Raw genomic sequence first — 72,089 nt, forward strand, 5'->3', positions numbered from 1 at the left:
CATGCACATGATGCTTCATTATGCTTAGATGATGCTTATGACGATTTTGTTTAATTTTTTAATCATGTTTAGTGTCTTTGGGTCGTGACAAAATTTACCTTTAAGGATTAAAATCTTTATGTGGTACTTGAATAGGGTAGAGCTTACAAAGGATAATTTAGCTAGAAAAAATTGGAACGGTAGCAAAACTTGTAGCTTTTGTCACTCTGTAGAGACTATCCAACATCTTTTTTTTTAATGTGCTTATGCTAGATTCATGTGGCGAGCATTACATATCATTTTTGGAATTGCACCACCTCTGAACTTTGAGAATTTGTTTCATCAATGGCTATAGGGTAAAATCCAAACCTATATTTATTAACAGGGGCATCGGTTTTTTGTGGCTCACAAGGAATGAAGTTGTTTCTGAAAAATGCCAACCAAAAAATTTTATTCAGGTTCTGATAGGATGATGCGTCCCGATCTTCCGAGAGATACGGTAAACTTGATTGGTGGAGAACTCAACGTTGATGAACCAAGGCTCCGAACGAATAGAACCTCGCAATCACTACTACACCACTGCTCTGTTGGTTATCACCCGTATCACACAGATGACCTCACCATGAAGGTTTATCCCTACAAGCGCAATCAAGAACACAAACAAGAACAGGAGATGCAATCAAACAAATTTGATTACGAGATGAGGTTTCACAAACCGATGAACGGTGACACTGTTCGATGACAGATTGAACCTAAGCAAAATCCAAACCTTAATATGGCAACGGCTACTGAATAAAAAGGAGCTAGGGGCGTGCAAGTCCCCTGGACGCAACCCTAATAGGTTCCAACACAGTACACGGGCCAACGGCCCAACAGACGGTGACACAAAACCCCAGATTCTGGACGCCTATCTGTTTCGACGATTCCCGTCGACTCAGAAGAAATTTTGAGGTGGAACCGGTGCCATTGAAAACTCTATGAAATTCTGGTTCCAACCATATACCATATATAGAACGTCAAATTCCGACTTTGTACGTGGCCAGTGCGTCAATTTTGGTGAAGTCAGGTTCTGGAATCCGAGGTGGAGTCGAAGTCGAGTTGGACCTAGACTCCTCCTTGGTGTGGACGTCCTAGCTCCTCCTCGTTAACTCCTTAGCCTACTCCAAGTTCTTGCTGGTCCTCTCCATTGTTCCTAATCAATAAAATATAAATAATTGACAAGATTAGAATGTACTTGGAGATCCAACTGTCGCACACGTACTTCAGTGATCGGTCCTTGCATTGTATGCAAAGCTCGTCATGTTCTTTTCTGGGAACGCATTGACTTCGACAATGGGTGCAATTACACCATAATGACGATATAAAGAAGATGATTACCCAGGCGTGTCAGTCACTGGATATCGGCTCTTCATTTTTTTTTTCTCTTATGGTTGACCGTTTAGTTTACGGATTGGCCTATGATACTTTACTTACTTTTTTGAATGCTTGTAAGGATGTGTGGACTGATTTCCTCTTAGCAAGGTGATGAAGCTGGAACTCTTTCCATTATTAAAAAACAAAGTATCACAAATTTGATAATAGTACAATATAGAGTTTGAAGCCATGGGTCTAACACGCTGCAACATCCATCTATGGGAGGAAAAAGGCCGGGAGTCCCGCCGAGACAATTAGCCCAAGAAGAGGAATGAGAGGATAACAAAGCCCACGGGAGTATCTGCAAAGTGCAAAGAAAAAAAAGCTTTCACCCAGGCTTTCGGCTTTCCAGCACGGCCGGACCCACCGGGCCAACGTGGCAGCCGCAACTCGGAGACCGAGCGGAGAAAAGCGAAGCGGTGCGCTGCCCGCCGCCGAGAGAGAAAAGGCCCTTCCTCTTGTTGGTCGCTTGCGCCGTGACGCGGCTAGCCGAGCGGAGAGCAGAATTCCTTGCTTCCTCGGCGGGTGCTGGAATACGAATACGGCGCTTGCCCTGCCGCCCCGGCAACCGCACCGCACCGCGCGTCCATCCCCTCAGCGAGCCTCCCCACCTTTCCCGGATGGCGTATAAATCGCCGCCCGCCTCGCCCATTGGTCGAGCAAGCATTGGGCGATGGCGGCAATGGCGGCGGAGGCGTCGACGTCGGCGGGAGCGCTGCCGAGGCGGAGGCGGGACGCGCTGGCCCTGACGCTGGCGTCGCGGAGGCTGCCGGGGGGAGAGGCGGACGCCGGGGAACGGGTGCCCGGCGCCGTCGCGCCCGAGGTCATGCCCTTCGTGCGCGCCGCGGACGAGGTCGAGCCGCTCAACCCGCGCGTTGCGTTCCTCTGTGAGTAGCCTTGCCTGCCTCCCTTCCCTTGGATTATTCTCTTCCCCGGGTGCAATGCGGTAGCTAGTGGAGTTGGTGGTTCTACACATTTGCCTCACGAAACTAGGATACTGCTTGCTTCAGAAAGCACGGGCGCTCTTGGTTGCTGTCGTCACCTGAATGCTCCCATTAGTTACGGCAAAAATGTTGCTCCTGCCTTTTATATTATGGAGTTGATATTTTGGGATATTAGCTTGCATGCATTTAATGCCGTTGGAAACAGGTGATGTACAAAATGGCACTGGGACGGTTCAAAATTAAATCGAGCTGGGTGTGCACTTTGTTATGTACTAACTCTATGATCGTTGCCAGCAAAGTATATTTGCATTTTATATTCTATATAACATAGAAACGGTTTACGTGCATAGCAATATTTTCTCACATCGATCTTGAAGTGTGGACTCCGGATGTTCACCTGTGGCACGAATTTCCTCATGTTTTGACCACAACAGTCTTAGAACTTCGATACAAAGGTTCCTCATTGTTCTGTTTTGCTGATAAGGATGATGGGTTGATGTAAGATCCATTTTCATTTGAAAGCGCCACGGATCTATGCTTGACAGAGAACAGGAGGCATTCATGTAGATGCATACTAGTGTATTGGTAAACAATTCAAATGGCTAGTAGTTCAGACTTTTCAGGCAATAGGAATGCACGAATACATTCATGCTAGTATTTGAATTTGCTTTGTGGAGTGTCTCAATGCATTTCAAAGCCTGCCAAAAGTGTTTTGATAGATGGTTACTTGGCAAAACTAGTGTACTGTACAGCACCTACGAGAGCTTTCTAAAATAACTCTTAATCTATTCATTCACATAAGTCCCACTATGTTATTGTTTTATTGCATATCTAGTTGTATCATGGACCAGTTTGATTTTTGTTCAATTTTCTTCTACCTTCGTACCATCTCAGTTCCTTTTTTTAAGAACACGTGTCATTTATGTTCTCATTATTGATATGTCAAGTAGTAAAGTTTATTCTGATATGATGTTGGATCTACCATTCATGTTGTACCAAGGTCGCAGATATGCCTTCAAGAAAGTCCAAAGAATGGATCCTTCATCAACCCAACGCGGTGTTCGTCAGTTCAAAACATACATGTCAATTAAGCTGGACCAAGTAAGCTTCCTCCTGGAATTATTCATGATGCTATTTCCCCTCCCCTTCACTGTACCTAAAATACTAATATGCTATTTTAGAAAGAAATCTTAGCGCATATCTTGTACTACCAAGCCTACTCTTATTCTGGTTATGATTTAAACCACTGCTTGTTATCTGTTCTTTTGATATCTTCCTATGCTCATATTAACTAAGTTTCCTTCACCTATGCGAAATGGAGGGGAAAATTAAGATTCATATTTCTCGATACTTCAGTAGTATCTCAACCTCGTAAATGGTGCGGTTTATCCCTGGGGGCATACATCGTTCAATTGGCTGCTCAGAGCAGCAGTGATTATCAGTAATTACTCGGTTTTAGTGATTCGTACAGCCTAGTCATGACTTATAAGTGCCTTGCATTGTTGACTTAGTTTCATAACAGATAAAGTAGATTATTCTTTAGTTTTATAAAAGATAAAGCAGATTGTTCCATGCAGTGGTGCTAGCATTCAAACCAGGCATGATCATGTTGTGACCTTGCTGGTTGAACTAACTAAAAAAAAAACGGGGGGGGGGGGGGGGGGGCGCTTTTTTCTAAGATGATGCTGTGTTTCAAACCTGGGTCGGGACAGGAATTTCATCGACTCCCGGAGTTCAATGGCCTAACCTGTCCACCGTGAGAGAAGCTTGGCATTTACAACTTATCTTGATCCAGTTTAATCCTTTCAAACTGTTATTTACTCGTCACCTATCTTCAGTAGTGAATACTTGAGGTTAATCTCTGTCTGACAGGATGATATACAAGTTCTGGGCAATGATGCAAATGAGATCCAACAGTTTTATAAGAAGTACTGTGCTAGTATGAGTCAAATTTCAGAAAAGAGAAACTTGTAAGAAATCTATACAATTTTTTTATGAGTGGAGGAATATATACACTTCTGAGCTATTTCGTCTCTGTTGTATTGTTAATCAACATTATCTAATATTGAACCAGCGAGGAGATGGCTAGATATTACCAAGTGGCCTCTGCTCTTTATGAAGTGTTAATGGATGTAACGAATAACAAAGTTGATCCCCAGGTGATGCATTGTAATTGCTTGTTTCTTATATGTTATTTCCTATTTTCTTGGTAAACTTCTTAAACGCAATTTTCCACTTTAGGTGACAAGGTGGGCGGAAATGATCGAGGAAAAGGGTCGTCATTTCAAGAACTACAAGTACAACATTATTCCCCTCAATTTTCCTGGTTCTTCTGAGGCTATTGTTGAACTTCCGGAGGTCTTACACATATCTTTGTTAACTTAACACTACTTCTACTTGTTTATGAAAATCTGCAGTAAGTTTTGATTTTTGTTACCCTGATGATGTAGATAAGAGGTGCTATTGATGCCATAAATGTCATAGATGGCCTTCCAATGCCACACATGTCTTCTGTGCATAGGCAGGGGGATAAATCTATCCGAGACTTACTTGACTGGCTTTCACTAGCATTTGGATTTCAGGTGATGTCACTGTTTATTCATTTGTTTTCTGACATGTTCAAAGAGGGTGGCACAGTGTCACTGCTTCAGTCATACTGGTTCCCATGTATTATCTTTGGCAAACATCGTTCTATGAGAACTGAATGGTGTGCATTTTGTGTGCAGAAATCAAATGTAGAAAATCAAAGAGAAAACATGGTTTTGCTTCTTGCAAATATTAGTACAAGAACTGCTGCACAGGAAAGGCATCCTTTGGTAAGATATATGCCATTTTGAAGATTCTATTTAAGGCAGTTTATTTTATATTTCAACTTCTTATATGCACTGCTGAGTGCTGAACTAGCCCTTTTGAAGAAATCTGATACTGAGCTGGCATGTTATTTTTCAGGTTGACTCTGTGAATGAATTGTGGAAAAAGATATTTGAGAATTATAAATCATGGTGTCGCTATTTGCATATTAGTTACAATATCATGTACGTGGTGTAGTTATTTGACTAATTATCCTACAGTTTGCGAGTTTCTTCTGATAGCTATCCTCATTATGTCAATTAGCGCTTCATACATCCACTTTGTTTTTCGAACATGTAAAGCTTCCATGTCTTATTAACTTCTACATTTCCATTTTTGTCTTGTAGGATCAGTCATGATGTTACAGAACATAAGAAGCAACAACTGAAGCTTCTTCACATTGGATTGTATCTTCTTATCTGGGGTGAGGCTTCAAATGCTCGGTTTATGCCTGAGTGCCTGTGCTACATATTTCACCATGTAAGTGTCTCTCATAACAGCCTTTTGGTTTCCTCCAGAAGGTCATTCTAACTTTAGTAGCTGTGTTCTCTTTCCTAAACAAAGATCATGGCTGATCTGTTCAATTTACATATTTGTTCCGATGATAGTTTTGAAGCCATGGTTTCATATGCTGTAGGTGATCTTGGCACCGTTATATTGGAAATTTCTGATGTTTAAATAATAAATAATGTGTGATTGAGGCTTCACCAAAATTGATCTTTTTATAAAGCATTGACATGCGATTTGATCATCGAGGCAACATAGCCCACTGAAGAGGAACTCATGTTCAGTGATAGGCTGAAATTTTTATACTTCTTTCTCTACTCTTCGGGACCTAATATCTCAACAACAATCACATTGGTCCTTATGTTAGATATGAATTAAAGTTCAGAGCAATGGAGATATGGACCTCAGTTGAAATACACCCAATTGCTACTGAACATGAGTTATTTTTTCACCAAACCACAATTTCCTAACATCATGGTTGTCAAAAAAGTGGTTTAAAACCCAGAAAGCTTGTTATGAGAAACATGATATTCGTTTCAAGGTCCAGTTTTAAGCATGGCCCACTTAATACTTTCACTTTATGAGGCAATATACCAATTCCATCATAAATTAATTAATGTATTTATAGCCAATCATGAACTCTACAACACATTCAACCAACCTGTCATCATGCACCTTATAGCTGAATCATAATATATGTGTAATCGCAATTTTCTCAGGTCTCATGTATACTAACATAAAACTTTGACAACTGTGTAATTTTAATTTATGTGACAGATGGCAAAACAGTTGCATGACATGGTTGATGGAAATTATTTTCAACCACCACCCGGGTTTGAGGAAGAGGGATCATTTCTGAAAAATGTAATTGAACCTATATTTAAGGTCCTGCAGAAAGTGAGTACATAAAGTTCAATCAGTAAGCTACATTATGCTTATGGAAAGTGTTTACAAAGTTGTTATTCTTCTTTCATCACAAAGGAAGCACAAAAAAGTAGAGGAGGCACAGCGGGCCACTCAGCTTGGAGAAATTATGACGACCTGAATGAACTGTTTTGGTAATCTCATTTTGTTAATCTGAGTAAATTTCTCGAATCTACACTTCTTTGGTAACTGATAACAAGAAGATGCTATTAAGCTTTTTTTTTTTCACAATGACATTTTCATTGACCTTTTGCTTCGTGGAACTACATTTCCGTCATTCAAAACAGACCTAACAGCCTGGGCCTAGTGGCCACGTTCCATACTCACATGTGTTTAACTGCTTCATTTGCTGGTGTCTAAACACTTGCCACATGGGTAGTTTAATGGCAATATTCTTGGTAAATATTGAACCTGTTATACGGCGTTGGATGAAGATGAGTGTTGAACTGCTTATGTATACAAGAGAATTCCACATGACACTACCTTCTATGTGGGCTGGGCTGTGAGGCCAACTTCAAGGGATGAAAGTGTGGTTTGTTCAATGAGAGTTCAAACAAAATGTGTGCTGCGAAATTAGAAGCTAAAAACTGTAGTTTTGTGACAAGTTATGCATCATTAGACTAGCTGTCATGGATATACTTTAGATGGCCCGGAACCCAAGCAGCTTGACCATGCCAATGCCCAATGGCCGCATCGCAAGGGCAGGGATAAAGGGGCTAACCCTAATAGATTGATATTCTTCTTGCTTAATCAAAACGGATATAAACCCATCTATATATAGATGGACGACTTGACCTCTAAGGAACCTATCTCTAGAATTAAGGAAACAGAACGGACCCACCTGGGCCTGGCATGAGCAGTACCGCGCTGTACTATTTGTGTGAACAGTACCGCGCTGTACACGCCGGCCCTAGGGACCCTGGTTAGGCGCTGCTCCTTCGCATGGGCCCTAATGGGCTGAATATGGCAGTGGTTTTGCAAAATTACCTTATTGTTTTTTTCCGTCTGTGAGAAATTGTTTTCCTCATAGGTCAGAGAAATGTTTTGCTAAGCTGAAGTGGCCATGGGATCTCACATCTGACTTCTTTAATCAACAAGGGGTATGTACAGGTTGTTATTAATTTCATTACCTTCAGTATATTTTAACTCCCTTTTAAAAATTGCTGGAGTTATTTGGGAGCTCATTGTCAATAATCTCATAAACAATTTCATGACTTCAGTATAGTGCTGAGCATTATTTTTGGAGGTGCTCAATATGATCTGGAACAATTATGCTTGTTACTAGGACTGCTTGCATATATTAATTTGAAAAATTGTGTGCTTGTTACAAGGATTGCAACGCCTAACATGGTAATCAATCCTATGTTTTACTTGTAACTTATGGACAAAAAATGTCAGGAACACAAAGGAGAAACATATATTTGCCCAAGACACCATATTTTACGCAGCTAGACTCATCTTCATGTGCAAGCTACTATCAGAATGTACTCTTTATGAAATACTTCATTACAGCTATTTTGAGCAATAGGTGCATATGTATTATTATGTTCAACTGTTTCTTTGTAAATGCCAAATTGGATAGATTATACTACAGGACATGTCAAAATGTTTCCTGGAAAGATATTGAATCATAGACTGTAATTGCATGAAAACATTAAAGTTGTGTGCTCCCCAGATATAGTGTTGTCTGCAACAGAAGAGCATTTAAACATGGTTAACAATATTTTGAAATTAGAAGGTGAATAACCAAATGTTTACATCATTTTGCTCTTTTCAAACTATTTTTCTTTTTCTACAGCGGGGTGCAGCAAGAAAGCCTAAAACAAATTTTGTTGAAGTACGCACATTTCTGCACATATTTAGAAGTTTTGACCGAATGTGGATATTTTTCATACTTGCTTTCCAGGTATTTCCTATTCTGAAGTACATGAAAATTAATTTTTAAGTTTTACCTGTGAATATTCAAAACATACATGTCGGCTTTCCAGGCAATGCTCATAGTTTCATGGAGCTCTTCAGGATCTCTTTCTGGAATTACTGATGGAACTGTTTTCAGAAATGTCTTAAGTATCTTCATCACAGCAGCTTTCCTCAACTTCATAAAAGGTGTGTTACTTTTTCAGTGCATTCATCATGGTACACATGTGATATGTTATATTTAAACTTATTTGACATTGCATCTCTTAAGTTCCTGGTTTCGATTTGTGCAGTAACTCTGGATATACTGTTTACTGTACAAGCATGGGGAAGTATGGAGTGGACAAATATACTCAGATATCTGCTAAAGTTCGTTGTGGCTATTGCTTGGATGATTATTCTTCCAGTGACCTATACTAGTTCAATCAAATACCCCTCCGGTGCTGGCAAAATCATAAATAGTTGGATTGGGAATTGGTATAACCAGTCAGTTTACAACGTTGCGATCGTCATATATATGATCCCGAATATTCTTTCTGCCCTGTTTTTCTTGTTGCCACCACTTCAGAATTTCATGGAGCGCTCAAATTCGCGAGTATTTGTTCTTCTGATGTGGTGGATTCAGGTCAGTCTTTCATATTCCATCATTAGAAAATTAATTGGAGCATTGAGCATCATTAGTGCTTACATAATGTTTTGCCATGTTTTAGCCAAGATTGTATGTTGGACGTGCAATGCATGAAGATATATTGTCAATACTTAAGTAAGTGCTTCATATATTTCTCAAGCTATTGCTTTTCTTTCAATTGAAAATGATATGCAACTGAAATCAACAGGTATGTTTTCTTTTGGGCTGTGCTGCTCATCTCCAAGCTTGCATTCAGTTTCTATGTTGAGGTATGTTAATTAACACTTAACGCAGCTTACTTGCAAGAAGAATTGAGTATTCTGTTGCACTTCGGACAAGAAAAAAGAATTATATTGCACCATATTTGATAATATGAAGATTTGTCCCCCTAAAACTTAATTGGCCAGTTTTCTAACATTTTTATTTCATTAATTGGAACTCATGGTGATAACTGATGACTTGTCATATTTAAATAGTATGGATATCTGTTTATCTAATTATGTCCCAGGCTATTTCTGGAGTTTAAAAAAAAAACTTCGAGTCTAAGCAGTCACTTGAATTCAGTAATACGAAGGCTAAATGAGTTTTAATAGGAAAAACTTATTCTCCATGGTATTTTCCACCTCCACATTTAGTGGTATTATCCATTGTTATTGAGTTCCTTTGGCTCAGCAACAACAAACGGAGCCATCATCTTGACACGTTCAGCAACTTGCTACTCTAGTCAATTATTAAGGTCAACTCTTTTTGTTGAGGCAATGAAGCTTTCCTGGGTGCTTCTTCAGCCTTTAGGCTTGGCTTAGAGTGAGGAAAAAGGGAGACATGATTTACCATCCTTTGTATCATGTTGCTCGCTGATTTAGGATCCATAGGGGCTAAATGCGACCTCACTTAATGGCACCAACAAAAGTGGGCCAACAACAACTGTATCTGCTGCAGTCCATTACTCCATTTTCGTCAGGTGATTGCTAGCCCTAGAGGATGAGATGACACAGAGTGGTACAGAAAAAAAATTGTGAGAGTGGAGGCTTTTGGGGTAAATCTTATTTCAAACTTTCACTGCGTAGGATATGAGAGGGAGCTGCAGGCCAGACTTCATTAAGGCTTAATGATGGCAAACATGGCAGTGAACCAAGTGTCATTGTGAATATTTGTATAGTATCTGGACAATATAGCATGTATTTTTTGTGGGAGCATCTAGCTTTACATTGATAATATGCTTAAATACTTTTGTTTGCTAATTCTTACATTTAAAAGAAGAACTGAAGAAACAACATTAGGCCGCACTATTTTTATAGCTTATTTACTCTATTCACATTGTTCAATTTTGTACAGATATCCCCGTTGATTGATCCAACAAAGTTCATTCTTGACCAACGAGTTGGGAACTATGAATGGCATCAAATCTTCCCTTTTTGTAAGTATATTGTATATATATTATAGGACGAGTTTTATCTACACTCGTGTGTAGCTACTCTCATCATTAGTATACCACCGTGTGTATGTCTACATACTCATTTATCACTTTGAGTATGTTCATATACTAATTCTAAGATATTTGAAAGGGATATATACAAAAAATTTCAAAAGCATCCCTATTTTTTAAATATATTATGAGTATACCTTAGTAGGAGTATATAAAAATAAGGATGCCCACGTACTCTATGCATGGTCACATATCCAACGTATATACCATCATATATGGTCTAGTATGATCACATACTCCACGTACATGCTCTTTGTTGGGTTAGATATGTCCTACATCATGAGATATACACGCGTGTACAATGGATTTTCCCATATAGGACTATATTATATTATATTACATTACATTATATTAGACCAATGCAGTTATGATAATTTTGAATTAGGTCATGCAAATATACCATAATAGAGTAATATGAAATAGTTATAATGTTTCTTTTGAAGGATTACTAGTTATAAGTTTAGTGTACGGAAATACTTATTAGGAAAATTTATTAATCCTATACCTAAATACCAAATGTAAGTAATAATGATAGCCAAGATATAGAATAAGTAGATAACCTTAAATTTAGACATTGTGGATTCGATATGTTTTGCAATTCTAGACTGAGTAAACTAACTTATTAGTTTTGTTGTTTAAAATATTACTGATTTTAAAGTTCTGAATATATTTTTTGTTAAACTTGTATGGTTCTTTCTTTCTTTTTCCCTCAATTTTGTTAACCCCAGTACTATTTTCCTTATCTTAAAATTTTTCCTTGTTATTAGTAGGAGTATTAAAATTGTTCTAATGATACAAATATGTAGTTGTGCAGTTAAATGGAACATAGAGGGTTCTACACATTAAATTTTGCTTGATTCCTTAAGACGAAAACTATAGTAACATAAAATATTTTTTCTTGCAGTGCCTCGCAACCTGGGTGTTGTCATTACCATATGGGCACCAATTATCTTGGTATGTAAATAGATTACAGGAATTCTGATGGTTTTCTGTTAACCATTTCACCTACCCCTGTACTTGTAGGTGTACTTTATGGACGTACAAATTTGGTATGCCATTTTTTCCACTGCCTTTGGAGGTGTTTCAGGTGCCCTCAGTCATGTGGGGGAGGTCAGTAGTCTTATTTGTGATATGTTGTTTACAGTATGTAAGAATTTTCAGTTACCAGATCTTACATTTGCTTTTAATGTAGATACGGACCCTTGGCATGTTCAGGGCCAGATTCAAATCAATGCCAGAAGCTTTCAGTAAATGCATTGCTGCAAAACAGAGAGAGGTTCCATATGGACAAATGCTTTTTTTTGTTTGTCAATGCCTTAAATTGCTGCACATGCAGATGCCTTATTCCCCTTAAAGATCACAAAGTTTGCTACCAGTTTATTTATATTTGACTAATTTTTCGTTCGGAACTTCCAGCACGCAATTAAGCAGAATAGCTTCTTTTATGTTTGGAATTCATTCATCAATTCCTTACGAGAGGAAGACTTCATCAGTGATAGGTTGGAACACTAAACAGTATGTTAGGCTAGTATGTCATTCACCTTAAACCTGATTGCTTCTATGTTATCAGAGAGAAGGACATATTGATGGCTCCATCATTTTCAAGTAACTTATCTGTCATTCAGTGGCCACCATTCCTCCTTGCTAGCAAGGTGAGTAATTGCCATATCAGATGTAAATGATAAAATAGTTTGAAACAAGGAATATTCATGGAATTTTAAATGTACCAGATACCTGCAGCTCTTCATATGGCCTTGAATTCGAAAGAAGGCGACGAGCATGAGCTAATTGAAAAACTCAAACTAGATCGAGACCGATATAATGCAGTTATAGAATGCTACGAATCCTTGATGATTATCCTTAATAGTCTTCTATTAGACTCTAATGATCGGAGGTAAAGAACCATCCTGGTCGTTTTGATTTGAAATTTACTTAGTTTTTGTATTGAGTCACCCAGAAAGTGTTGATGTGGGCATTTTGACATATAATTGCAGTGTTGTCAATGAAATTGATAGAAAAGTGACTTATAGCATGACAAATAAAACATTCCTTGAAGACTTTGAAATGATGGAAATCGGGAAAGTAAGTGCTACATTGGCAAACTTATTACAGCTTCTGGTAAGTACTAGAATTCTTACTATGGTTTTTGTCCCATTAATCTCTGTGCTTGCTTATGTGAGAAAACTTTGTACTTGCTTCTTTGCATGTCCTTTATATTTATGGTTTTGTTTTTGCTCACTATCTAACATTCACAGAAGACTGAGCCTATTAATGGTGGTGAAGAGAGGAAGATTGTTAATGCGTTGCAAGATTTTATGGAAATTACAACACGCGACTTCATGAAAGATGGACAGAGGTAAGAACTATGATGATCATATATGGTTCTAACAGTGGAGTAAGAAAATTCCTTATGAAATATGATGTTTACTTGTATGGGAAATTATGGCAGCATTTTGAAAGATGAGAATGAGAGAAAGCAAAGTTTTACGAATCTGAATATGAACATGATAAAGGATGACTTTTGGAGGGAGAAGGTCTGCAATTGCCACAATGATTTATTTAAAATTTGATGATTATGTTTTCATTGTACTGAATAAAGTATTATGGTTTCAGTTTGTCAGGCTACATTTATTGTTGACTATGAAGGATTCTGCAATGGATGTACCAACAAACTTGGATGCTCGACGGAGGATCACCTTCTTCACAAACTCACTTTTTATGAAAATGCCGAGAGCACCTCATGTGCATGATATGATTTCCTTTAGGTGTGTATATATCATCCACGGGCATTTATTTCAGTAGTATAGTAGGTATGCACAACTTTTCAAGCTTTTACACAAAAGCATGTTTTTTTAGAAATGAACATATTGGAATCTCTGTATTTCATAAAGAAACCAAAATCACAAATTTATAGTGCAGTGCAGAAATGTTTTGGGTTTCTGTTATGTTTTTTTCTAATACATTTATTTGAGGCGTTTTACATTCTAACAAGCTTCAATATCCAGTGTTCTGACTCCATACTACAACGAAGAAGTACTCTATTCGTCTTATGAATTAAATAGAAAGAACGAAGATGGTATCTCAATTTTGTTCTATCTACAAAAGATCTATCCAGGTGAACTGCAGACACCTTGTACTTTGTTTCTCAAACAAATTTCATCAGATTGTTGCAGACATAGGTAAAAATATTAATGGTGACTCATAGGCTAAATTCTAATACTAGTCTTGCCACTTGTCCACTTCATTAGATGAATGGAACAACTTTCTAGAACGTATTGGAGTTGACCCAGATGATGAAGCAGCAGTAAAAGGCCGCATGGATGATATTCGTTTATGGGCATCTTACCGTGGTCAAACACTTGCCAGAACTGGTATTATGATTTTCCTATCCTTTATTGAGCTATCGAAAATATGTCTTCTCTGCTTATCTTGTTTTTTCTATCTTGTTATGTATAGTGAGGGGAATGATGTACTATAGACGAGCTCTTGAACTGCAATGCTACGAGGATATGATAAATGACGAAGGTTAGCCACTGAGTCCTCTCAACTTGGGTCCTCCATTTTTATTTTATGTGGATGCGATTGAAAATCGTATCCCTTAGTTGTGCTGTGATATATTGAATTATCTTGTTATGGCAAAGCTGATTTGGGTGGAGAGGAAGCTGCAAGGTCCAAGGCTATTGCTGATATCAAGTTCACTTATGTTGTCTCCTGTCAACTCTATGGTGTGCATAAGGCATCCAAGGATTCCCGAGAAAAAGGTCTCTATGAGAATATCTTAAACCTCATGCTGACGTAAGTTCCTGACCCTTTTCTCTTTTTTTTGAATTATTTTTCCGTGTTTTCCATCAGTTTCATGTGCACAACATGCAGGTATCCAGCCTTGCGCATTGCTTACATTGATGAGAAGGAAGTACAATTACCAAATGGTAAATTTGAGAAACAGTATTACTCTGTTCTTGTGAAAGGCGATGATGAGGTACTGAATTTACATTATATGTTATGTTATCAGCAACTTTAATTTTCTCTAGATTACAATTTTAAGATAGAAAGCAGTGTTACCACGACATTGGTGCAGGTGTCCAATTTGGCAAACTTCAAAAAACTAGGATCCTGGGATTTTTCTAATACACATTTATATTTATATTTTGTAATTATATTTGCTTATTCAGATCACTAAATGGCTTGAAAAACTAGTGGCACAGAAGATCTCAAGCAATAGTCCTAAGTCTCAGAGCAGTGCCACACAGCTGCCCCCCCCCCCCCCCCCCCCCCCAACACCCACACACACCCACCCGAGGTCTTTTTCCTTTTGCGCCAATAGGCAATGAAATAATCCGATATTTGAATCTGAATGTCAATATTACGGGAAAATAACAACTGATTTAACATCCAACCATTGCTCACTATACTAAGTGTGCTTTCAACTTTAAATGCAACAGAATGTAGACCATGAATAACTATAGCTTGATCTTGCTATTATTGTATCCAATTAACATGTGGAAATGTTGAGATACATGATCATGTTAAACATTCTAGGGTGCTGGTGCATTACCATTTTTTTTCAGGAAATTTACCGGATAAGGCTTCCTGGTAAACCAACAGATGTTGGAGAGGGCAAGCCTAATAATCAAAATCATGCCATAGTCTTCACAAGAGGAGAAGCACTTCAAGCAATTGACATGAACCAGGTACACTAATATATGTAATGAGTTTCCAGTTAGCAGACATCTTACATTTTTCTACTCATATAGGATAACTATCTTGAGGAAGCATTTAAAATGAGAAATCTCTTGGAAGAGTTCCTTATTACACATGGAAAGTCAAAGCCCACCATATTGGGTGTTCGGGAGCATATATTTACAGGAAGGTTGATTTTTCTGTTTGCTACCAATATATTTAAAAGTCTTCAGTTTTTCTTACTCTATTTTATTAACTTCCTTTGTGGTCTTATGCTAATGTTTATCACTTAACATGTAGTGTTTCATCCCTCGCCTGGTTTATGTCCAACCAAGAGACCAGCTTTGTCACTATTGGACAACGTGTTCTTGCCAACCCGCTTAAGTATGCCTTGTCTCTCTTTCAACATTTAACAAACTCTGATCCTGTCTAACTCCAATATAATGTAATGGTGGATTGTGACTTTTTTGCTTGACACGGAACTTGTTACTAGTAAAAATCCCCATGCTGCTCATAAAGGTTTAAGATTTGTTGACATTTACAAGTTAAGGCTTAACGAAACTCTGTTATTAAAAAGAATATGGCTGGTCTATTATTTCACATGTAATACTTCTGTGGAAAGCAAATTGAATGATCCATGTCAGGCGTACACAGCTCCTCCATTTCAGAAAATTTATTTGAAAGTTGGAAAATATAGATTAAGTCATATGTTATAGTTTCTAAGCCATGCTTACTTTCTAGTAACATATTTTTAGAAGTATGTATGGTATCGTAGCACTTCCTATGCATGTATTATATGAAAACCAAAAGGAATAACTTATTTTTTGTGTTATTCAGCATAGTTAAAATTGTTAATGTATGTTTTGTGTAACTTTGATGATTATATGAACAGTATTTGATATGGATTAGCTTAGATTTGTAATTTTCTGATTGCATCAATAGATATAGTCTTGCCAGGTTCCTCTCATTAAATTTGATATTTGTATTAAGCATTGTTTTAAATAGAGCCTGCTGTGCCTCTATAGTGACCACCTCACCTTCTGCCTGCTACAGTGTTACAGCTTATATCATGTACCGCATTGTTTGTAGAAAACCGTCAATACAATTTAGGCTTCCACATGATCCATCTGTTGTATTTCTAGCTATCTTTCGTTTGGGTATTGTTCAAGATTTGTAGCATGTGCACTAATACATAATAATAATCCTAATTGAGAAAGTGATGTTATTGTTGGAGAAAACATATAGAAGTGGAAGCTTGGGTGTGAAAATTATGTTTGGTTCCTGTCTTCATTTGAAAATGTTTTCATATTGGCTTTATGCCTGGATGTTTTATTTTGGGAATTGATTGATTTATGTTTGCAAATATAGCTGCGCATGTCACTCCTACTGAATCTATCTAGTACCATATATAAAAGTACTTTGTCACCGTAAGATTTGTAAAATATTTTTTTTCTTGAATATGCAGGAGAGCTGCATATCATTGCATTAAGATAAGAAGAGTTAGGCCAAAATAGCCATACAATGCAGACACACGCTACCTGCCCCATCCACTGGGGTTATATAGGATGACATTTGCGCCAAATAACAGCTAACGTCACGACCAACTGGGCTGTCACTCCACCTCCTAATCAACGAAATATCACAAGGAAGAGGCAATTTTTTTATTCTAACCAAAAGGAACCACTTAATAAATGTCTGTTACATTGCCCGCACCCTTAGTCTGATAAGTTGTCACATGTGATATGCCTAGTCTTCTGATTATTGGTTTCTTCTCCTATAAATTTTAGAGTGGATGTTGGGGCTACACAGATTTTGTAGTTGTCACAGGTTGCGACTTGTTGAACTGATAATTTACCACATGGTGTTGAAGTGATAAATGTTAGAGGAATGGGCACGGGCTACACAGATTTTGTAAATTTCACGGATTGTAGGTAGAATTTACACATGAAACAGAGTGTAGAATTTCCATATGAAATAGATGGATAAGTTTAGGTGTTAATTTAATTAATTTGTGGGAGTGGTAGAATTCAAATGTTATAGGATGGAAATGCTCTTGCTGGAACTTGTTTGGAGATCTTTATGAATATTTGGGGTGTTAGTTCTAAGAAATTTCCAATGCAGGGTACGATTCCATTATGGCCACCCTGATGTTTTTGATAGACTCTTTCACCTCACAAGGGGTGGCATAAGCAAAGCATCAAAGGTTATCAACCTTAGTGAGGATATCTTTGCAGGTATGTTTTCCTTAGACTATGCAGTGAGAATAGTTGCTTAATTCTGCCCACTATGCTCACAATAGTCTTGTTGACATCAAAGGGTTCAATTCAACTTTGCGTCGAGGAAATGTCACGCATCATGAATACATACAGTTGGGCAAAGGACGTGATGTTGGAATGAACCAAATATCCAATTTTGAGGCCAAGGTGGCAAATGGAAATGGTGAACAGACACTGTGTCGGGATATATATCGACTAGGACACAGATTTGACTTCTATAGGATGCTATCTCTGTACTTCACCACAGTTGGCTTCTACTTCAATAGCATGGTATGGGTCTTATACTTTGACATATGAAACTTAGTAACTTATAAATATGACTTCCAGGAAGTAGGAAAGCAGATTGATTGATTCCATAACTGGGGTGGAGGGTTATTCGTGGGAGGGAATTTGAGGGAATAGTAGTGACAGGTAGCTGGATGCAGCCCTGGACCTTGTTGGTGCGACACCGGAGCCGTCACGGCTTAGCCGCGCCTACGAGGCTGGACAACTGAAATTGATCTATTGATTAAGCTGATGAGTATACCGTCCCCTGGTTTATTCACCGGTTACGTCTCCCAATCCCTGCTAAACAACTCAATCTCTCCTAACAAACCCAGCCTAAGCCAAACCAATCCTAACAAACTAAAACAATTGTATCTGGGATCGGGAGTTTCAACTTTTGAGCAACAAAACTTGCAAAAGGTCTCATCCGCTGGAACCATTAGAAAATTTTGGTTTTTAAAATATCGATACTGATAATTGTTTTCGCAAGCATAAACTGGGACACAATGTATGCTCTCTGATCTTTTTTATTCCATTTGCCTAAGAGAATTTGTACAAAGCTTGCATGTTGTGTAATGTGACTAATGTGATTTTTTAGTGTTTTTATTAATCAGGGACTAATAGAAAGTGAAAAATATATTGTCTGGAGCACATAACACGTAAAGCATGCGTTTATATATTATGAGTTGACCTTGAGTTATATATATTATTTTCAGGTGGCTGTTCTCACAGTGTATGTATTTTTATATGGGAGGTTATACCTTGTTTTGAGTGGCTTAGAAAAGTCAATACTCCAAGATCCAAATATTCAAAATATCAAACCGTTTGAAAATGCACTGGCCACTCAATCTGTATTCCAACTTGGGATGTTGCTCGTTCTCCCAATGATGATGGAGGTTGGCCTGGAGAAAGGATTTGGTAGAGCACTGGCAGAGTTTGTAATCATGCAACTTCAGTTAGCTCCTGTTTTCTTCACTTTTCATCTTGGAACAAAGACTCACTACTATGGCAGGACAATACTTCATGGTGGAGCAAAGTATAGAGGTACAGGGAGAGGGTTTGTTGTGCGCCATGCAAAGTATGCTGAGAATTACCGGATGTACTCCCGGAGCCACTTTGTGAAAGCATTGGAACTGCTTATTCTTTTGGTTGTTTATCTAGCATATGGTAGTTCATACAGAAGCTCCAGTTTGTATCTGTACGTCACAGTTTCCATATGGTTCCTTGTTTTCTGTTGGCTATTTGCGCCTTTTGTCTTCAACCCATCCTGCTTTGAGTGGCACAAGACTGTTGATGACTGGATGGACTGGTGGAAGTGGATGGGCAATAGAGGTGGTATTGGCCTAGCACCTGAGCAAAGTTGGGAGGCTTGGTGGATGAGTGAACATGACCACCTGAAGAATGCAACAATACGCAGCTTGCTCTTGGAGTTCATCATCTCCCTCCGGTTCTTGATCTATCAATATGGTATCGTTTACCACTTGCACATAGTGCACGGGAACAAAAGCTTCTTGGTAAGAAACCTGCTTAGAATGGCCCTTGTCATTGTTATCCCCATTTAGAAAACCAAGCAGCTAATGCTCTCTTCTTTTCCCCAGGTATATGCACTGTCATGGCTGGTTATAGCAGTTGCTCTTGTGTCACTAAAGGTAACATTCAGTTTAGTGTTGCAGTGCACCCTATTTTATCTCATATGGCTTTTACACTTGGAAGTGTGCCCCCTTCTTTCAGGTTGTTTCAATGGGGAGAGAGAAGTTTGTTACAAGGTTTCAACTTGTGTTCCGCATCCTCAAGGGCATTGTCTTCCTTATTCTCATCAGTTTGCTTGTCCTTCTATTTGTTGGATTTGATCTAGCTATCGCCGATGTTGGTGCCAGTATCCTGGCCTTCATCCCCACTGGCTGGTTTATTCTTCTGGTGAGCTATTCTTCTGATCAAATAATATACTTATATTCTACCTTGTTGATGTACTGTATGTGTATTCACTTATTCTCTGGTACGGTTCATGTTAATGTCACCTTCTGTTGCTCCTTTTAGATTGCGCAACTATGTGGACCGCTGTTCCGGAGGTTGATCATAGAGCCACTTCACACGCTATGTTGCCCGTTTGGCACTGGTGCGGCATGCAGAGGCCCCTGCTGTGCCAAGTTCAGGCAGAGGACTGGAGCCGCGCTCCATAAGATGGGACCATGGGACTCCATCCAGGAGATGGCGAGGATGTACGAGTACACCATGGGGCTCCTCATCTTCGTGCCCATCGCCGTGCTGTCGTGGTTCCCGTTCGTCTCCGAGTTCCAGACGCGGCTGCTCTTCAACCAGGCCTTCAGCCGGGGGCTGCAGATCTCGAGGATCCTCGCAGGGCAGAATGGGAGCGGCACGAAGCGCGACTGATGCGTCTGCGTAATGATCACATTTCGTTGTTCCGCGTGCCATCCCGTCGCTACTATTATATTATAGCATGTACAGTAGTCTTGCATGTGTATACGACTTGTACTTGGCCTCCAAACCATCCTGACTCTCTCTATATATATGAAAGTCAACCCCATCAAGAGTGTATGGTGTTTCCCTAATCCTTGACATGGTATTACGAGTCCGGATTTTCTTAACCTAATCTTCCGCTGCCCATCTAATCTACACTTGCGACATCTGCGTCGGTCTACGGCGCCCAGGCCCGGCTGCTTCTCCAGCTAGCTGACCGACGCCTCTTCTCCTCTACGTGAGCCGACGGCACCTGCGTCTCCTGCGCCACAAGTATAGTATTAACATACAAAATACAAGATATATAACTATTTTATATTTTTATATTTATACATACTCAGCCTGCAAATGATGCGGGAGCGACGCGCTCCTTACGCGTAACCGCTGCCCCGTCAGTGCCAAACCAGGGTCAAGAGCGAACCGCCCCGTCTACACACCTGCCCCGTGTGACCCGCGGGTAACCAGGGGTCGAACCTCCCACGCCACGCTAGCTGATGCAGTGCTACGCTGCTGTCTCGGTACATACGTCACTACCGGAGGCGCCCCCTTTGCCGAGTGTCCGAGGCACTCAGCAAACAGACAAAAACGCTCGGCAAAGCCTTTGCCGAGCGCGACACTCGGCAAAGAGCCGTCGGCAAAAAAACCATCGGCAAAGACATCTTTGCCGAGAGTCTTTACACGGGCGCTCGGCAAAGCCTTTGCCGAGAGCCGAGCCAGCTCTCGGCAAACAAAAGTGCACTGACGGCGTGTGGAACGGTGACGGGGCCTTTGCCGAGGGCCAAAACAGGCACTCGGCAAAGGATGGTGGTTTGCCGAGCGCCTGCAGGAGGCACTCGGCAAAATTTCAAAACTTTGCCGAGAGCCCCAGAGCAGACACTCGGCAAAGGCTTCCAGCTTTGCCGAGAGCATTCTTAGTGACTCTCGGCAAAGGCTCCAGTCTTTACCGAGTGCTTTCTGCGCGGCACTCGGCAAAGATGGGATTTTTTTTTTACACAGTCTGTTCTTTTCCTTTTTTCACAGCATATACAGCATATACACGTAATCAAATTTCAAGCATGCAATATATACACAACCAAATTCACAGAAGCAAATGAAGTCCGTAACTAGTTTTCAAATCCCGCCATGTCCTCAAATCCCGCCTGGCATCTGAAGAAGTCCTGCATACAAATGAATGCATGTAAATAGAGAAGTCTGTAACTAGTTTTCAAGAATGTGCACAGAATGCGATGTATCGAGCACTTACCCAAAGCTCTTGCTTCACCCGTTCCGCCTTGTTGTTGAATACCCTGCCGTCCCGATCTTCGGCACCAGGGGCGGCGGTATAGTGGTCGAACGTGTAAGCCGGCCCCGTCACTCCGGCATACTGAACCAGACCAGGGTAGTGTTCCCTGCACAGAAGACCGAGAATGCCATTGACGTGGCGTGTGTTATTTCCCTCCACAACAATCCAGCTCCTGCACAAGTGATTAAGAGAAATTATTAGTTTCTATTTTAAATTTCAACATATAACATGAAGCAGTGAAAACACGTAAAGTTACTTACTTTCTCCCATCGGGTTGAATCACTGGGCGTCTGGCAAGAGGTATCGTCGCGGCGGGAGAGTCGCGGGACCTCGCAAGTAGACACTCGATGAAGCAGAGGCCGCGGAACCAGTCGTGGTCTCCCGCGCCTCCTCCGTCTCCTCGTCCTCCTGCGCCTCGTCTTGCGCCTCCTCCTGTGCCTCCTCCTCCTGCTGCTCCTCCTCCTCCTCCTCCTGCGGCGGCACCCGCGTCGCCCCCTTACTCGTCGCCCTCCTCCTCTCAGACGACCCCTCAGCTCCATCGAACGCTGCAGCAATCTTTGACTTAGCCCTTTGGTAAATCAACCGTACGTTTCTCATCGCACCGCCCACCATCTTTGCTCACTCAACTGCAATATAGAAGAGTACAACAGTAAGTACAAATAAACAAGATGTGCTTAGAAAGAGATGCAAAATAATAAACAAGACATAATTACATAATAATATAGCATTACATTGGTTAAAAATAATCTTCACTATCGGAACAGGCCGGATCATAGGTCTCATCATCACTATCAACCATGTCATAATCAACACTATCCGACGAATCAATGTCGTCATTCACATTGCCTAAATGTAATCGTTCTAGCATTTGTAGTTCTTTTGCATTCTGCACCTCTTCCTCCTCCTCCTCATCAACAATCATTTCAACTTCCATTCCGATCGCTTCGGTTAAATCTATCTCAAATCGCCCTTCCAACCCCTCTTCTTGAAAAAACTCTCCGTCATATGTGTTTGGGTCCAAGTTGTAATCTTCATCGTTTGGGATAGGTATTTTTCCGTGCGGTGAAACCTTGTGCACAACATACCAACCCTCTTTGGCAGAATGTGACCCTCCGGCAGCAGGCTCGCAATAACTGTCAACATACCATCAAAAGCATCTCGACTCAGGCTATACTGCGACTTTAACGCCATTAAGCGTCCGATGGCATCCAATTGAGAAAACTTTGTCTGCCCATGAAGGGGTTTCTGTGCCGCAGCAAACATGTCGTAGAATGCCTTTGCGGTTGCCTCTGGCTCCTCCTCCACACGTCTATCAACCAACTGTGCCTCATGATAGTCATGTAACATGTCCGCTACCCCGGCATCAGTATCATAATCCTCGACGTGTGGTCTCACCACCTCCTCTCTCAAATGATCGGCTTCACCGTGGTACACCCACCGGGTATAGTTTGCCGTAAAACCATTCTTCCAAAGATGTTCCCCCATGACCTTCTTTGTTTGTCTTTTCCTGTTTGCACATTTGCTGCATGGGCAAAAAATTTTACTCGCTCCTTTAGCACCTTCGCCAAACGCCCGTTCCAAGAAAGCGTCAGTCTTGTTGATCCATTCATTCGTTACGTGACCCTGACCTAAGCGGCCCGTGTACATCCACTCACGGTCTTCCATCCTCTAATAAGCATAGCATAGAGTACTATCAATTGCATATAATAGACGTTTCGATAAAGAAAAACAAAGCAATAACAGTGCTATACATGTTCTGCCCTAAGTCTTGTACATCTCCTAGCTAAGTCTCCTAACTAAATCTTTTACCTATGTGAACTCCTAGCTAAGTCTCTAAGATCTTCAAACTAAGTCTCCTAGCTAAGTCTCTAAGTCTTGTACCTAAGTCTCCTAAGCCTCGAAATCGAACGAGAGTAATTAGCATCCGTACCTTCCCGTCGACGGTCCGAGGGCAGGCGGGCGGCGCCGGTGCGTCGTGGTAGGGAGGTGGCAACGCGGGCGGGGCAGGCGCGGCACGGGCGGATGGCGGCAATGGCAGGGCGGGCGCGGGCGCGGGCGGGGCGGGCACGGGCGAGCGCGGGCGGGCAGGCAATGGGCGGGCGCGGGGGGGGGGGGGGGGGCGGGCGGGGCGGGCGCGGGGGCACGGGCGGCGGCGCGGCGGGCGGCGGCGGGCGCGGGCGGCGTGGGTGGGGCGCGGGTGGGGCGTGGGTGGGGCGCGGGTGGGGCGCGGCGCGGGGGGCACGGGCGGCGCGGCGGGCCCGGGCGAGCGCGGAGGGCGCGGCGCGGGGGGCACGGGCAGCGGCGGGGTGCAGCGCGGGGGGCACGGGCTGCGGCGGGGCGCGGCGAGCGCGGCGGGCGGGGCGGGCACCGGGGGGGGGGGGGTCGTGCGGCGGCGGGCACGGCGGGCGGGGCGGCGGCCAGGCGGCGGCGGGCGCGGGCGGCCGGGGCGGCGTCGGGGGTGCGAGGCAGGGCGGGCGGGGCGGCGGCGGCGCGTCTGATTGACGTGCCAAACGGTAAGTCCCTCTATACCCGAGCCTTTGCCGAGAGCCAGATCGCGGGCCCTCGGCAAAGAGTCCTTTGCCGAGAGCTGTACGTCTGCGCTGGCACTCGGCAAACATATTTTGTTTTTTTTTAATTTTTGCAACCAAACTTTTTTATTGTGATTATACGTTAAGTTGAACTATATATATACAATTTTAGCCCATTACTCTAATTGTTTGCTATATTTAGCAATTTATTTCATTTGATTGAATTTCTTGAGATAATTCAAATTTGAACTGCGAGTCGATCGAGGAATTGAAAAAAGTGAATCGAAAAATTATATTCATATTATTGAGCATACGTTGATACCATATCCATGAACGGAAAAGAAATTTTAAAGATTATGTTCACGACACGTAACCACAAACTTATGATCGAGTTGTTTTTAAATTCCATAAAACGCAAATTTGGTCAGAAAATTATGAAACTTGTCGTGATGTCATGATATCATATGGGGAGGCTGTGGTAAAATTTTGATATGGTTTCGTGAAAGTTGTAACGTACGATGCTTACAAATCTATACGCCCTTCACATGTGATAATGAAACTTCTTTCCATATGTTTCGCATTCTAAGCATCGTACGTTAAAACTTTCACGAAACCATATCAAAATTTTACCATGGCCTCACCATATGATATCATGACATCACGACAAGTTTCATAATTTTCTGACCAAATTTGCGTTTTATGGAATTTAAAAACGTACGCATCCTAAGTTTGTGGTTACGTGTCGTGAACATAATCTTTAAAATTTCTTGTCCGTTCATGGATATGGCATCAACGTACGCTCAATAATATGAATATAATTTTTCGATTCACTTTATTCAATTCCTCGATCGACTTGCAGTTCAAATTTGAATTATCTCAAGAAATTCAATCAAATGAAATAAATTGACTAAATATAGCAAACAATTAGAGTAATGGTCTAAAATTGTATATATAGTTCAACTTAACGTATAATCACAATACAAAAAGTTTGGTTGCAAAAATAAGAAAAAAACAAAATATGTTTGCCGAGTGTCGGCGCAGGCTCTCGGCAAAGACCTCTCTTTGCCGAGTGTCTTTTTCCGGCGCTCGGCAAATTGGTTCTTTGCCGAGTGCCCTGTGGAGAGAACTCGGCAAAGACAACGTCCATTAGCTGCCGGTGCCTAACGGCGGCTGTTTGCCGAGCGCCTTTCTTTGCCGAGAGCCGGGCTCTCGGCATATCCGCTCTTTGCCGAGTGTTCGTTTTTGCCGAGTGTTTTGCTCTCGGCAAAGATCTGTTTGCCGAGTGTTTTTCTTTGGGGGAAATTCCCTGGAAGGCCCTGAACAAATGACGCTTCCTTCTATGACCCTGGAAAACCGAGACGCCCTTCTGTGGCCTCCTTTTTATGTTTGTTCCCTTCCACGGCCCTCTCGTTACATCTGCAGTTAAGTCCCAGTTAAGTGACTGTGAAAAGACCGTAGTACCCCCGGGCGAAATCCTCTGCAAGGCCCTCAAACAAATCACGCTTCCTTCTATGGCCCTGCAAAAATAGCAACTTCCTTATTTGACCCTGATGAGCTCACCAACAAGTCAGTGTATGGGTACACTCAGAGCTTGATATCTTCTAGTAGCACTGCTATGTATAAGCATCAACTGATACATAATATGAGATAAACAAAAGGACAGCTGCACACTCCCACAATTTTGAGAAAAAACTATAAAACGGTATGTACATATGAAATGTCGTATGAAATAACAATTGTAAACCTTAAGCGAGATGAACATTGCATTGAATGTTTAGCCAATTTTACCAATATACACAATATAAGCATCAACTGATACGTAATATAAGATAAAGAAAAGGACAGCTGCACACTCCCACAATTTTGAGAAAAAACTATAAGACGGTACGTACATATGAAATGTCGTATGAAATAACAATAGTAAACCTTAAGCGAGATGAACATTGCAGTGAATGTTTAGCCAATTTTACATACAGCTCCACAAAATGAGTTCAACATACAGCTCCACAAAACGAGTTCAACAAGTCCAGAATATGGTAAATCACAAATTGAGCTGTCTTTTGCTTCTTGTGCTCATTGCAGGGCTGCAAGAATCAACTTTTTTGCTTCTTGTGGCCATTGCAGGGCTTTCAAATGACACATCGTTCTTCTTTCCTTTGTCTTCAGTTTGCTTCTTGGCTTTGGGCTTCATGAGCTTTCCCTTATCTTTAGCCTTGTTAGCTAGCTTGTTCCCTTTTTCTTTGGCTGCAACAAGTGGATTTCCCCTAGCCATGGGAAACTCAGAGCTAATGGGCTCAGGCTGGTCTGTACTACCTGCACTACCTGCTAACTTGGATCTATATATGTATAACAAATAAAAATTATCAAGTGTTATAGATAAAATAAGACTGATTTGTATTCAAGGATGATTGCAGCAAAATAAAATACATCAGAATTAGAAGCATATATTACCTGATTGAGTCTCCAAAATCTAATGTGCCTTTTCTAATTTTCTTCTTAGTTGTAGGTTGCACACTTTGGCTATTGGAAACAAAGAGAGATAATTAGATGAATATTAAGATGCACATAAAAAGATTGTGAAAGAGAGAACCTTGGTGGAAAAGTCATAGAGGATGCTGGTGCTTCACCATCAAAAAGTACTATACTTTCCTCAGTTGATACCTTGGTAGTCTTTCTCTTCTTCTTTGGTGGTCCTCTACAGAAGTATGGGATAAACAAAGGTGTCATTTTTGTGTACAAATTGGTTTCATGTTAGCCCAGTACTAAAACAAAGTATAGTTTATTACCTCACAGCCAGCAGTGCTGCAATATCCTCTGAGTTGCCCTTCTTACAACTTGGCCAGTGATGCCCATAATCTTTACAGATAGGACATTTGTGCTGTCCTTTCTTTGTCTTCTCCGTACAACCTTTGTATCTTTCTGTCTTTCTCCTACCAGCTGTGGCCTTTAACAAAGGTAGATGCATGAAAAACCCATGGCAAGATTGAGGCCACTGTGACTTATCCTCCATAGCTAGGATTAGTTGAGCATAAGCTAATCTAAATTTTTCAACTGAGTAATACATGTCCACATGGTTCTCTAGAGGCACATTAAGTGAGGTAATGAATGCAATAGCATGTTTGCAAGGAATGCCAGAAATTTGCCATTGTCTACAAGAACATGTCTTCTCATGTAAGTTCACCACAAACCTAAAGCCACTACCTCCCAATGCAGTAACTTCAGCAACATGTTCGGAGCATTCTATAACCTCCAAGTTTAGTTCTCTACTCTTCTCATTCAAATGCTTAATAATGTGGGGCAGGATCAAGCCTTCGAACTGTCTAGAGATTTTCCTCCTGTGGTTCCATTTCACCATGAGCATTTGCCTAAGCTTGTCTAACAAGTCATCCAAATTCATGCCCTTGTGCTCTTTAATCCAGTTATTAAAACACTCAGCCAAGTTGTTGGTCACATAATCTACCTTGCATATGGTTGAGAATTGACTCCGTGTCCACAACTTAGTATGACAAGTTCTTAGATATGCAGTTGCAGCAGGCTTTTCTCTATCCATAGCAGCCCAATGCTTCTCAAACAAGTACGGGTTCCATGAGTAAGCTGCTGCCCAAAGGTTGTCATCAAACACTTTGCCAGTATACCTCTTCTTGAAGTTGGTAACCAAGTGATGCATGCATTCCCTATGTTCTGCTTCTGGATAAATAGTTGTTACCCCATTCATCACTGCCTGTCCTGCATCTGTGCATATAGCTAACCCCCTTGGTGATCCAATAGCTTGCCTAAGGTTTTCCATGAACCAGATCCAATTTTCATTATCTTCAGAAGCAAAAACACCGACACATACTGGATACATCCAATTATGGCCGTCAATAGCGGTGGCACTAGCAAACTGTCCCTTGTACTTGCCAGTTAAAAAGGTGCTATCAGTTGCCAAGTATGGCCTGCAGCCATTTAGGAACCCCTCTATGCAAGGTTTCAAAGCAAAGAACAATCTTCTAAATCTGATCTTGCCATTTATTGTGTGATGATCAATAATTACTAAACTACCCGGACAAAACTTCTCAATTTGTGCCTTGAACCGAAACAGATTATTAAAGCTGTCATTCCAATCACCAAAGAGTTGTTGTGTTGCTAGTTCCTTACCCACATAAACTCTCTTGTAATTGATCTTCACCTTGTAGTGCTCTTTAAGCTTCTTCTGCAATGCTTTTGCTCCAATACAAGGATCTGCAATGAGCCAATCCTTCACCTTCTCGCATATCCAAAATTTGGTTGCATTCTTCACTTTCGTACTCCTTTGACTGCTTGAGCAGCTATGAGCAAATTGATTCCTTTTCACCTGCAACAATATGGCTTGGTCAAATAAGCATCACTATAAAAAAAATGAACATGCACAAAGGGGGAAAAACCAGATTGCTTCTTTCTTACCACTACAGTGCAGCTCCTGCTCCTAGATGAAGCTTGCAGCCTCCAGGGACACTTATCTTCAACTTTCCTTGAACAATATACCGTGCATCTATGCGGTGCACTCTTGACAGTATTGTACTCAAATTCATATTTGATTGCATGCTGAGATAGTGCCACCTTGAATTCATACATATTCGGATAACTGGAGCCTACTGTCATTGGAGGGTCTTCTTTGTCATAGGTAATGGGTTCCTCATGAGCTGCTCCAACAAACTCCTCATCATCGTCACTAATCTCATCCTCATCCTCATCCTCATGCTCATCCTCATCCTCATCCTCATCCTCGGGAATATAGTCCTATTTTTTGTTACAAGCAACGACAGCAAGATCAAGTACAGGGTTGATCTTTAGATACAGACCCTCCTCATCAACACCAACATGTTCATTCCTGGTAATTGGGTTTTCTGTAGAGGTTTCCTCATTTGCTTGTGTGCAGCTGCTAGGTATGGTTGGCTCAGGCTCAGAAAATTGATTGCTATTACTAGGATAACCCTCCCACTCAATGATAGGCTCATAGCATCCTGATGGATCACTGTATGCAATGAACATGTGCACGACCTTGCTGTCAATATGTTTATGAAACATTAACATCAACTCTTGGTCGGTATTAACTACTGGGAAGCTTTTCAAATCTGCATCGTAGTACTGAACATGTGCTACTTCTAGATAACCTGGTGGATACATATCTGTGATCTCATCGACCAAGAATTTCAACTTTGTTGTATCACTGTCAACAACCTTATCAAAGCAAAAACAACGGACATCCTTTCTGACCTTTTTTGGATTGCCAAGAAGCTTAATTTCCAACAAATAAGTTGAGTTTGGATCCATCCTGTCAATTATATTATCCTACACACATGAGCAAATTGTTCCTGGTCAGACAGCTAGAAATAAGAGCTTCACATGTAAGCAAATGGGGCATATAATCTTTAACCTTGTCTGCCAGAATATTTAATAACACCTTAACCTTCAGACACACGCCGAAGCTACAGATCCCACCGAGCAAAATAATTAACTCTGGTCAGCGAGATCAAATTTCCTGAACCATGCCATATTGTTGCAGGTGAAAATAGACCAAACCAAAAATTGTAAGATCAAATTATACTTAAGTACATAGATTTTATGCGCATAGTCCAGTCCAATTCAATGGAAAACCACAAAATGCCTCAGCTTGTTGATGTGGTTCAAGAGCTGCTATAGAATGTAGTTAATAAGTAGCTAAAAGGCCCTAAAGCTTCAACATAAAAAATGATAGTTACATTACTATAATATTATACGATTACATCTTAAAAGCATAGAACAGTAAAGATGAAAATATTGAATTTCTAGATAGTTGGAACACACTCAAGATCTTGCTGGAAGAGGATAGTGCAGCAATTCAAAAATAGCGTGTTTAGTTTGTTATCTTACCAAAGCCCATCTTTACTGTTAGCCATCATGTTAGCCATCAATTTTTTTCCCCCTAACTAGACTATAATTTGCGAAGAGAATGAACTACCATTGACTGTGTTTTAGTTGCACACCAAAATAAGGACACAAACAATTTTGATCAATCGGTCTAAATTTGGCAGACCCAAATGTAGGAGAAGTTACAATAGAGTGCTTTCATTAGAAATTTGGGTGTTCTACACGACATAGTATAAATGAGAACCTAAATTACCTCCAGCAGAATACGTACAAGCTCAATACTTCCAAAGCGTGCCGCGCCTCCGCACCCCCCCCTCCGCGCGCCGGCCCCTCCGCACCCCCCCTCCGCGCGCCGCCCCTCCGCGCCCCTGGGCGCCCCCTCCGCGCGCCGCGCCTCCGCGCTGGCCCTCCGCGCGCCGCGCCGCCCCTCCGCGGCCCCCTCCGCGCCCCCCTCCGCGCGCTGCGCCTCCGCGCCCCCCCTCCGCGCGCCGCGCCTCCGAGCGCCGCCCCTGGGCGCCCCCTCCGCGCGCCGCGCCTCTGCGCCGCCCCTCCGTGCGCCGCGCCCCTGGCCGCCGGCCCCTCCGCACGCCGCGCCCTGGGCAGATCCTCCTCCGCGCGCGCCTGGAAGAGAGGACGAGGGTCTCACGGGATAGATCAGGAGATGGGATCGGGGCTGTGTGTGGGAGTGGGAGGGGTATTTCGGTCCAAGAATTTTGGCTCCTCACCTCAACCCTCAAACCCTAACAGATTGGCCTAACAGATGTAACGGGAGGGCCATAGAAGGGCACGAAAATAGAAAGAAGGACACAGAAGGGCGTCTCAGTTTTCCAGGGCCATAGAAGGAAGCGTCATTTGCTTCAGGACCTTCCAGGGAATTTTCCCTTTTCTTTGCCGAGGGCTACGCTCGGCAAAAGGGGTCTTTGCCGAGTGCCCGATATTTTGCTCTCGGCAAACATTTTGGCACTCGGCAAAGATGGCGTCTCCGGTAGTGCGTTATCCATTTGCTGTCGAGAGAGAGAGAGAAGCGACGCGACGGGGAGGTTCGACTGCAGGATCACCAGGGGTAGATCAGGACCGTGACCCTCTCGGTTCTCTTCGTTTTAGGATCGCCTCGCTCTGATCCGTGGGCTGGTTTGAGGAGCGGTCCGATTTCATAGGAGGGTCAACCCGATTCGTTAATTGCAGGCTGAATATTATTACATACTATGTATAAATATTATTTGTATTTCTATACTGTACAAGCAGCGGTAAATATTATTTGTATTTTGATATTGTACAAACACTAAGTAGAAAAAGAACTATCGGTTCATCCTAAAAAGTACCAGCATACCCATTAGTACCAAGACTATCTCATACCGGTATTTTTGGGTGAACCAAAGGATTTGGAGGGTACTAAATAGTCCTCCACGTATTAAATAGTCCTCCATGGATATTTTAAATGGAAAGTATATCTCTCCCAATTACAACCACTGTGTAGATGAGATGGTAACGGAAGTACACACGAGGTAAGAGATCCTGAGTTTAAATCCCGATCGACGCACACGCGCGTATTTAGTACCGGGTGGTTTACCCGGTGTTAAAAATACGTACGCCGGTAGCCGAAGAACCGGGACTAAAGCTACTAGAGGCATGTTATATAGTAGCAAAAGAGCATTTTTCCCTAGTACTTTGCAACTTTTTTTCCTTTATATATGCATTGTTACTTCCACGGGGGCAGAGCCGTCCTACCATGCCATGTCAGCATGTACCTTTAATTCGCTCTTCGTTTTTATCACCTGCTCGAGGCACCATGTCACAGCATCTTCATAACAATCTCCCAGTTTACAATAACCCATGCCAAAACGTGGCCGTTCCATTCCATCATACCATCAACAACATGTATATATGCAACTCATAGTAGTAGTCACTCTCATCGGGACTACAGCACCGACCGGCCACTCGTCAGCAACAAGTGCTCATATTTGTTCGTTCCGCCATGGCCGCGCGGCACGCGTTGCCCCTCCTGCTCTTGGTGGTGGTGCTCGCCGCCGTGGTGGCCAGCGCGGCCACCGTCGCCTACGACGACCGCGCCGAGGTCATCGACGGCCAGCGCCGGATCATCTTGTCCGGGGCCATCCACTACCCCAGGAGCACGCCCGAGGTTATGGTCATCCACTACCCCAGTAGCAGCATTGACAGCACACTACTCTGATCACTGACATGCAGAACCACCTATTGCGTGCTCTTCTTGCAGTACAACTTTGGGGGCAGCTACGACATCGTCAAGGAGATCCAGAACGCCGGGATGCACGCCATTCTCCGCATCGGCCCCTACGTCTGCGCAGAATGGACCTACGGGTATATATGCTCTGCGAAGCAGAGAGCTAGATATATAGCAGGATACTTTCTTTTTCTCATTTTTGGATTATGCATATATATACCAGCTAGCTGGCATGTTGCTGCGGAGGCCTTCCTGCTTGGCTGCGTGACATCCCTGGCATGCAGTTCCGGTTGCACAACGAGCCCTTTGAGGTAACTCATCATCTAATAATAAATATATGTGACCTCTTTTGATCGATCACTTGATCTGCAGATACATACAAGTTGAATTTCATGTAGTAGTAGTAATGATCAATTTCATGGACAGCGCGAGATGGAGACCTTCAACCACGCTCATAGTCAACAGGATGAAGGACGCCGGCATGTTCGCCGGGCAGGGAGGCCCAATCATCCTCGCCCAGGTCTCTATGTACATGGGCGCATGTGCCCATTATTTCCTCTTTCACTTGTCATCTACTGGAGTACTACTAGTACCTATCTGATGTAATTAACTGATAATCGCAAGAGTATGTAACGATTCAGAACTCACGATCGGGATACTAACAAACTAATAAGATGCAGCAGATGTTAATGCCCGACTGTTCCTAGATCGAGAACGAGTACGGGGACATCGTGGCCAAGCTGAACAATGACCGGTCTGCGTCGCAATACATCGAGTGTGGTTTTTCCAAAGGTGCCGGCCCGGGCAGGTAAATTTGTAGCCGTTGATGGTGCGCCAAGTATCGTGCTGCGGGATGGGGTACTGAAGTTGGTCCCACCACCATCCGATCGTGGGTCCCAGTTGGTGAGCCCGTGGGCATTCTAGCCAGGTAAAACTTTAGGAACCAGGCACACCTCGAGGCAGTTTTTGCTTTGGATTCCAGTAGGCAGTAGCCAACACCCGTCTCCTCCCCCCTGCGCTAACCACAACCATCTCCTCCATTATGGGTACACCGGTTCTCTCTCACTCGCCCAAACTGGTCCATGGTGGCTGGGTACTGATGAGAGGTCAAGGCTCCAATCAATGGCGGGAAGCGGAGATAACCGGGATGCGGAGAGAAGGCGAACCACGCCGGGTAGCCCATCTCGCATCCAATGGTCAAGGTATGGATCTCAAAAATCTCTTTTTTGCATTACCCGATCTGTTTTGCTCTTTGGTTTAGTTCTTGGTATTGCGTGCTGAAGACGATGATGTCGTTTTAGATTCAAGAACTGGTGCAGTTTCGTACCCCATCGGCATGTCTTCTTTTTCAACTTTCAAAGCTGGGATCCAACTGGTAGTAGTTGAGAATCAGTTTTTGGCTGCAGCATTTTGATTGGTTTGAAGGTTTTGTCACTGATTCATTCTCTTTCGAATAAATGTTGGAAGTTTGGAGGTCGTCCTTCTCCAGTAAGTTTCCAAGATCTTTTGATGCGTGCGAGCAATGGAGTGCTGAACCCTTCGGTATGCAATGAGGCGTTGAATATTACAACTAGCAGTACTAGCAAAGATGATGCCTGCATTCAGCGGAAAGATGTGCAGATTCTCTCGATTCAATTTGTAGCAACTGAAATGTTGGAGTGACATTGGGTTGTGCGGCGGCTTGATAAATTCAGCTCAGCCTTGCTTAAAGGAATATTTGAGCAAAATATACCATGCTTTTCGGCATGTTTCAACTGAAAGATGTCGTACTTTTTTTCTTCTCTTGTGTACCATATGTGGTATTGTCTTCTGTCCCACAGATTTCTGTAACATGGAACAACTTGGAATTTTATTTTTTTCCCAAAATAGCTTCAAAAAATGGGGCCAGCCGGATTTCCATAGGACCACTGAAGACAATGCTTTCGCGGTGGCTACGTTCTTCCAAAAGCGCGGATCTGTCATGAACTACTACATGGTACAATATCTGTTTTCTTTACCATGCATAAACTGATCATGTTTCATTGTAATGGCATGATGAGTATTGTCATCGCCTCAATTCACATGATGAGTACCATGCATAAACATTAGGCAGCCCTCAATTCACATGATGAGTACCATGCATAAACATTAGGCAGCCGAAGTACGGCCACTTGAAGGACCACCACAACGTGCTCCAGGCCATGGAGAAAACCCGAGAATATCACTGTGCGTTTCATATCTCATCATGCAAATTATTTTCCATCTTTTTCCATTTCGGAACTGCAACCTTATAACCTTCAGGCGCAAGTCTATGGAAGTTTATCTTTTTGCTAGCATTCATTTTGCCTTGAATCGAGGCTGCCATGCTGTCAGCACTGTGCTTGTAATTCACGAATTCATTCCACCGCTCTCGTTGCTTCTTCCAGACTTTATCAAAATCTGGTGTGAGGCCCTTGTTGACAAAGTTTGCCACCAATTTTTTCTTGAAAGAGCCGAACTGAATTGCCATCTTCTTAGATGCCCATCCCTTTACTTTATCAGCTTTGCCTGGGGGAAAGTTGAAGTGCAACGACACCTCTTTCCATAACAAATCTTTCTCTGAATCTGGCACGATATCTTCAGGTCGATCAGAGACTTTATTTCTCTTCCAAAGCTTGTACTTTATGGGGACGTTCTCCCTAACAAGATATCCCAATTGATTTACAAAGGTCGTCTTAATTTGACCAGGGTCTAGTGGCTCGCCGGTTGCTTCGTTGATCTCCGTGATGGTCGTACATCCTACCATCTTCCTCTTGGAGCCACGTTTCCGTTTAGGCTTCGTCGATCCTGATGCCTGAAAGAATCGCAAATTTATCAAGCGGATTGCTAGCAACTAGTGGACGTCGCGGCAGGTATTGACAAAATGTTTATCCTGATGCCTGAAAGAATCACTAAACTTTCATACCTCATCTTCCTCGATATTTTCTTCTTCCTCCCCACTAATATCTTGCTCCTCATCGCCATGATAATGCAAGTTTAAAAATTGGCTGCCATCGTTCTCGTCCTCATGAAACTCTGGAGCTATGTGCCCAGTACTACCACAAATGAGCTCGTGCATTAACTCGTCTTGGTTGTCAGTAGGATCCATTTCCACTACCCGAAACAATAAAAAAACATTAAGTATTTTCTAGTACTAATAAAATGTATACGATGATGATGAAGAAAGCTATATAAGGACAGCTGGAACAATATCTTATGCTATTGTTGGAATGGAGAATCACATGGCTCTGAATCAAATAATTTAGGTACCTAAAACTTTGCATATGTATATGCCTTTTATTCGCTAAATTTGTTCTTAGTGATGTGCTTTGCATAGCCATTTATAAGAGGAACTACTATCTAATTTGCTAGAAATACAGATAAAACACCTATGGTTTTTGTCAGAACAGGTCTGAATGTTGTCCTTAGTTCCGAAATGCGGCAGCCAAGCAAATAACAAACAAAAATGCTATCTAAGATTGTCGTAGACAGGTAGATTGTCGTAGAGGACAAAGTGCTCACCGCGAATCCGTTTTTGCGATCGGAGGGCGAGGAGGAGGTCCGGAGGGAGGGGTCGATGGTGGGGGTCAGAGCTTCGGGCGGCGGCAGCAATGGCGCGAGGACGCTGAGCAGTGGCGCGAGGACCTCGAGGCGGTAGGGGCAGCCGGGCGGCCGGGCTGTGCGGAACGGGCCGCGCGCGAGGACGACAAGGTGCGCGGCGGCCGGAGCTTCGGGCGGCGGCAGCAATGGCGCGAGGACGCCGAGCAGTGGCGCGAGGACCTCGAGGCGGCAGGAGCAGCCGGGCGGCCGGGCTCCGCGGAACGGGCCACGCGCGAGGACGACGAGGTGCGCGGCGACCGGAGCTTCGGGCGGCGGCAGCAATGGCACGAGGACGCCGAGCAGTGGCGCGAGGACCTCGAGGCGGCAGGGGCAGCCGGGCGGCCAGGCTACGGGAAATGGGCTACGCGCGAGGACGACGAGGTGCGCGGCGGCCGGAGCTTCGGGCGGCGGCAGCAATGGCGCGAGGACGCCGAGCAGTGGTGCGAGGACCTCGAGTCGGCAAGGGCAGCCGGGCGGCCAGGCTCCGGGAAACGGGCCGCGCGCGAGGACGACGAGGTGCGCGGCGGCCGGAGCTTCGGGCGGCGGCAGCAATGGCGCGAGGACGCGGAGCAGTGGCACGAGGACCTCGAGGCGGCAGGGGCAGCCGGACGGCCGGGATGCGCGGAACGAGCCGCGCGCGAGGACGACGAGGTGCGCGGCGGCCGGAGCTTCGGGCGGCGGCAACAATGGCGCGAGGACGCGGAGCAGTGGCGCGAGGACCCCGAGGCGGCAGGGGCAGCCGTGCGGCCGGGCTGCGCGGAACGGGCCGCGCGCGAGGACGACGAGGTGCGCGGCGGCCGGAGCTTCGGCGGCAGCAGCAATGGCGCGAGGACGTCTGCCGCCGCGAGGACGTCTGGGCGTCGGGTAAGTTGGGGGCGACGTCGATCTGAATTGGGCGAAGGGGCTAATTTGTTGGGGGGATGGCTCGGTTAGTGATCTGACATTACCAGCCGGCACTAATGCGCCCACGTGACGTGAGATGGACAAGTTATATACCAGCCGGCACTAACGTGTACCATCCGCGCGGGAATTGGCCACGCCAGTTCCCATTTACACTAAATTTTTAATATTCATAAATTTATTCATAATAGGCTTAATAATTAGAATAATATAAAAAAAATTTATATCTTATTTTTAGCTACACAATAATTATAGTAATTATATGTACACAATAATAATAGTAATTGAAGTAAATTAACGAATATGCAACCATTATCAATTATGTGTAGCGTAAAGGGTTTATATGTGTATATGTTTCTGTTATTCATAATAAATCGAAAACATTTCATTTTGATCCATGCAAAATTCTTCAAAAAACTTTTCAATAGTAGCCTATACAATGATGTAATCAATTCGCATATTACTTGATTATTTGTTTGTAATTTAATGTTTCAATGCTTCTAGTAATGCAAAATTAGTGAATGTAAATAATATTTATACCATGCAAAAATATAATATTATTTGAAGATGATATTATGTCATAATTGGAGAAATAGTATCAAGAATTGAGATAAATACGATGCGGTGCGTTACATTACATCACTGATTGAGAGAATTCAATACATAATTTATATAAAACTACTACTCATTATCATTATCTACTGGAACATTGATAATCTTTCTTTTGATGAAAGTGCCTTGAGCGTGATCACAACGTAAGTAAGGTGTGTCCTCTTTGGATAAGAGGATGTTAGGGTCAACGTCAACTGAGAATGAAGGAAGGTCATCAATCTGGTCATAATCTTCCGAATTGTCCGAAATATCCTCAACTCCAACAACTTTTCTTTTTCCTAGAAGAACTATGTGCCGTTTCGGCTCATTTCCAGCCTTGTCTGCTTCAGGCGTCTTATCTGACTTCTTCTTCGGTTTGCTCGACATGTCCTTCACATAGAACACTTGTGTCACATCCTTGGCTAGAACAAATGGTTCATCTTTATATCCAATCTTTTTAAAGTCAACTATGGTCATCCCATACCGGTCCTTCGTTACGCCTCCTCCAGCCACCCATTCGCAATGAAATAAAGGGACAACTATGGATCCATATTCAAGTTCTCATATCTCCTCTATGACACCATAGTAGTTGTTCTTTTCTCCATTACTGTTTACTATACACATACGGACACCACTGTTTTGGTTGGTGCTTTTTTTGTCTTGAGCTCTCGTATAAAATGTATACCCATTGATTTCGTACCCTTGGTATTGCTGGACAGTGATTAATGGTCCCCTAGCCAGCCATTGAAGTTCTTGATCAACTGTGTTGTTGCCCAATAATTTTTGTCTAAACCAGCCGTCAAAAGTTTTTATATGTTGGCGTGTAATCTAAGCAAGATTCTTTTGTGGATTTTCAGACTGTATAATATTCATGTGCTCATCAATATATGGAGCCACCTTGGATGAATTCTAAAGAACCGTGAAGTTTGCTTGGCTGAATTCACTATAAGGGATGTTCACATTATTTTTTTTTCCTAGTGTGCCTTTTCCCTTTAGTCGCCCCTCATGGTGTGACACGGGGAGCCCAATCGGATTGAGATCAGGAAGATAGTCAACGCAAAACTCAATGACCTCCTCGGTTCCATAGCCCTTAGCAATGCATCCTTCTGGGCGAGAACGTTTATGCACGTACTTCTTCAATACTGCCATGAACCTCTCGAAAGGGAATATATTGTGTAGAAAAACAGGACCAGAATAGTTATTTCTGTCACAATATGAACTAGAAGGTGTGTCATAATATTGAAGAAGGAAGGTGGGAAGACCATCTCAAAGCTGACAAGACATTCGACAATGTCTTTATGCAGCTTTATTAGATTATTTGGATTAATTGCTTTCTGTGAAATTTCATTCATGAATGCACAAAGCTTTACAACTGCCAATATCACATTTTCCGGTAGAACACCCCTCAGTATAACCGGAAGTAATTGTGTCATCAGAACGTGGCAGTCATGGGAATTCAAGTTTTGGATTTTCTTCTCTTTCACATTTATTATGCCTTGTATATTTGAGGAGTACCCAGACGGGACCTTGATACTATTCAAGCAATCGAACATGCTTTCCTTCTCCTCTTTACTCAGATTATAACTGGCAGGTTTTAAATAGTGGCGTCCTTTGTCTCTCTTCTCGGGTTGTAAGCCTTGTCGTCCAGCTAGCATCCACATGTCGCGCCTTGCTTCCAATGTGTCTTTTGACTTACCATACACTCCCAAAAAGCCTAATAGGTTGACGCAAAGATTCTTCGACAGATGCATCACATCAATTGCGTTGCGAACCTGTAAGACTTGCCAATAAGGTAGGTTCCACAATATAGACTTCTTCTTCCACATTGGAACATGTCCCTGGTCATCCTTCGGAACAGGTTGGCTACCGGGACTGTGACAGTTTATGTGCTTGTAAGTTAGACATATATTTGTTAGTGTGAAATATGTGTTTGGTTGTATAAAGCGTGTGCGTGATATGTGAAGCTTTTGAAAATTTAAAGTGCAAATAAAAAGGGTATTTTTATAATTACAGAAAAACCTAGGGTTGTTTTTGTAAAATGTAATTGGACAGAAGGTAACTTCAAAATAAGAGAAGGGTGGTTTTGCAAATATATTTTTCTTAATCTACTCCCTGTAAAAATTATATATTTATCCAATAGTTGTATTTAAAATGTATGTGTTGAAGTGTATAAAAATTTTTGGGTAAAGTTGTAAAAATAAGGGTATTTATGTAATTTTATAAAAGAACAAGTCCTTTTATGCAAAATAGGTGATTTACAAAAGTAACTTTCCAAAATTACTAGAAATAAAAAGGTAATAATATAAGTAATCATGACTTACTTAGCAATTTGCGAATAGACCCAAGGTTATATATAATTTATACTAACAATGACAAAGATGTTAGAAAATTCAAATTTAGTCCAAGTCTTAAAATAAAACTTCATATTGTGAGTTTTGGAGTTCAAACCCTAAAACAAAGTTGTAGATCTTGAAAAAGTTGTACAACTTTCATTTTGGTCACATTTATGTTTGAGCCCTAGAACAGTAGTTAAATTTGTTTTTACCAAGAGGTCCCTGTAGATTTCTAAAATTACAAACCAGTCCTTGGGAAATCCCCTTTTTCTTCCTCCTCTGGCGTTGCTCTGTTTTTGCTCTGCAACCGCCGCTGTGCCGACCATCATCGCCACCTCCTGCTGCAAAGAAATTCACGTGTCCCCTCAGCAGGCAAGAGCAGCTCACGACAGCAGCCCATCCTCATCTCCTTTATCTGGCTCCCATCCTTATCCCCATTCCATTTTTTTCCTTCTCTCTCTCTCTATCTTCTCCTCCACGCGGATGCAGAGAGCGGGCGGTCCCACGCGGGGCGCTGCGCGGCCGGCGGCGCGGCTCGGCGCAGGCGCGCGCGAGCGCGCGCTGCTCGGGCGGCCGGCCGCGGGAGGAGCGGCGGCCCGGCGTGGGCGCAGACGCGCGGCCCAAGCGCGCGCGGGGGCGGCCCAGGAGGAGGAAGCGCGTGGAGCGCCAGGCGGCGCAGCTCCAGGCGGGCTCGGGCGGAGGGCGGCTGGCGCAGGCGGGCCGCAGGAGCCGGAGGCAAGCCGGCGGCTTGGGCAGGCGGGGGACGCGCAGCTGGCGGGCCTAGGTGCGGGCGAGCGCAGGCGGAAGCGCGCGCGGGAGCCGGAGGCACGCGGCTGGAGGCGGGCCCAGGCGACGCACGCTGGGCGTTGGGGCGAGCGGTGGCGGCAGCGGCCGGACGCGGCCAGGCGCGAGCGGCAGCGGCCGAGCCAGGGCGGCGCGCGGTAGGCAGATGCGGAGAGCGCAGAGTGGGGAGGTGCGGTGCAGGCAAGGCCAGCCCAAGCAGACGCGCGGTCCAGGCACGCAGGCGACGGCAGCAGCGGCGCGTACCGCGGGCGGCTCGGCGCGTTGACGCGCGGGAGCAGGTGATGCGCGGCAGCGGGCGTGCGGAGGCGCTGGCTCAGCGCAGTTGTTCGGGCGACGCGCGCGTAGCGCGGACGAGCGTGCGGAGCGCGCGGTACGGCCACGGTTAGGCACGGGGTGGCTCGGTTTGGGTGCTCACAGGCGCGACGCAGGAGCGGATCCGGCGGTGCGGGCCACGGCGTGCGAGTAGGCGCGGCCAAGGGCGCGCGGCTCGGCTGATGGCGAGTGAAGCTGAAGTGGGTGCAGCTGGTGATGCGGCCGCGCGGATGGAGCGTGCAGGTGGAGTTTTGGCGCGGCAGTTTGGCGTAGACTAGTACGAGAACACTAAGGCCCCATGTGTGAAGTATCTGGTGGTGGAGTGGCGCAAGCGCGTGGAGGCGTGGCAGCGCGCGGTGTTGGTAGCGCGGAGATGCACAGATGGAACTGAAGCGTGGCGGCTCGAGACAGACCCACGCGGAGGGCAGCGAGACCGCGCACGGCGGTAGCTTAGCGAGGACGGCCGCGAAGGGACCTGCGACGCGACAAGGCCGAGGCGAGTGCAGGCTCGGCAACAGGAGGAAGAGGAGCAGCAGCATAATGACGACGACGACCCCACATCCGGCGACCCCGTCATGTCCCTCGCCACAACTGCAATGAGCTGCAGCGGATGGAACTCGCCATTACCGCCGGTGAGAAACTGAGGGCCTCTCTGTGAAATTCTTTTATTATTTTATGTGTGCAAAGCAACTAACTTATAAAATCCGTAGGAAATGATATAAAAATCGTAAAATGTCAAATGAAGATGTTATGGAATCCTTATGAGTAGATCTATGCAGTATGTGTATAATTTTGTATGTGTTAGTCGAAAAATCTTGCTTTAGACTTTTGCCTATACTTGTTAGGGTTAAATTCGTATCTGTAGTTGTACTGCTCCAATTGCAATGAATTACAATTCAGTTATATAATCTTTTCAAGTTGTTGAAGAACAACATCCTTGGTAGGTTAGACATCTAGGTATGAATTTCTGAAGTTACCTGTCAGGTTTTGCTCATGTGCTGTGTAGTCCTTAATGTTTGTGATGTTTGGTTAACCTTCATTCATATAGATGCTCATGCCTTTGCCGTGGATTTGATCAATAGTTGGATAGGTATATCCAATAGAGAATGTAGTTGTCAGCTAAGCACAGCCAGTACAGCATAGGGAATCGGCTACTTGTGCCGATTCACAAATCTAATGCATGCGCATATATTAGCTCGGTCGATGTTCACACTATCGACTAGTTTACCAATGCACAATCAAATAGTTACATACCCTGATTGGCTAACATGCTGATGTTCACAGCTCGACTAGTTTGCTAAAAACACAAATCGGCTATGTCGATGCGCACAGAGATCAACTAGCCATCCGATTTAGATAACGTATCGGCTGCACATAGTCGATGCACACACGATCTTAGAGTTCTGTTACCCTTTGATCTAAGCCGATTCCAGTTGTTTACCATAACGGTCAATTATGGCCGGTCAATCCTTAGTTTTCCCATCCTTATCCACACACTGTTATCAGCCGATTTATCGACTGAGAGATCGGCTATATGCTTACCGGTTACATACCCTCAACCACATCCTCCTTAGTCTAACTCCGCACTTATGGTCTCACCAATCTAGTTTAATATTAGTGTTCTGTTACACTTAATTCTTGAAATAAGTCTAACTTAGATAATCCCATCGGCTGTACGGCACTCAATTGTTGTATTGACATAATCCAGCCGATGCAACCACATCTAGTTACCTAAGATAACACTTAAGCACATCGTAGTTAGGCACAGCCAGTGCAGAGTAGGACAATCAGCTACACAGCTGATATGCCCCAGTAGATATAAGAGAACGTTAAGGATGAAAACCGGCTACACAGCTGATTCACCAATCGGCTGAATACGCTGAGACACAGGCCGTACGGATACATAGTTCGACTAGTCTATTAATACACCATCGGCTAGTTACTCACATTAGTCAACTAGCTATGCCGATACATCACTCGACTAATTCTACCGATGTATGAATCGGCGAATGTGCCGATATACTAAATCGGCTAGAAGGTCAAATCACCGATCGACTAGTTTTACTAAAGCATGAATTCGCTATGCTGATACGCACGCGATCAGTTAAGTACGCCGATGCTCACACAGATTAGCTAGGCAACAGCCGCTTTAGGAAACATCCCTCTACTAAAGTGATCGATGTTTTCATCGATCAATTAGAAAACCAGTGCACCTGTCAATCGGCTACCCAGACCAAAGTACACAACCCTAGATCAATAAGATTGTACAGTAGACACGCCTCTATTAGACACGACCAAAGCTCATCAGTCAGCTAAACCTGATTCATCCTCATCGGTTAAGGCCAAGACCTATACACCAACCAATTAGATAACCAAACATACTACCTAATGAAGTTAGTATAAATGTTTAGGGTAACCCACCCTGTTGCTTAACGTAACTAGTTAGTTTGGTTGATACCCAATAAATGACTGCCCAGTACAGGGTAGTTAGGTTGTTTGTCGAAATGTAATGTTCTTTTATTTGGATTGCAACTTTATTGTGAATTGAAATGAAAGTGTATGCATTCATTGAACTCCATCTTGCATATCATATAGACTCGACCACTCTCGCCGAAGGAGATTACCAGCTAATCCCGGAACCAGAAGGAAGTTATTCTGAAGACCCCGGGAACTTCATCGCGGAATTATCTGAAGCCCTGAACCAAAATTCAGAAGATCTTAACTTTACTGACTTCAGCCCCACCAATAAAGGCAAGCCCCGGACATAACCCTTACTTTATTACACTGCAACCTATATTATTTATATCTATCTGTATGCATTAGGTTCTTAGGAGTTGTTTGGAAACTTTAGTTGCATAATTCCAGGAACCTATGTGTTGAACACTAGAACTTGAGTTTGACTAGCTGCTATGCTGATAGGACCGGTAGAAGTCGAGTGATTTCCTGTCACTCGCGCGATATAGGAGTTGTAATGTTTACATTCCTGTTATCACTATAAGGATGACGGACGGGAGTTGTGAGGTATCATGGTTGAGATGATACCCCGTCTGTGTTGTGGAATTTGATAAGGTCGCAGTGTGTGGTAGCGGTGGCTAAGCGTTTGAAAGTACTAGCCACATGCCGTGAATATGGTAAGCGGTAAGCCTAGTAACCGATCGGCCCGAGAAGTGGACATACCCCCCACCACATGTATTTGCTTCTTTTGGTTACTTTGTTCGACGTGTAGGCATACGTGTTGCTGGGCAACCAGGAGTACGGGTTTTGTAGTCGCGCTACAGACGTACGTCCTGCACTTTGGATGTGCGTATGACCTGCAGTCGCTTGTGGTGGCACTGATCCACGAGTCGGAATGAAAGGCAAACGGTTGCTTCGGAACAACCCTGTGGTGTTCCAAGCGTGTGTGTTAGGTTTACCTTGCAAGGTTGAATCTCGATTCAGGAATCGTCCGCCTCTCACGATGTATGAGACTGCTTATTCCCTTTACCACATAGAGTAACAAGAGCAACTTTATGATTATCAAAGATGATATTTGATTAAAGATTCTACCATGTTTGATTAGTTATAGGTGCTTACCTAGAATGGTTAATCCACTAGAATCTGAAAGCTAAAAGTTGAAAGTAAGGATCTACTCTTTGTTGCTTTTCAGCTGAAAACTCTACCCAAAGCTAAAAGCCTTCATAAGTCTAGTTACATGGCTAAGTATACCATGGGACGGGTAAGCCTTGCTGAGTATTAGTATACTCAGCCTTGCTAGTTGAATGTTTTTCAGGTGATATCTATGAAGACCCTACTCTTTCCTTGCCTTGGCCCTGTGCTCTTCCAGATGATTGGTCCGTGGAATGGGATCCGTCCCCGGCCAGCACTGGTGATATCGAGTAATGTCGTGCCCGGGCTTAGCATGACATCCGTCTTGTCGACGTGCTGTAGATCATCGTGTATATTTTTCCGCTGCTAAAAATCATAGCTTAAACAGTTGTATTGTTTTCTCTAAGTTTGAAACTTTGTACTACTTTTATAAACTCTTGTAATGTAATTCCCTGTTATGTAAAATGTGATGGTGATTGTATCTCTGGACTCACCTTCGTGTGAGGTAACCTTATTTGATCCTGTGTATCGGTGGTTTATCGGGACGTTACCCGACAGGCCAAGGGATTATACCGTTTGAAGCACGTTGGAGCCCTCGGAAGTGGACTCGCGTACTTGAGCCGGTATAATTCAGGTTGGTTCTGCCACAGGGACCCTTTCCAAATACTACCTTCACATCCTTGATCATCGAGAACACACGCTTTCCATTAAGGAACAGAGGCTTACGACGAGTTTTGGGCTCTCCTTTGAAATGCTTCCCTTCGGTTCTTAGGGGGGGATCGGTAGGAAGGAATCAGCGATGGCCCATGTATACGCACTTCTTACAGTGTTTCAAATAAATGCTATCGGTTTCATCATAACAGTGGGTGCAGGCCATGTATCCCATGTTCGACTGTCCCGAAAGTTTTGCAAGTGCAGGCCAATCATTGATGCATACAAAAAGCAAAGCTCGGAGGTTGAAAGACTCCTGTTTATACTCATCCCACACATGTACACCTTCTTCTTTCCAGAGCAGTAAGAGATCATCCATCAAGGGTTGCAGGAACACATCAATATCGTTGCCAGGTTCTTTTGGTCCTTCTATAAGCACCGGCATCATGATGAACTTACGCTTCAGGCATAACCAAGGAGGAAGGTTGAACATACATAGGGTCACGGGCCATGTACTATGAGCACTGCCAAACTCACCGTACGGATTCATTCCATCCGCACTTAGAGCAAACCTTATATTCCTTGGGTCGTTGTCAAATTGAGGATACTCTCGGTTAAGGTTTCTCCACTGGGACCCATCTGCTGGGTGTCTGATCATGTGATCCTCCTTACGGTCTTCTTTGTGCCACTGTATCAACTTAGCGTTGTCCTTGTTTTTGAAAAAGCGCTTCAGACGTGGTATTATAGGGAAGTACCACACTAACTTTGCGGGAACTCTCTTCTTTACTGGCTCCCCATCAACATCACCTGGATCATCTCGCCTGATCTTATACCGCAATGCGCTACAAACAGGACAAGCTTCCAAGTTCTCGTATTCGCCGCGATACAGGATGCAGTCGTTAAGACATGCGTGAATCTTTTGCACGTCCAATCCAAGAGGGCAAACCATCTTTTTAGCTTCGTATGTTGTTGACGGCAGTTCATTACCCTCAGGAAGCATGTTCTTTACAATCTTTAGTAGCTCACCAAATCCCTTATCGGTGACACCATTAGTTGCCTTCCATTTCAGCATCTCTAGCGTGGTACCCAACTTCTTCTGCTCCGGTTTGCAACTAGGAAACAACGGCCTTTTGTGATCCTCCAACATCTTCTCAAACTTTAATGCCTCCTTCACAGTGTCACTGTCTTTCTGTGCATCAAGCAACGCCTGACCTAGCTCGTCAGGTGGCTCCTCTTGTGCAACATTTGCTTCACCCTTGTCCATTGGTTCATCTTGAAAGCCACCTGCTTCATGAACCCATGCCCAATCTGGAAGATTGTTATCACCATCGTCATCTTCTTCATTATCTTCCATCATAACTCCAACTTCGCCGTGCTTAGTCCAAAGGTTATAGTTACTCATGAAACCATTCAAAGCCAGGTGATTCCATAGAGTTTCTCTTTTTCGGAATTCCTTTTTATTTTCGCAAACACTGCATGGACAACACATTAAACCCTTTGGCGACCTATTTGCCATTGCCGCCTTGAGAAAAGAATCTAAACCCTGAATCCACGCCGAGGTGCTCCGGCTTCCGTGCATCCATTGCCAGTCCATCTGTACAAATTAAAAAAAAAAATCATGCTCATTATCCCTAAAAACAGGTTACTATGAAGTAATTCAAAAAAAATGTAAATGTGTCATAGGCCACCTATCTAGTAAATTTAAACTAAATAGCAAAATAAATTGGCACAATAACATATACACATGTCACCATGAAATAATTCAAAAAAATCATTCTAAATGTGTGATGGTCAAACTATATAGTAATCAATCTCTAAAAAGCAACTAATCAATTCTACCTTGCTCAAATTAATGAACAAATTAATGAATCATGCTCATTGTCCCTCATCCTTAAAATCCCTAAAATTTTGCATAATAACATATACACATGTCCCCGTGAAATAATTCAAAAAATTACTCTAAATGTGTCATAGTCAAACTATCTAGAAAACCTTCTCTAAAAAGTAACAAATCGATTCTATTTTGCTCAAATTAATGAACAAATCGAAAAATTATGCTCATTTTTCCTCAACCTTAAAATCACTATTTTCTTTATCTAGAAAGCATGAAACAAAGAATAAACACCGTGAAAGAAGAGTGGAAGAAGCTACTAATCTTTGGTGCACTTGGATGGGTGAAATCCTCACAAATTTGGGGAAAAATGGGCAGCACCTCCCCTATAACACGCCATGAGAGAGAGGAAGAGCTCGGTTAAAGGAAATGGAGGGCTCGGGAAGAAGGACTGCCAAATGAAATGGAGGGCTGGGGATGTAGTGGCCGGTATATACGGGGCAAGTTAGTGCCGGCTAGTGGCTTTAGCCGGCACTAACTGTGTACGTTTAGTGCCGGCTAGAGCAAACAGCCGGCACTAACTTGTAATTGACCAAGTTAGTGCCGGCTAGATATGCCGACCGGCACTAACGTGCGTTTTGACCGTTGTGGCAGCCGTCTGACTGTTGGGGGATGGCACGTTAGTGCCGGCTGGGATTTCTAGCCGGCACTAACGTGCCCGCCTTGCACTGTTCAGGCACGTTAGTGCCGGCTCGTTTTTGACCGGCACTAACGTGCTGGTACCAATATGACATTCTCCGGCAGTGAGAGAAGGCGAACCACGCCGGGTAGCCCATCTCGCATCCAATGGTCAAGGTATGGATCTCAAAAATCTCTTTTTTGCATTACCCGATCTGTTTTGCTCTTTGGTTTAGTTCTTGGTATTGCGTGCTGAAGACGATGATGTCGTTTTAGATTCAAGAACTGGTTCAGTTTCGTACCCCATCGGCCTGTCTTCTTTTTCAACTTTCAAAGCTGGGATCCAACTGGTAGTAGTTGAGAATCAGTTTTTGGCTGCAGCATTTTGATTGGTTTGAAGGTTTTGTCACTGATTCATTCTCTTTCGAATAAATGTTGGAAGTTTGGAGGTCGTCCTTCTCCAGTAAGTTTCCAAGATCTTTTGATGCGTGCGAGCAATGGAGTGCTGAACCCTTCGGTATGCAATGAGGCGTTGAATATTACAACTAGCAGTACTAGCAAAGATGATGCCTGCATTCAGCGGAAAGATGTGCAGATTCTCTCGATTCAATTTGTAGTAACTGAAATGTTGGAGTGACATTGGGTTGTGCGGCGGCTTGATAAATTCAGCTCAGCCTTGCTTAAAGGAATATTTGAGCAAAATATACCATGCTTTTCGGCATGTTTCAACTGAAAGATGTCGTACTTTTTTTCTTCTCTTGTGTACCATATGTGGTATTGTCTTCTGTCCCACAGATTTCTGTAACATGGAACAACTTGGAATTTTATTTTTTTCCCAAAATAGCTTCAAAAAATGGGGCCAGCCGGATTTCCATAGGACCACTGAAGACAATGCTTTCGCGGTGGCTACGTTCTTCCAAAAGCGCGGATCTGTCATGAACTACTACATGGTACAATATCTGTTTTCTTTACCATGCATAAACTGATCATGTTTCATTGTAATGGCATGATGAGTATTGTCATCGCCTCAATTCACATGATGAGTACCATGCATAAACATTAGGCAGCCGAAGTACGGCCACTTGAAGGACCACCACAACGTGCTCCAGTCCATGGAGAAAACCCTTGTCCATGGCGGGTACAGTGACTCTAGCTACGGCGAGAATATCACTGTGCGTTTCATATCTCATCATGCAAAGTCTTCTCCTGCTAAGCGACAACCAGCACTTGAGCTCTTCTTCGTCCACAGCATGCGTTGCGTAATGGCGGGAACCAACAACAAATAATGCAGGTCACCAAGTTCACCTATGGTGATTCCTCGGCCTGCTCATCAGCAACGAGTTGCACGACAGGGATGTCAGCGTGACCCTTGGCGGAACAGGAACTCACCTCGTGCCGGCATGGTCCGTCAGCATCTTGCCGGACTGCAAGACCGTTGCCTTCAACACTGCCAAGGTATGTTTCGATTGCTGGCGACGATGTGCTCTCGGTTCAGATTATGCAGTCAACCAGCCGTTCGTTGTCAGTTGCTCATGTATTTTTTTTCCACTGTCAATGATTGTGCCATTATAGGTCAAAACGCAGACGTCGGTGATGGTGATGAGGCCGAAGCCGGACACGGTAGAGGACGAGCCGGAAGCCCTGAACTGGTCGTGGATGCCTGAGAACCTGAGGCCCTTCATGACCGACGACCGTGGCAGCTTCAGGAAGAACCAGCTCTTGGAGCACATCACGATATCCAGTGATCAAAGCGACTACTTGTGGTACAGGACAAGGTAATGGGGAGTAGCTTTCCTTTCCTAAATTGAAAATGCTCCATATTAATTTTCACTCAACATACTGATGCAATAAATAAAACTGCGAAATGTTTGATAGCAGCTTTGAGCACAAGGGCGAGGGAAGTTACACTCTGTATGTGAACACAACGGGGCATGAGCTCTACGTTCTTGTCAACGGGAATCTCGTCGGTCAGTGCTCTGCTCCTGTGAAACTCTATTTTGCTTCACTTTTGAGCTGCCATCGATCTGATCATGCCGATGTTCGTCTGCAAACAATACTGTACTGTGTGGCAGGGCAAAAGCACTCGACTTATACAGAATTCGACCTACAGCTCGAGTCTCCGGCGGAGCTCCACTCCGGGAAGAACTACATCTCTCTCCTGAGCGGCACCGTTGGCCTCAAGGTTGGCAACTCATCACATCTGAGTTTTTCCGATCATGTATGGATGTATGATGATAGTAGGTTACACGTTTTCCTTTGTGAAAGAGCTACGGAGCTTTGTTCGAGATCGAGCCGGCTGGCTGTAACATCCCAGGTTTGCAGAGTTTAAATAGCAAAAATCATGAATTTCAAAAACTTTTTGCGAATTATCTTGGGTTGACATTGTTGTTGGATTTTACTTGATTGGATTTTCAAATTTGCTGCTTCAACTGTGTGGGATTTCAATTTGAATAGGCCAATCAAATTCAAATCCAAAATCTATTCTCTAAATGCACCATGGGCCACCAGCTAGCACCGGCCCACCTCCCTTTTTCCTTTCTCCCCGCGGAACTCGGCCCACGAGCACGCGGCCCAGCCCAGCTCTCATCTTCTTTCTTTCCTTCGCGCAGCGCAGCCCGCAGGCCACGGCCCGACCCATCGACCGGCTGCACCCGCGCGACCCCTCACCTTCCTTCCTAGGGCAGCTGACGAGTGGGACCCACTCGCCAGCTTTCCCCTTCCTCCCGCAGACGCCCGCAACCCCGGCCTCCGCTCGCTCCCCTCCGCCGCGTCGCCCCACTCCACGACAGGAGGCCGTAACCGCCGCGCCCCTCCTATTCCCTTTTCCCTTCCGCCGCGGCCCCGCTCGCTCGCGTCACCGCCAGCCCGCGCGCCGCCCCGCTCCGCGACGACCTGGCGTAACCGCCCGCGCGCCCTCCCTTTTTCCCGCGCCCCGGCCACCCGCGCCGCAAACCCTAACCCCGCATCACAGCCGCCGGATGCGCACCGCGTGGCCGTGGCACGGACGCCGGGCATCGCCACCCTCGGCGGCCGGGCTCGCGCCACAAGCCCTAGGGCCGCCCCATAAGAACCCCCGCAGCCGCCACCCGAAACCCTAGCCACCCGTGCCCCCTTTTCCGTTCCACCGCCGCCGCACCAGAAGAAGAGGGAGGAGAGGAGGAGGAGCAGGAGCGCCGCGAGGAGGAGGACGCCGCCGCCGCCGGAGCATCTTCACCAGGCTGGCGCCCCGTACGACGACCTCGACGCCGCCGCTCACCCTACACGGCACCGACCCACCTGCTTCAACCCGCCACCTCTTCAGGTCTCCCGCCAGCGAGCCCTAGGTGAGCACCGCCGCCACCCTCTCCCTTCTTTTCCCCCTGCTACCGGCATCACCGATGAGCCCTCCATAGCCCGGCCGTAGGACCCCCTTTCGCCTCCGGCCGCCGTGCCGCCTTTTCGTGCAGGGACCCGTCGCGCCGCCGTCTTCCCCGCAGCCGCCGTCGCCTCTCTGCCGCCGCTTCGTGCCGCGGGCCTAGGATGCTGGTGCCCCGCGCACGGCACGGCCACGCCGTGGCCCTAGGAAGCCAGGACCCGCGCGCGTGCGTGTGCCGCGAGACCCGGCCACGCCCCAGCTGAACCGTGCCCCACACCATGCCCCGCCACGGCCTCGCCGTGCGCGGCGACCCTACGACACGGCCGCGATGTCGCGTTCGCGTCGCGGCCAACCCTTTGGGGTTTTTCCCCGAGCACCTCGCGTGCATCTGTTCGCATGCACCCATGGCACCCACACACACATGCCCGCAAACCCCGCGTGCCGCACAGGATCTAGGCGATGCCGCACCAAATCCCACCGAGGCCGACACGTGAGACCGCCCAGTCAGCAGGAAGGAGAGAAGAAGGAAGGAGGCTGCCAGCCCATCGCGGCCCAAGGAGCAACAAGGCCCGAAGACGTGCCATCCGCGTCAACTCGAAGCCCAAGCCGGCCTGTAGGCCTAGCCGACCCACGAACTCAGCCAGCCCAAGCACCGAGCCGGCCAACTGAGCCGTAAGCCGAGCTGACCCATGAAGCCTAAGCCGAGCCTAGTTGGGCCTCGAGCTGGCCCATCACCTCTTTTGGCAAAAACCGAGCCGACGCCTTTTTCCTTTTCTTTTCTTTTCTTTCCCGACCTGACACCGCGAGCCCCACCCGTCAGCCTCGGGGTGAGGCTGACCAGTGGGACCCGTTGACCCCTTGACCGTTGACCGGTCAGCGTTGACGTCAGCAGGGCCCACTGCTGACATCAGCAGACCCTGACCCACTGGTGACGTCATGCTAACGTTAGCATGCCACGTGGCACGCTCTGGTGCTGCCACATGTCACTGCTGATTGTTTTTTTTCCAAAATCCTTTTATTAATTTCAGAAATAGGTTTATCCTTATAAAATTCATAATAAATCGATCGGACCTTCGAAAATTATGAAACCAGTTCCATAATTCCTCTAAAATCATAAACCACCCGTTAGAGTAGGTTTTGTGGTGATTTGGATCTTATTTAAAGATTTTTGTGCATTTTTGCACTTCGGTCCCTACTCTTACCCGTATTTACGAATAGGACCCAACTACGAGGAGTTAACCGACGGCCAGGACTACCCGGAGGCGACCTCTTGTGGGAGGATGCGCCCAAGACCCGGGAAAGCCGGATGGTGCCGTGGCTCCTAGTTCCGTTTCCTTAGACCGGTGTTTCGTCTATTAGTCGGCTGATCTCCGGCTAGTGTCGATTCGAGTGGGTCCAGGTGTACAATCCCTGCAGGGTGTAAACTATACGTATAGCTGTGTTCTCGGTCATGGACATCGCTACTCCTCTGTTGCTCTTATTAGTTAGTGTTACTCATGACTTCTACCTCCATCTAGAATGACTTCCTGCCAGGGGGCAGTTGAGATGCGAGGAGAGAGAGAGTTCTCGCATCGACTTGGTGGTTTGGAAGGTGTGTGTTGACCGGGAGTCCGGAGTGCCAGAAGGGCCCGAGTCGAGAATGGAAGAATATGTGTATACTTATATATATATTGTATGCATAGGAAACCCCAGCTTTACTTCTTGAACCTTATTATATCCATAGTATAGACCACAATAAAATCTGGTACGATGCAGGATCCGATCCGGAGTTCGACCCCAACGATGACGGTTGATACGATTGAAGCTCGTGCTACGCTCGAGTCGTCTGTGAAGAAGAGTCCAGAAGATGAAGTACGGCCCGAAGACTAGTTACCGCTTTACGATTTCTGTCTAAACCGCTCTAGCCGAGAGGCTTTTAATAAATTCCGTACTACAAATTCTATGGATTTATATAATAATTAAACTCATATTTGATCTTAATCTAAGTATGACTATGATATTATGTCTGGAATAAGTTCTGTATGCGATAGCACTTGATCCAGCGACTATCACAATGATACAGAGAGTCGGATTCCTCAATTTGAGAACCCGGTTCGTTTCACTGGCATCGTTGGAGGACCAGTTAAGCTTGTCGGCACAAACGGCACCGCCATTGATCTCACCAATAGTTACTGGTGCTACGAGGTGCAGTCGTTAAATCCCTAGATCATTGAAATTTTTCGGCAAAGGAGACTCCGATTTTGTGTAAGCAATCATATTTATCGTCTTGTTTTTCCAGACTGGCTTGGACCGTGAGCACCGGCAAATCCATCTTGACAAGCTGGACAACAAGTGGCGCAGCAACAACGGCAGCATCGTCCCTGTGAACAGGCCATTCACGTGGTACAAGACCACCTTCGCCGCTCCGGCCGGCGAGGGGGCCATGGTGGTTGACCTGCTGGGCCTAAACAAGGGCGCGGCGTGGGTGACCGGCAACAGCCTGGGCCGGTACTGGCCGTCGTACACCGCGGCGGAGTTGGGCGGCTGCCATGTGTGCGACTACCGCCGCAAGTTCAACGCGGATGGCGACGAATCCGACTTGCAGTGCCTGACGGGGTGCGGCGAGCCGTCGCAGCGGTTCTACCACGTCCCGCGCTCCTTCCTCCGCGCCGGCGAGCCCAACACGCTGATCCTCTTCGAGGAGGCCGGCGGAGACCCGACGCGCGCCGCGTTCCGCACCGTGGCCGTGGGCCCCGTCTGCGTGGCCAGCGCCGAGGTGGGCGACGGCGTGACGCTGTCGTGCGGCGGGCACGGGAGCGTGGTCACCAGCGTGGACGTGGCCATCCTCGGCGTGAATAGGGGCAACTGCGGCGCCTACGAGGGCAGGTGCGAGTCGCAGGCCACGCTGCAGGCGTTCACGGCGGCGTGCGTCGGCAAGGAGTCGTGCACGGTGAAGCACAAGGGCGCGTTCGCCGGCGCCGGGTGCGAGTCCGGCGTGCTCATCGTGCAGGCCACCTGCTCGTAGCGAACAACTACTGGGCAGTCATAAGAGTCAAGAGCGGCGGTTGGCTGAAGTTTATCTAGCTAGTAGTTTATTAGCATCAGCTCACCTTTAATGAATAAGGTGAAGCTTAGTTTAATTACGAGTAGGTGTTAGTTACGTTGTGCTGTGCTTGGTTTGGACTCTGATAGTCTCTCGAAGTGTGGTTGATGGAATGTATTGCCAATGTGTCCATCCATCCATTTGAATTGCAATTGATGGATAATAAAAGGTACTCCTAGCTCCTAGGTGATCCGAGATAGAAGAAAGTTGTGCCAATGGTCCATAATCCTCCACCTTTTGACCCTTTTGATGACCCATTGCATTATATCCATCACCTTTTTACTTTTCATTTGATGCCCACAAATCTTAGGACCTATTTGATAGAGCTCTTACTCCTGTGAAAAGAGCTTTGGTTTTAGCTCCTCCAGCGAAGCGGTTTCTACAATGGGTCTGAAACTGTTTTGAAAAATATTTGGCAGGAAGATTTCTCTATTTTTTTATGAAGGATGAAAGTGATTAAATATCTAATATGAACTTTTCTATTTATTGTACACACAAGTTTATATTTTCCTCTCAATTTATATTTTAATTTAATATATAATTAGAAAAAGATTAAATGATATCTTTATATTAACAAATCATTAGTAATTATACAGTGAATTGCCTTGCCCCCCTTCTCCCACTCCCTAAAAAATGATGTCCATTACTTTTTTTCTTAACTCATCTTTTTCTTCCTTATCATCCGGACTCATTCCTTTTCTTGCGTCCGTCACTTTGCCATTCTTTTTTTTTACCGCATCTCTCTGTCTTAAACCGGTCCGTTCTTTTTTTCCTCGTGTCTTTCTCCCTCGCAAGCGCATCGCTCCATCCGACCCCGTCCTTCTCCTCCCGCTCCGCTGCTTGGGGCTCCAGTCTCGCACAGTCGCGCGCTGTTCCCTCGCGCCCCGCTCCATTGTGCATAGAATGGAATGGGACCCTGGAGTCGTGGTAGAAGAAAAATCTCTTACCATGAATATCGATCTATTTGCCTATTGCCTATTCTTTTCCATCTGCCGCTCTTCTAGAGACACATCCTCAATCCCAGCTGTATTGAACAAATATCTAATACTCCATTAAAGAGATAATAAAAAAAATAAAGTAGGCAAAAGATAATTTTTGATAAATAACATGTTTCTGCCAATCTAGTTTCTCCAAGTATCGTGTGATTGCTCTCTCTATCCTTGTATAGGATGCCTACCACTGCGGTGAAGCCAATTTTGGTCCACCTCGTCTGATTTATTCCATTGGATACTAAGAATCTGTTTGGAGGAGTTAAAATTGGATACTAAACTTTAAGTATATATTAGCACTCATACATATGTTAAAGTTTTTAAATCCTATCTCACTCCATTAGCACTTCCGTTTGGAGGAGCTTATACTAAAGTTTAGCACTTTCATCCATTAGCACACCGTCAGCACTTGGAGAGAATTGCAAAATTTAGATTCTGTTTCCATTTCCCGGTGAATCAAAATCAGCAGTAGTAATTGAATTTAAGTTTCAAGTATTCCTGTTTGGTAACATCTGGAATTGTAAGAAGAAATAAATATGAACTCTCGGTCTCCACCATGTGTGACAAAAGAAAATCAATCGGATACTCCTTTGGAACTGGATCAAGTTCGCAATAGACTGCAAAGCAAAATCCAAACGAAGTGATTTAGATTAGAACTAACCTGCAGGTATGAGATCTCGTACCATTTGACAAGGTCATCCATGGCGAACAGCAGACTGGACGTACAGCGTGTGATGGAACAGGTGCACCGCAGCGCTTGACATCGAAATTGCGCATGGCGAGGAACGCAATGCCATGGCCGCGGACGATGATGATGGCAGAGTCGCCGACAAGACAGGAGATCGCCTGAGTGAAGGGGAGGACCTCATAATCCGGTTCGAGGAGGGCGGCGAGCAATCCATCGTGTGCGAGAACAGTAGTGGCGAGAAATCCATCGAGCCATGAGAAGACGCGCGTGAAATTCCACACGAATGACGGGTCGTGGGGAGGAATCGTAGACTAGTAGAGATCAGGCAGCTTGGAATTTCAGATGGAAACTCTGATTTTGATTCTATGGAAAGTTAGCCAAACGCATTTGTGGAATCACTTTCCAATTCCGCAATTCTTTCCCCAATTGAAGGGATCTAAACGGGCCCAAGTTAATTACAACTTGCTGTTGGACTGGTTTGGGTTAAGAGATCAAACACCTTTGGTCCCATTAGCCATGATCTCCATCCTTACCTTTCCATTTGATATGAGGCAGAGCAAACATAATGCTTTTGCAGTGACACTGCATGCAAAATTGCATTAGAAATAACTAGCAGCTCACAATAAGTCACACCTAGAAAAAGAGGGCATGGCAGCATATTTAGCTTACACAAGTTGCGCTATCCGCTATCACATATTTGCATTTCCTTTACATGTATAGTTAGGAGCATAGAAGATAGAACACCTACGAGGTTTAATATCTTTTTTTATACTCCCTCCGTCCAAAATTATTATTAGTCGTTTTTGGCTTTCTTCCAGGTGCATATGTTTTATTATTATTTTTATTATGCATCTAGATATAATATATATCTAGATGCATTGCACAATCTATGCATTTAGAAAAATCAAAATAACTAACAATTTCGAACGGAGTGAGTATGCCACTGCAAGTAGAGCACATCAAACATATACTGGGTAGTCTATTTTAGCTAAGAAGAAAAATGTGCTAGATTTCACCTAGAGCAAGAGCAAGTATGCCTTCATCGATTGCAAAAGCACAAGCGAATAACTGGACCTGGGCCATAATAGTAACAGGAGTAACTTCATATCTAGCGACATTCAGGCTGCAACTTTGAAAATGTAATGAAGATCACGAGCAGGAGCACTCGCTGAGGAACTCCAGCTATGAACGTGGATTTGGTGTAGCCAAAGCTGCGATGGAACGTGGCGTTGAGGATGAGCCACAGGAAAATCAACCGGATCTGGACGACGTGAAATGGTCACGGGCGGGCAACCATGACTGGAGCAGGCGGCTTGCAGGTCCAGCGCGCCCGAGCACCAGCAGCGCGCGCACCTTGCCGTCGACTGCCGCGCCATGCAGCGGGCTGAGGGAAGCGGCGATGGCGGCGAGAGCGACGAGGCGGACCGCGCGGACGGATGCCATCAACCCGCTACACGCATCGGCTCTGGGCTTGGGGCCGTACGCCCCGTTTATTTCAGCTTCTGACACTTTTAAACCATTAGCTTTCAGGATCTGTCAAATACGCTCAAAAGTCTGAAGCTAGAAGCATCCTACCATGAGGTTTTCAGCTTCTAGCTTTTGAGGGCATCGGGCTCTTGGAGATACCAAAAGTTAATGGTCCAAAATCTCCCAGAAGCTCAAACAAATATAACCTTAGAAGAGACCGACCTTGAGTGACGCCAGCGTTCGAAACGCATGGGGGACACGGGGCCTTGGCGTAAGCAGGCATATGGTCGTCGGCGAGGGTGGTGGTGGGCTGGCTCTTGCGGGCGCTGGTGGCAACAATATCCCAAGAACATCTGCAACGCCGCCGTCGTGTTGCGCCGGTACCTGCTCCCTGCTGGAGGTCGTGACCGCGGTGACGAATCTTACCGCCGGTGCCGAATCTCGTCGCAGCTTGCAGAACGAGAGAGTGGAAGATGAGAGGGAAGGACCGGAGGAGACAGTTCAAGGAGTAAATAAGATTGTGGTCTGGTGGACTGCAGTGTGCAGGCAGTATATAAGGTGTTTCAATTTGATAGGGTGGGAGTTTCTCACCCAAATTTTTAGCATATGGATTGGAAACAGTTTTGCTTTTAAAAATAATATAAGCTAGTTAGAAACCATAGTCACAAGGTTATAAAAATAGTCGGAAATCCATGTCATTTGCAATTTTCGGATCTTATTTACTACGCATGTTGGATAAATATAAAATAAATATTCAGAAATATATTTAAATTAGAAAAATATATTATTGCCTAGAAATTATAATTAATATTTTTACATAAACAAATATGCGAAATCAGAGTTACATTAATTGATATGTTAAAAAGATAATGTAAACTACTAATAACCTTCAATATTTTCAGTACCACTAGGAAGGATTATAAAGATATGTTGTCAAATGAACATGAAATGGAACACATGGGTGCCTTATTGTTACAAACATTTTTCGAGATCTTGTAACAACACATTTTGCTCACATGATAATTTCTTCAAATTTTCCAAGAAGTTTTTTGCTTTATTAAACATAAAAAACTATTAGGTAGCATTTGGACGTAGATATTCAAGCTTTGAATTTTAATTGGTATTGACTGTATCTAATATCTGTTGTTTGGTTGGTTAGGGAATTGGTATTGGAAACTCAGTCCAATACCAAATGGTATTCAGCCTCCTGCCAACCTCCCTCTCACGATTCCAAGCCATCCGGCTCCGCATTACGCTGAATCGTTGCCCCCCCCCTCTCGCACAGCACCTCGCCGCCGATGCAGCCCCCTACCCCGACCTCCCAATCTCTCTCTCGCACAACACCTCGCCACCGATGCAGATGCCCTGCACCTCGACCTCCCAATCTCTCTCTCTCGCAGCACCTTCCCGTTGATGCAGATGCGGATTTTGCGGCCGCCGCCGCCGGCTCGTCCTGGTGGTGCAGCACCACTTCCATCGACGCTCGCGTGGAGTTTGCTGCTGTTGCCGGCGGTTCGCGAGGGCGCAGCACCCTTCCCATCGACGCGCGTGGAGTTTGCGATCGCCACCGGTTGCTCATCCTCGCAGGCAGCACCCCTCATCTCGATGCGCGCACCAAGTTTGCGGCGGCCGCTGACATCTCATCTTCGCGCCGCAGCGCCTCTCCCCTCGACATGCCCGCCGAATTTGCGGCAGCCACCGGCGTCTCGTCCTTGCGACGCAGCGCCCTCTCCTTCCGCTCCAATGCGGCGGGCGCCGCCGCCGGCCACTTGCCGCCCACGAGGTTGACGACGAGGAGCGGGAGGGTGCGGAGGTGAGAGGAGGAGCTGTGCCCCCTTCTCTTCCCGGCTGGCGCCGTCATTCCAGCCTTCTTGTCTTTCATTTCCAACCTTTTTACATCCAAACGGGAATTGAATTGGACTCTTAGGATTCCAAAATCCAATGTTAAGATTATCCAAACAACAGAATTCGAATTATGACCATTTCAATAACATAATCGATTTGGTATTGAACTCAATTCAATGTCAAGCTCTCCAATATCGATATCCAAACGGAGCTTTAAGTAACTATGAAATTTAGATTCTAAAGTACACAAATATTTGAATTTTTCACGTGAGTTGGTATACGATTTCGATCTTGAAATGTGTGTGTATTTATATGCATATATATGGAAAATTCATTGTACACGCACCTGTAACTATTTTCACATGTATCTCATGACGTAGGACGTATGCGATCCAACAAAAAGCAGGTACATGAAGTATGTGATCATACTAGAACATCTATAATGGTATATACGTTGGATACCATACATACAATATGTGGACATACTATTTTTTATAATTATAATATATTTAAAATATAGAGGTGCTTTTGAAATGTTTTATATATTCTTTTGAAGTATTTTTTAAATTAGTATATAAATATATTTAATTTAAAATGATAAATAAGTATATATAAGCATGGTGGTATACTGACCGTGAAAAATAGCTGCAAGTAAGCATGTTTGTATAGATAAAACTTATCATATATCTGGCTACCTATTTGTCCTCCACATCACCGCCTGCTTCGCTCACTGCGAGACGCGCCGCCGCTGGAGCCGATCCCGTTCGCGGCGATCTGCCCGAACTGCCGCCGCTCGTTTATTGGTTTCGGACTTCTCCAACCTATGGCGTCCCGCTTCCACATCGTCTCTCCTTTCATGACGCTGGTAATTTGTTGTAGGTTTCTTATTTCTAACATGTTCTTTCGTGACTCGTGAGATCTGGTGAGTAAGATTTATCTGAATAAATTCTTGTTTCCGTAGGAGATTAACCCTGAATTTTCCCACTACCTCCGTTTGAATTGGCCACCTGCAGATGAGCCTGCAACCACAAATTTTGACGGTTGATAATCCCCAATTTTGTTGGTAAGTACTCCCTTGCTCAGTTTGTTTTTCTTTTCTGCTCACGCTTCCTTCCTGGGAATTGAAATCGATTTATTCATGTAGATCTTTTGGGCAAATGAGTTTGTGATCCACAGCGGCGGCCAAGAGGTACCTGCCAATTGTTTTGGCTGCTCCTCGTCCAGGCCCGCGGAGACAAGGATACTGAGGTGAGGAGCCGCAAAAATCCATATTATTTGAATTGATCTGGTTACCTTTGGGTTAGCAGCCGATTCTCTCTAGATTAGCAGCTAATTCCTCTTGGATTAGATTTTTTTCTTCACTGTTCATTCAGAAAATTCAGTGCTTTTCCGTTGGTCTCAAATGCAGCCGCTAAATTCCGCCTTACTAATTCAAAACAATCCGTTTCCGTTGGGATTAGCAGCGGATTCCCTCAGATTAGCAGTCGACTCCTCTTTGATTAGATTTATTCCTTCACTGTAAATCCTTTTTTAAGTGATTTTCCCTGTTGATTTCCCACAAGGAATTGGTAATTGCTGCATCCATACCAACTAAATTTGACTGCAGCACGCACCAGTTTGTATACCATTGTTTTGATCCTATCGATTTTAAGTATTGGCTTCACCATGTTCTTTTAGTTGTGCCAAACCAATTTTTTGAATGAAATCATTTGGTTAAATTACTGTTATATTGTTAATTCTTACATGCATACTACACGTTTCTCATAATTGTTTCTCCAAAATCATAGTCTGCAAAAGACGATACATAAGTGAGATTCCATGCACTCTTCAGGTACATACACTGCACTATTGTAAATTATATCATACCCCATGTACCAATTCAGTTTCATATTCTAATTTTGAGTTACCATGTTCCATCCCCGAATGCATTGTCAGTCCTTGATCCACCAGTAAATGTGACCCATGTAGAACATGTTCCTTCTAGAACTAGTCTACTAGTTTCCTTGTGAGTTCGTTTTTTCTCTGTCCAGTATACAAAAAACAATGCTTATTTTCTGATCATTTCTTATTGGCAAGCTAGATCTACCTTTCTTTTTACTAGGAATTCTAATGTATGATTGCCTGCCTATGCAATCTAGTTCATTATTTCTAATTTTGTTCAAACTACAAATGCAGGAAAAGGTACCTCAGTTTAGGTCAGAGCTCCTCCTCTGCATGCTTTACAAGCCACTGAGCATGATCAAGAAGCTTTCTGCCTGATAATGCCCACAGGCCTTGATATGTATAGCTGATGACAATATGTGTCAAAGATATATATAGCCGATTCTGGCTTGGTGTTTATTTTCTTGTACTTGTTTTTGTTTACTCGATGCACAAATGCATCAGTGTGTTATGTGCTATAAAGCTCGATGCACAAATCTGGTAAACCATTTACAAATTAAATACTCGTACATCACCATTGAATTGTGGGATTTACAAATATAGTTGGTATGGATTCTAGTAATTCATATGCAAGGGGCGTAGAATGTAGTAAATAGTTATAGTTTTTCATGAAACTTAATGGAAAAAGTACTTAGTTTCATGGTAAACTAGTTTCGCCACTATAATAACTGTTTTTTCAGAACATCTGGTGCATTGACGATGAATTGTGGTAATTCTCTGGTTCTATTTGTCATCTTGAGCCATCCGAGTGAATATAACTATTTTATGGTAAATTAGTATCTTCATTTGAAGATCATGATGCCATTTGTAGTACGAAAGTTACAACTGTTCTCTATATTAGTGCCAAATTGCTGGCAGAATCGTCTCACGACATTTGAATTATGGAAACAAGTTTACCATATATTAGTGAGGTGTCCGAGGCGTCTGATGTTCTAGCTGGATTAACGTAATTGCCTGAATATTTACCTTCGTTGGTCTTATATTTGCTGATACCGTTTTTTGACGCGTGTCTGGCCGATGCAAAGAGTAAGAAAAACAGCCGATGGAAGCAGAGCTGTCTAGCCGATATGACGGCCGCGGCTGATGGAGCACCCGATATGACGGCCGCGTCTGATGGAGCATACGTGGTGTTGAGGGTTTATGTCAGTAAGTTATCATGTGGAGTTTGAGTCTTGTAATATTAGCTTTGGTTATAGAAGGTTTGTTTTTTTAGTCAAGTTATTTTTGTGTTGTAATCGAGTCTTGTAATATTAAAGAAGGTTTGTTTTTTTAGTCAAGTTATTTTTGTGTTGTAATCGACTAGGGTTCATTGGCTAGCCTATAAATATTGGCCCGCGGGCTCGTAATCAGGGACAATCATCAATACAACAACAAAACCCTTTTCTTTATTTGTCGGCGACTTCACCAAACCCTAGTTTTGTAGCTTTTTCTCTTTTCCTTCAACAAGTTTTTCCGGTTAGTAGGGCTGTATCGCTTCGATCTCTGACTTGTTGGTAAGTTCTATGTTTACCGAGCAAATTAGATCTTTGATTTACGGCGCATCACTTCTTTCTTGATCTGTTTACTCACCAGTTATCGATATTTGATGACTTGTTTAATCTCGCTCAGCTTAGCTTTTACCACAGTTATCCAGCTTAGATCTAAGTTATCCATCAGCTTTTACTGTAGTTGTTACTATTTCAATCTACTAGCTTAAGTTTAGCCTAAGTGTTGCTCACAAGCATTATTAAGTAATATTAATACTACTTGCTTTCTGATCTAAGTGTTGCTCACAAGCATTATTAAGTAACATTAATACTACTTGCTTTCTGAAATCGGCTGATTCTAGCCGATTGCTTGTTGGTTTGTATTGGATGTTTTGCCCGATACTCTCTGTGGAACGATTCGAAAATCCAGCTGATACGTTCTTTTATTTGATATTGCCTTGTTCCTTATCAATTACAGGTCAAATTGATTGGCACGTCTAGCATCTATGCGAAGCTATTTTGGAGCCTATGCTGGAGTAAAGAAAATCTCCCAGATCCTCGTGTGTGGTTACATAGAAAGCTGATAGCCAGTTTTTTGCGTCAACACGCTTTTGGCACGCCTGGTGGGACAAGAGAACGACTTCACCATGTCCATCCTGATACCGGAGGAGGTGGATGGTGCCAATATCCTCAAGGTCACCGAGGAAGATCTCAACATCACCCAAAAGTAGCTACTAAAGAAGGTAGTGGAAGACTACAAGAAGGCCTGCCTTGGAATTTTCAGTGTCACCAAGAGAGGAGAGGCCATACAAAAGAATGCCTTCTCGAAGCTGCGTGAAATCACGATCACTAAAGATGTGGTCAAGTTTCAAGAGATGTTCGATCAAGCTATGCATCACGCAATGATCAACCAGTCGAACGTCCTGATGAACTCAATTCAGAATGTTGTTAGGGAAACTATAGCCAGCGGCTTGCAGATGGGTTACAAAGGGTCGTGTTACTCAGCCAGAGTCATCGGCTGCAGCAGCATCGAGAGCGGGGAGCGCCGCTATGGCAGGCTTTGGCATCCAACCGCCACCGCTCAACACAGTGATGCTGACCATCAGAAGCTACCCAATGCCACCGTGCATGTTCCAGAGGCAGACGTATCAGCCGATGGCATCTCTAGTCCAGACGGCATCGGTATTTACGCCTTCTTCGCCGATGATGGCAGCATTGGCGCATGGTGGATCTTTCAACGTTCCTACTGGTTTCATCCCCGGCCCATCTCTAGGGATGCCTCTTGAGTACACGGTCCCGACCATCACAGGGGCATAGGTTCAGGCCCAGCAATTTCCAAGTGCATATGGCTCAACCCAAGATATGCAGCCACAAGCACCTTCCAACCAGCTGCCGGTTTCCCCACTACAGACCGGTAGGCCCCATTCGCCAGCATCGGCATCTCAGCTGATGGTTCTTTACCAACCACATGCGAGTGGTTACCAGCAAGGTCCTTGGCTCCTCAGCCGATGGCGAATCATATGGATCAGCAAGGAAGCTACCAACAGCAAGTTCCTGTCCAACCGCAATTGGTTCAACAAATTCAGCCTCCAGTACAATAGTCGCGGAAGGTGGTCCAGCAACAAGACAATGGCCTCCAGAACATTGATTGGGCCAACAAAATAGCCGATGTGATGAGAAATCAATTCGGCTTGAAGCCTAAGGAGCCAACGTACATATACCGGCGGCCCTACCCTGAGGCTTATGATCAGATCGCTCTGCCTCATCGGTACTGAGTGCCGGATTTCACCAAATTCTCTAAGCAGGATAATGTGACAACAATCAAACACATTAGCAAATTCCTAGTCCAGTGTGGGGAGGCATCTGGCAATGATGCTCTAAAGATTCGTTTGTTCCCGTCCTCTTTATCTGGATCGGCCTTTACATGGTTTTCTTCGCTTCCAGCTAGCTCCATCATCTCGTGGGCTGATCTGGAAAAGCAATTCCACAAGTATTTCTTTGCCGAGATTCAGGAGATGAAGCTTACAGATATGACGGCCTTGAAGAAGAGGAACGATGAGCCCGTTCCTAATTTCATCTAGAGGTTCAGAGACATCAGGAGCCGATGCTATAGCTTATCTATCAGCGATAGCCAGTTAGCTGAATTGGCTTTTCAAGGATTGTTGCCTCACATCAGGGAGAAGTTTTCATCGCAAGAATTTGATAGCTTAAGTCATCTTGCTCTGAGGCTGTCTAATGTTGAGGTTCGCGTGCACAATCCTAGGGGAAGTAGAGTACTCTTCTGATTCTGAGTGGACCAAGAAGAAAGAGCCGGTTTCATGCTCGTTTGCTAAGGAGGATACCGAGAAGTATGGGTTCCATGTCAACAAGGCCGACAAGATCTTTGATCTGCTGTTACAGGAGGGGCAAATCAAATTGTCTCCTAATCACACAATCTCGACGGTCGAAGAACTGAAGAATCGCAAGTACTGCAAGTGGCACAATGTTGTGTCCCACAACACTAATGAGTGCAATGTGTTCCGTCAGCAGATTCAATCGGCTATTAAGCAAGGGATGATTAAATTTGAAAATCCTGCAAAGCCGATGAAAATTGATGGACATCCTTTTCCAACTAACATGGTAAAGGTCGGTGATCCAGGCAAAAAAGGAAAGGCTAAGATGCTAACCTCTGAGAAGGCCAAGCGATCAAGAGCTGTGGATCCTGAGGTGCAAATATCGGCTGATGAGTTAAAGGACCCGAGCCGGCACGAGCAAGGCCAAAGTCCTAGAGGACCGCGCAGAACAGTCACGTCCAATATGCTGATAAACAAGTATTGGTGTAGACAAGATAGAGAACGACGCTTCCAAGAAGAGAGGAGTTGACATGATGAAGACCACTGGTGATGCCCCTTCTTCGGTTCATGATGGAATGAAGGATTGAGGCTCCCGTCGACTGATAACTGCCCTGAATGCAACAACCTGCATGAGGACTACCGTACTTTCAAGAGGCAGTGTCATGATGACACAGGCTGTAGGCCGATCAGCAGAGGTGAACACGGAGAAAGATGAGTCCCCGTGCATGATCGGTTGGGGGGCAGGGTTGAAGCCCAGGATCAGTTGGAAGACGAAGCCAACGATCATATTCCTGATGAAGAACTCTGAATTGAGAGATCGAGCATCAACACAATTATTGCTATGACCCTGAGACTTACCCCCAATGGTGCCCTGGAGGGTTGACCAAGTCTCAGAAGAGGAGAATCCAAAGGCTGCACCACAGGGAGCAAGAGGAGGAGCACGCTCGGGGGAAGAGGTGTGTGAATTCCCAGGTGTGGCGTGTCAAGAGAAACGCTGATGAGTCTGAACCATCGGCATCAGTTAACATGGTCTTCGTCTTACCAATGGAGTTCAAAGCTCCGTCCGATGATGTAGAAGAAGAGCGAGCAATGGCCCAACTTACTCTGGATCCGATGCAAGCTGCATTTGACAAGCCAGAGGATAAGGAGCGTCAAAACTTGAGGCCCCTATACATCAAAGGACATGTGGATGGTCGGCCGGTGACCAAGATGCTGGTTGACGGTGGTGCTGCATTAACGTGATGTCGTATGCCACATACCGAAAGCTCGGGAAAGGTGAAGAGGATCTGATCAAGACCGACATGATGCTCAAGGATTTCGAAGGCAAGACTTCACCGGCCCAGGGGGGGCAATCAACGTTGAGCTGGTGATCAGATGTAAGACTCTCCCCGCTACTTTCTTCGTCATTAATGGCAAAGGCTCGTATAATCTGCTCCTAGGACAAGATTGGATCCACACCAATTGCTGTATTCCATCCACTATGCATCAATGTCCCGTCCAATGGGTGGAAGATGCTGTCGAGGTGGTACATGCAGACTCATCGCTCAGCGTGGCAATGGCCAATCCTCCAGTCTCGGGCAAAGTTTGGGAAGGTGATTTCCTGAAAATGGCCGATTTTGATCTAAAGCCGATCCAAGCAGTTGGCTTTGAAGAATCATCCTAATGGATGATTTCCTATTAGAAGATGAAGGTGTTGTCGATCGAAACCCATCGGCGAGCAGCGACAGGCAACACGAGGAGCCGGGAGGCTCCCAGGACTGCTGGTGGGCCCCAGTCCCTCGATCAACGGTCCGATATCTGGCACACATCCTGGCTTCTAGGTTGCTAGGCGTGCCACCTGACCTTATACCTGATCAGGAAGGTGTTATATATGAGTTTTCTGCATGCACAGACACGTATAAACATTAGTCCGAGCCGTGATCGGCTCGTCGGATAATTCCCGGTATCGGCTGTAAAGAGCCGATTGTGTTCAGTACCGGATCGGATCTATAAGTATAGCAAATATATCCAACGGTGATATGAATCTTGGTCCATAAATATCATGCTAATCCTATCTACGATGATTAAAGCTTTCACTATGTAATCGGAACATCCTGCACGTAATTGAGCCTAACAGATACAGAAGGTAATGAAACAACAACCTAAACACAGGCCTAAAAACCAACCAAAAGCCGATTCCTGGAATAATCCCTTTTTAAGCTGTTCCAAAGTACCCAAAATACCGCCGGAACATTCAATCCATTTGAAGGGCCTAATCATGCAGATATTAAACTAAATCCTCGATTGATAAAGACTAATCATAACAGATTGGATCTACTAAATAAGAACGGAGCGAAGCGCTGCCCTTATACCCGAAATCGAATACAGGTGTAGCCAGACATTTACAAGTAACAAGCAATGCATAATTAAAGCACGGAAGAGCCGATGCTACTCTATAAACGCTAAGATAACTAGTGTTACTCGCCATCAACAACGCTTCAGAATGAGAAACACGAAAGGTAAATAAGCAAGAACGATGCCGCCCCGATCACGCAGGGCGTGATCGGGGCCTCACGGCGCTTACCCGAGAAACCCTATAACAGGGGTGGCGATGCGCCGAGAGTTGTTGGTGAATGATTGATTCGATTCCTTTATCGTTTATCCAGGGTACATATTTATAGTCCGTAGACTTGCCTTCCCTAACCAATCCTAACTAAACACGACACAAATCTTAACTATCTCTATCTAAATTGTTTAAACACACATGCCTATCTACATACACGGCCGACCTTGGCCTCAAACACCTGCATAAGGCCCGATTCGCAAGCCCATTATAACTATCTTTCGAGCCCATCTTGCTCCTCGGCCCACCTTTCTGGCCCGCCTAAATTATGGCGATAACACATGCCCCCTGGTTTCGGCAATAATTATTCCGAAACCATTTTTCTTTTAATCGCCCCGCCTCTTCGACTTCCAAAATCCGTACAGGCATGCCTCTTCAACTTCCAGGGGATGGGACTGCTCTGCATTAGGCTCCTTGGAAACCGCTATGGTGCCGATTCATCTTCCACTTTGTCTTTATAAACCTACCCCCGGTAACTTTCTTTTAATCGTCTTCTCCCTTCAGCCATTAGCAACCATACCTGACTCGATTTTCCTCTTCTCGTAATGGCTTCTTCCTCTTCCTCTGCTTCTTCCGCCATCTCCTTCGAATCTGAATCCACTCGAGAGCCTACTCCAGAATATGACCCTATAGCTGCCTACGAAATCCTTACCCCCTTGCATTGGGATGCAGAGGAATGGGACTTCCAATCTTGGTCAGAGGATGACGAGCCCCTGACCGACGGCGAAGACCCCTCCTACTCCTTGGTGATGAGCTGGAGGAAGATGACGAAGACGACGCATCCTGGGAGGAAGATTTCTCCTCTTCTCCAGAAGAAGAAGCCGATTCCTCCTCATCCGAGGAGGATTCAGTAACAGGAAACTTCCTCCTTGGCGGATCATCGGAAGATGACGACGAAGAAACCGAAGGCAACAGCGGCAGCAGCAAAGATGATGGTAGCAACGACGACGGCAGCGGCGGCGATAACGACGCAAGCACGGCTCCACCAACCAAGCGCCGCAAGACCTCTGGCGTCTACTGGTGGTAGACTGTAGCACTAAGCTGATAGATCGGCTCTAGGAGCAATCGGCTCCCCTTTTGTAGTTATCCCTATTGTAAATAAGATCTTCCTTTTCCACCACGACTCATTTTAAAAACCGATCTGTTAAGAGCCGATGGCAACGCATCAGTCCCTTTCCTCAAAATATGCCGATCCGGATTGAAACCAGTTCTTCAATTCATTTCATTTTTCGCTTAAATCCAGGTCCTTCCCCAAAATAGATCTCTGAAGATTCCCCGAATCCAAGTTCTCCAAAAAAACCCTTTGCTCATAAACCCTTGCCACAAACTTGCACCTGAACCTTAGAACACGAACTCGACCTTACGCTGCCAACCCTAGATCTATCCCCTCAAGTCCTCGATCTTCATCAGGGTTTCCGATGGTGGAGTCTTCGAACACCGATGCGAATGTCTTTGGTCTAAAGGTAAGACTCCGACCTTTGCTAATTTAATGCAGCAATTACGAGATTCCCCGTGTCATTAAATGACCCTTTCTCCGATAATTTGGTTTTCATGGATTCCTTCAGGTTTCCGATATCCTTTTGCCGCATCCTTCTTCCTCCAATTCTCTTTGTCTCGGGCCTCGTTCTCACGAGAAACCCGTAGATCTGATTTCTTGCGAGGCCAATCGAATTTCATTCGTGAGCCAGGACATAGATCTAGATTCCTGGACCGACAGCCTCCATGCCTGGCCAAACCCTCCTGAAGGCTGGGTAACTTGGTATAGCAGAGTGGCAAACACTTACCAACCCACATGGGAGTCCATAGGGATAGCCGATGCTCTGTCCCTGTCTCTATCCCCTCTTGAAAAGGATGAGAACCTTCTGAAGACCATCGGCTACTTTTGGTCCAATGCCTTGAACTGTTTCCTCTTTGGACATGGACCGATGACTCCAACCCTTCTGTATGTGATGATGATCACTGGTCTGGACATCTCATCAACCTGTCCCTCTGCCTACATATTGTCTGAAGTTCCTTTCAAGTTGTCTTCCAAAGCAGAGTGCACGAACTGAGGTGCATACCTAAATCAACACCTAAAAACCAAAGGCCCTGTGACAGAGAAGGAACACACAACTTTCTTGAATCTTTGGTTAGAACACTTCCTATTCCGTGGTCCTTCCCTTGCTCCAACCAAGAATTATCTCCCTCTAGCGTATGAGCTGGCCAAAGGTCACACTGTTGGCCTTAGTAAATTATTCCTTGGAGAAATCTACAGATACCTTCATCTGATATCTTTAAGCCTTCTTTCCCAGAAGAAACTTAGAACTGGTGGTCCCTGATGGTTCATCCAGTTGTGGGCTCACCTTTACTTTCAAGATTTTATCCCAAATTTCCCCTCTTTGGCCAATAATTCTTTCCCGGACCAAAGTGGGAGGCAGATCCGATGCACCAGCTTCGGTCAGACCTTATACAGCCTCCCCGGCGGCAAGTTGAATCCTTCAGATGCTTCACAATGGTTTAGGATTTTCTACAGGGGCCTGGACAACCCAATCTTCCTCCCTTACACCGAGTCTGAAATTTTCGAGAGCCCGGACACCTTCAGGTTGGATGACTTCGCCGATGATGTTGACACTCTGTTGTCGGTCAAAACCCGCCGGCGAGCAGCGACAAGCAACACGAGGAGCCGGGAGGCCTCCAGGACTGCTGGTGGGCCCCGGTCTCTCGGTCAACGGCCCAGGATCCGGCACACGCCCTAGCTTCGGAGTCGCTAGGCGTGCCACTTGACCTTGTACCTGATCAGGAAGGTGTTATGTATTAGTCTCCTACATGCACAGACACGTGTAAATATTAGCCCGAGCTGTAATCAGCTCATTGGAGGATTCCCGGTATTGGCTATAAAGAGCCGATTGTGTTAAGTACCGGATCGGATCTATGAATAAAGCGAATTCATCCAATAATAATATCAATCTTGCTTTGTAAATCTTAAGCTAATCCAATCTACGATGGTTAAAGCTTTCACTGCATGATCGGATCATCCTACATGTGATTGAGCCTAACAAATACCAAAGGTAACGATGGAAACAACCTAAACAGAGGCCTAAAAACCAACCAAAATGCCGATTTCCGGAACAATCTCCTTTAAAGCTATTACCAGATACCAATCATACTGCCGAAGCTTTCAACTCGTTTGTAGGGCCTAACTATACAGATATTAAACTAAATCTTCGACAATCAAAAACTAACCATAACAGATTAGATCTACTAAATAAGAACAAAGCAAGGTGCAACCCTCGCACCTGGACTCGGGCATGATAACTGCTGAATGCTCATAGGTAACAAGCAAAGTACGGTTAAAACATGGAAAGGCTAACGTTACTCTATATGCGTCAATATAACTAGTGCTACTCGTCATCAACAATGCTTCAGAACGAGAAACACATAAAGTAAACAAGCAAGGGCGATGCTACCCCGATCACGCACGGGGTGCATGGCACTTACCCGAGAAACCCTAGAACAGGGGAGGCGATGCGCTGAGAGTTATTGATGAATGATTGATTTCCTATTGTTTACTCATGATACATATTTATAGTCCATAGACTTTCCTTTCCTAACCAACCCTAACCAAACACGACACAAATCTTAACTATCTCTATCTAAACTGTTTAAACATACCTATCTAGATACACGGCCTCCCTAGGCCCAAAACATCTGCACAGGGTCCGATTCGCAAGCCTATTATAATTATCCTTCAAATCCATCTTGCTCCACGGCTCACTTCCAGCCTGTCTAAATTATGGCGATAACATATGCCCCCTGGTTTCGGCAATAATAATTCTGAAACCATCTCCTTTTTAATCACCTCGACTCTTCGACTTCTGAATTCCGTACAGACGTGCCTCTTAAACTTCCAGGGGATGTGACCGCTTTGCATCAGGCTCCTTGGAAACCGTTATAGTGCCGATTCACTTCACCTTCCACTTCTGCCTTTATAAACTTACCCCTGGCAACTCTCCTAATCGTCTTCTTTCTTCAGCCTCTGGCAACCACATCCAAACTATTCTTTCTTCTTCTTGCAATTGCTTCTTCCTCTTCCTCTGCCTCTTCTGCTATTTCCTTTGAATCTGAGTCCTCCCGAGAACCCACTCCGGAATATAATCCGATAGCTGCCTATGAGATCCTTGGCCCCCTGCATTGGGATGCAGAGGAATGGGACTTCCAATCCCAGTCAGAGGACGATGAGTCCCTAACCAATGGCGAAGATCTCATCCTTCTCCTTGGAGTCGAGCTGGAGGAAGACGACGAAGACAATACATCCTAGGGAGAAGAACTCTCCTCTTCAGATGACACCAAAAATGAAGGTGGCTTCACCAGCAGCAGCAGCGGCGACGACAGTGATGTCAGCACGGCCCCGCCAACCAAGCGCCGCAAGACCTCCGGTGTCTACTGGTGGTAGACTGTAGCACTAAGCCAATAGATCGGCTCTAGGAGCAATCGGCTCCCCTTTTGTACTTACTTCCTCGTTGTAAATAAAATCCCCTTTTCCATCTATGATTTCTTTAAACAAAATGGTCCATTAAGAGCCGATGGCAACGCATCGGTTCCCTTCCTCAGAATATGCCGATCCGGATTCAAACCGGATCTTCAATTCACTTCATTCTCCGCCCGAATCCAAATCCTTCTCCAAGATAGGTCTCTGAAGATCCCCAAAATCCAGGTTACCTTCCAAAAATCCCCTTTGCTCATAAACCCTAGCCACGAAATTCTCCTCTGAGCCTCAGAATGCGTGCTCAATCCTGCGCCGCCAACCCTAGATCTGTTCCCCGAGTTCTCGACTTC

General features: G+C 44.6%; 1 protein-coding gene, 1 long non-coding RNA gene and 1 pseudogene across 2 annotated transcripts; all 3 read left to right on the forward strand.

The window, feature by feature from the left end:
• Positions 1–1,789: 1,789 nt before the first annotated feature.
• LOC112894020 (callose synthase 7-like) lies at positions 1,790–20,438 on the forward strand. The gene is made up of 42 exons (XM_025961577.1): positions 1,790–2,279; positions 3,337–3,437; positions 4,209–4,306; positions 4,411–4,495; positions 4,578–4,694; positions 4,787–4,918; positions 5,063–5,152; positions 5,286–5,371; positions 5,534–5,666; positions 6,471–6,590; positions 6,675–6,751; positions 7,648–7,717; positions 8,416–8,523; positions 8,606–8,723; positions 8,828–9,159; positions 9,245–9,297; positions 9,371–9,431; positions 10,498–10,579; positions 11,553–11,602; positions 11,672–11,758; positions 11,841–11,924; positions 12,065–12,147; positions 12,219–12,300; positions 12,379–12,542; positions 12,643–12,766; positions 12,904–13,004; positions 13,098–13,182; positions 13,262–13,413; positions 13,654–13,763; positions 13,897–14,019; positions 14,105–14,173; positions 14,290–14,443; positions 14,522–14,627; positions 15,217–15,339; positions 15,403–15,518; positions 15,629–15,712; positions 17,450–17,562; positions 17,645–17,874; positions 18,585–19,382; positions 19,467–19,517; positions 19,600–19,785; positions 19,906–20,438. The coding sequence occupies exons 1-42, from the start codon at positions 2,066–2,068 to the stop codon at positions 20,257–20,259; spliced, it is 5,706 nt and encodes a 1,901-aa protein (XP_025817362.1). The 5' UTR covers positions 1,790–2,065; the 3' UTR covers positions 20,260–20,438.
• Positions 20,439–31,999: 11,561 nt separating this feature from the next.
• On the forward strand, positions 32,000–53,865 carry LOC112892559 (annotated as a pseudogene).
• A 5,753-nt stretch (positions 53,866–59,618) lies between these two features.
• Positions 59,619–61,395, forward strand: LOC112894399. Its single transcript, XR_003228982.1, has 4 exons — positions 59,619–59,797; positions 59,894–59,995; positions 60,077–60,180; positions 61,108–61,395. It is a non-coding gene; the product is annotated as an uncharacterized LOC112894399 (long non-coding RNA).
• Positions 61,396–72,089: the final 10,694 nt, after the last annotated feature.

The sequence above is a fragment of the Panicum hallii genome, chromosome 5, assembly GCF_002211085.1.
Source record: "Panicum hallii strain FIL2 chromosome 5, PHallii_v3.1, whole genome shotgun sequence".
NCBI classification, from domain to species: Eukaryota; Viridiplantae; Streptophyta; class Magnoliopsida; order Poales; family Poaceae; genus Panicum; species Panicum hallii.

What these genes read in the sequence shown, in the direction of transcription:
- LOC112894020 (XM_025961577.1), top strand. Translation starts at nt 2,066, where the DNA reads ATGGCGGCAATGGCGGCGGAGGCGTCGACGTCGGCGGGAGCGCTGCCG. An exon ending in ACTTCTTTAATCAACAAGGG is followed by an intron (nt 7,718 to 8,415) that starts GTATGTACAGGT and finishes CTTTTTCTACAG; the next exon opens with CGGGGTGCAGCAAGAAAGCC. An exon ending in TTGTGAAAGGCGATGATGAG is followed by an intron (nt 14,628 to 15,216) that starts GTACTGAATTTA and finishes ATTTTTTTTCAG; the next exon opens with GAAATTTACCGGATAAGGCT.